This window comes from Halichoerus grypus, chromosome X, assembly GCF_964656455.1.
Source record: "Halichoerus grypus chromosome X, mHalGry1.hap1.1, whole genome shotgun sequence".
NCBI lineage: Eukaryota > Metazoa > Chordata > Mammalia > Carnivora > Phocidae > Halichoerus > Halichoerus grypus.
This window is the reverse complement of record NC_135727.1, coordinates 110,584,761-110,656,849: the sequence shown is the minus strand read 5'-3', so window position 1 is coordinate 110,656,849 and position 72,089 is coordinate 110,584,761. Positions and strand designations below refer to the sequence as shown.

At 41.8% G+C, this 72,089-nt stretch overlaps 2 protein-coding genes, 1 long non-coding RNA gene and 1 other non-coding gene across 4 annotated transcripts; 3 read left to right on the top strand and 1 right to left on the bottom strand.

The window, feature by feature from the left end:
• Positions 1 to 20,902: 20,902 nt before the first annotated feature.
• LOC118540420 (melanoma-associated antigen B18-like) lies at positions 20,903 to 22,657 on the top strand. Its single transcript, XM_036099562.2, has 2 exons — positions 20,903 to 21,950; positions 22,067 to 22,657. Exon 1 carries the CDS (start codon positions 20,913 to 20,915, stop codon positions 21,927 to 21,929), a length of 1,017 nt encoding a protein of 338 aa, XP_035955455.1. The 5' UTR covers positions 20,903 to 20,912; the 3' UTR covers positions 21,930 to 21,950; positions 22,067 to 22,657.
• Positions 22,658 to 27,451: 4,794 nt separating this feature from the next.
• On the bottom strand, positions 27,452 to 27,588 carry LOC118540426 (U8 small nucleolar RNA). Its single transcript, XR_004919630.1, has one exon. It is a non-coding gene; the product is annotated as a U8 small nucleolar RNA (small nucleolar RNA).
• On the top strand, positions 27,463 to 30,885 carry LOC144380458 (uncharacterized). Its single transcript, XR_013444615.1, has 3 exons — positions 27,463 to 27,566; positions 27,666 to 27,760; positions 30,764 to 30,885. It is a non-coding gene; the product is annotated as an uncharacterized LOC144380458 (long non-coding RNA).
• A 16,716-nt stretch (positions 30,886 to 47,601) lies between these two features.
• LOC144380406 (melanoma-associated antigen B1-like) lies at positions 47,602 to 48,555 on the top strand. The gene has a single exon (XM_078064047.1). It carries the CDS (start codon positions 47,602 to 47,604, stop codon positions 48,553 to 48,555), a length of 954 nt encoding a protein of 317 aa, XP_077920173.1.
• Positions 48,556 to 72,089: the final 23,534 nt, after the last annotated feature.

Genomic DNA, 72,089 nt, shown 5'->3' with positions numbered 1-72,089 from the left:
GATGTCAATGCTACCTAGAGCAATCTACACATTCAATGCAATCCCCATCAAACTACCATCAACTTTTTTCAAAGAAATGGAACAAATAATCCTAAAATTTGTATGGAACCAGAAAAGACCTCGAATAGCCAGAGGAATGTTGAAAAAGAAAAGCAAAACTGGTGGCATCACAATGCCGGGCTTCAAGCTCTATTACAAAGCTGTCATCATCAAGACAGTATGGTACTGGCACAAAAACAGACATATAGACCAATGGAACAGAATAGAGAGCCCAGAAATGGATCCTCAACTCTATGGTCAACTAATCTTCGACAAAGCAGGAAAGAATGTCCAGTGGAAAAAAGACAGTCTCTTCAACAAATGGTGTTGGGAAAATTGGACAGCCACATGCAGAAGAATGAAACTGGACCATTTCCTTACACCACACACAAAAATAGACTCCAAATGGTTGAAAGACCTAAATGTGAGACAGGAGTCCATCAAAATCCTAAAAGAGAACACAGGCAGCAACCTCTTCGACCTCAGCTGCAGCAATTCTTCCTAGAAACATCACCAAAGGCAAGGGAAGCAAGGGCAAAAATGAACTATTGGGACCTCATCAAGATAAAAAGCTTTTGCACAGCAAAAGAAACAGTCAACAAAACCAAAAGACAACCGACAGAATGGGAGAAGATATTTGCAAATGACATATCAGATAAAGGGCTAGTATCCAAAATCTATAAAGAACTTCTTAAACTCAACACCCAAAGAACAAATGATCCAATTAAGAAATGGGCAGAAGACATGAACAGACATTTTTCCAAAGAAGACATCCAAATGGCCAACAGACACATGAAAAAGTGTTCAACATCGCTCGGCATCAGGGAAATCCAAATCAAAACCTCAATGAGATATCACCTCACACCAGTCAGAATGGCTAAAATTAACAAGTCAGGAAACGACAGATGTTGGTGGGCATGCGGGGAAAGGGGAACCCTCCTACACTGTTGGTGGGAATGCAAGTTTGTGCAGCCACTCTGGAAAACAGTATGGAGGTTCTTCAAAAAGTTGAAAATAGAGCTACCATACGATCCAGCAATTGCACTACTGGGTATTTACCCCAAAGATACAAATGTAGGGATACGAAGGGGTACATGCACCCCGATGTTTATAGCAGCAATGTCCACAATAGCCAAACTATGGAAAGAGCCAAGATGTCCATCGACAGATGAATGGATAAAGAAGGTGTGGTATATATATACAATGGAATATTAGGCAGCCATCAAAAGGAATGAAATCTTGCCATTTGCAACGACGTGGATGGAACTGGAGGGTATTATGCTGAGCGAAATAAGTCAATCAGAGTAATGGATTTTATTTTTTAAACAGAACGGGAAACATACTGGTTGTTCTGTTTCTTGAATACCGCATGCCACTTCCAGCTTCAGGATGTTTCCGTACCTCCTTGTTCTTTGCCAGGAATGTTTTTACCCACCTCTTTCTTGTCCTCATTTCTTGACTTAAATGGTATTTAGAGAGGGAGGCTTCCTCTGATTCACTTTTGTCACACCCCCGCATTGTTCTCATAGTATTCATACTTGCCCTTATATTCTAATATTTGTATGTATTCTACTTATTTGTGTACTTGTTAAATTTTGTGGTTCCCTTTGGGATGTAAGGTCTTCTAAAGTTATTGCATCTCAAGTGTAGGCTGACTGACCATGAAGTCAGTGAAATGTAAGCTTCAGAGGTACTTATATTAGTAAATTTATATTATTTTCTTCAAGAGGGCTGCCAAATTTAATGAGTACTGGCCCCCCAAAATCTGCATTTGCCTTGACCACTGTAGCAGACACACTTGAAGAACTCAAAAATAATTTTAAAAGGATGATATTCAGGCTCCTCTGGGCCCATTATTGGATTTTAGGGTTCATTTAAAGAAGGGATCTACTGCATTGAAGCAACTTAACTTAAAACTTTTCCTTAATTACATTATCTTGTTTCATTTTGTCTCATTCAACTAAAAATGTCCTGAATTTGGCTTTTTATTCATCTAGAAGACTTCAGTCCATTCATATCTATCACAATACTCGTAGTTTTGGGTTTTTGGGTTTTTTTTTCTCTTTTTTCTGTTACCCGGCTGTCCCTTATCAATGTTACTTTTGATTTCTGAACTACATCCTGCTTACGTCTTTTGCGTGGTTTGGAAGCTAGAAGAGCAGAGTCCCACCAAGATGGCAAAAGGACTAGGATAGGCAGGTCATCAATACCTGATCTAGGGAAAAATCTGAAATCGTTGAGTTAAAATACAGTGAGACCCTGAGCTGCAGGAAATACCATTTTTGCTCAGGTTGTTCCCTCGTCCCAAAATGACCTCACCTAGCTTCTCTGCTTGGCTGATTTTTCTGTTTTCTCACAATAGCAAAGGGTGTCCCAAGGGTTACATCTGCCCCCCTCTTCCCACTGCATGAGTTAGGTATTTCTAATACGTACTGCCCTAGCTCTCTGTAAAACACTTCCTCAGAACACTCTCCCCAACCATTCTTCCTTTTGTTTACTTACTTGTCCCCATGGAGAGATGGTCAGCAACCTGAGAGATGGAAGAGTATGTCCCATTTCTCTAGCTTCAGCACTATGCCGAATGTCTGGCAGCTTGGATGGCTCAGTATGTACTTGATGACTGCATGGCGAAGTACATGAACTAGGACTAGACTCCAGTGGAGGATGCAGTGGGCAGGGAAGGCTGCAGGGAATGTAAGGCTTGATCTGAAACCACCCAGTAAGTTGACATTGACTTAGTGGAGGGGCAGCACGGCGTGCAGAGGAAACAGTGGGAGAACAGGCACAGAGGTGGGAGTTAAGCACGTGGCAGGGGTATTTGGACCGCTGAGATTATGTTGGCCAGTAGGAGACTGTATAGCAGGGTCGATATTTCAGGTCTTAAATAGCAAATAGAACTGTTTGTTTTGGGTGCACTAGGCAAAAGGGGAGCTATTGCTGTTGGAATCCAAAGGCCAGAGGAGGTTGTAATTGTTTTCACTGAATTTGCTGAGTCTTGCTATTCTTGTTGTTTATTTATTTATTTTTCCTGAGAATGTTAGGCTGTAATTTCTTTCTGGTCTTGTTCTGTATTACATAACTAATATGGCTCATTTGGACAGAATTGTTGGGAACATTAATTAAAATTATTATGTTATACAAGCATTTAAAGCCAGAGTAAAATTTTGGTAATTGGAAAACCTTGGAAGACATAAGCTTCAAACCATTCTTTATGCTTTAGCATCACATGAAGATACGAAGTGAGAAAACCAAGAATTGATGTGATTAATGTCCAATAATATCTATTTCAGTTTAGGGGCAACTATTATTTGCATGACAAAATGTGATGTTTTGCAGGAAAAAAAAGTCTCACTTTCAAAGAAATTTATTTTTTTCCCTTTAAGATACTAATGCAAACTTTAGTTGTCAACTAAAATATATGAGAGGAAAGGTTCTTTAAAACTCCTTTTAAATGCTTTCTAGCATTAGAGAGTGTATTTAGTGGGGGGAAGAAAAAGAAAGAGAAATCTTGTACTTAGCTGTCAGTCTTCTTAAAACCACGACTTAGAAACCTGAGGCTTCCAACTATATCTTCAGAATGAAGTTCTCAACTTGATACAACAGGAAAAGCTGATTGCATCTACTGAAAATAGTTGGATTTTATTTAATCAAGTGTGCCTGCCTTCATCACAGAATTTCCCATTAAGTGAAATTAATATTAAAAACATTTTTCAAGAGGCGCCTGGGTGGCTCAATCGTTAAGCATCTGCCTTTGGCTCAGGTCATGATCCCAGGGTCCTGGGACTGAGCTCCGCATCAGGCTGCCTGCTTGGCGGGAAGCCTGCTTCTCCCTGTCCCACTCCCCCTGCTTGTGTTCCCTCTCTTCCTGTGTCTCTCTCTGTCAAATAAATAGATAAAATCTTTAAAAAAATTTTTTTCAAGATGATTTTATTGTACCTTTTATGTCAAAGTTTGGGGCCATATTAAAATTATCAAGTACTCATCCCCAAGTGCTCTGTGGTAGAGGCCAGTATATGATCAGAGGACTATCAAGCAAGTAAACTTAGAAATTTGAAAAAGCCATGCATAGGCCTGAATTTCAGAAGTATCCTCCATGGAAAGTTTATTTTTTATACAAAGTATCTTAAATTGTTTTCTTCTCACAAGAGCAGAAACCATGACTCAGAGAGCAGAATACCAGACATATCATGACTCTGACATCTTGGGAAGGAAACAGCAATGTTGGATTTAGCCATAAGGCAGGCAAGATATTCTTCCTTAAGTATTTCATTCCTCTAACAATTAAGGGTATTCATGGCTTGTTCTGATGGGAAGGTAAAGTCACATCAAAACTTCTACAGATAGGTTTTATCCCAAAGGAGACCTAAGCAACTGTACTGGAACTCCCATGGAGTCTCAGAACACGTCTTTGCCCAAACATGCGTGTATTCGAGATAGTCAGCCAGGGCTTCGTACCTGCTGAAATCGCCAGCTTTGCTAAAACGTAATAGTCCCAGGTTTCCCTGTGTTTGAGTATCTGCTGCTACGAAACAAATCACTTAGTTGCTTAAAACAACAGCAATGTATTGTTTCTTAGAATTCTCTAGGTCATGAATCGGCGCAGGGCTTGGCTGGGCATTTCGTCTGCTCCAAGTTACACTGGCGGTAGTCACACTCAGCTGCATTTGGCTGGTGGCTGAGCTAGTCTGGGAGATACAAAGCTTAACTCCTATGTCTGGTGCCTCAGTGCTCTTCCACAAGGCCTCTCTCTCCTCACGTGATGGTTCATCCTCCAGTTGTATGGCCTAAGCTTCCTTTATATTATGGAGGCCAGCTTCCTGTCCAGAGAAAGCGAAAGATGCCTCTTCCGTGTTAAGCCTGGGACTCACACTGTGTCAAATCTGCTCTATCCTGTGGTCAGAGTAAATCACACAGCTGGCTCAGATTCAAGAGGAGAGGAAATTGACTCCATCTCTTCATGATGTGCATTCAAAAAGGGAAAGAATTGATGTGGTCACCTTTGGAGATGAAGCACTGTATCTCTATGTGGGTGACTTAGAGTCCCAGACTGGCCTTTGTCCTGTTCCCAGAGTAGCTCTGGGCTCATCTTCTGGCAATGTGTACAAGCAAATATAGGGTAATGTGGGAATTTATAGTTGAATCATGGTTCTACCTCTTCTCAATTAGATAATGCAATATAATAAAAGCCCACCTGAGCAATGTCTTCTATATCTGTGAAATTGGGATAATATTACCACCTGGGTAGTTATGAGAATTAGAGACTTATATAAAGAGATTGGCATATATCAGGTGGTTAAGAATGTCTGTTGTTTTCATCATTATTATTTTTATTATTAGATGAATGTTGGGGAATGGCTTCCTAGCATACTTCTTCCTAGAATCCTTTCTATTCAGAAGGCAAATTGAAAGACTAGAAGAAAATTGTGATGCTCTTCTGAGCCATTCCTGTGAGATGCTCTAGCCTTCTCATGTCAGGAGCCTCTTAAATGAAAGGAAATCTTAGAGAATTAAGGCTAAACCACCCATTCAGAATTTTAGGCTGATCGTGAAAGAGGTGAAGATTGCTGATTTTCACCCCAACATACAAATGGAATAAGATCCTCAGAGGAAAGGTATATGACAATATACCACAGTTGCTTTGGTTACATAATTCAAATGTATAATAGTAATATAATTATATGAAGTAGACTCTCCATATTGAAATATTATATGTGATATAAATATATAACACATAAATGTATATATTTTTGTCTAATTTCTTATATATATTTGCATATACATATGCTAAAAGAGATTCATTCTGTTAATCTTCCCAAAGACGGTAATTTATTATTTTTGTTGCATGAAGAAAGAGCATTCTACACATGTAGCACATACTTCGGTCAGGACTAGCTTCATGGGCACACGACCTCTGCAGATGAACAGGGGCCCATGCTTAGAAGTCCTCATGTTTGTCAACATCTTGAAATCCTTAGTAATTTTTGAAGAAGGGGCCCTGCATTTTCATTTTTCACTGGGCCTGCCAAATTACTTAGCTGACCCTGACTTCAATATACTGTTAATTATGAAATCATCTAATTTTGATTAAAAACTTAAAAAAAATTTTTTTAATGTTTATTTGTATGTGCATATCAGTAAGTAGATACATGTATAAAATATTCATAGATAAAATGTCCATCATTCAGCAAATAACTACTGAGGGCAGACTTTTATGTATGTGAAGAATATACTACTTTATCATTTATCACTATATTATTTGATATATTTTTATCAGAAAGACAGAAAGATCAAGAAGTTTTACAATTCCTGAGACAGATGTTCCAAAGAATGTTACCTGAAAGCTCTTTATTAACTATTCAGAGGACACCAGTTACAGGTACATCCCTTCTCCCTAAGTGTCAACCCAGAGGTGTCTCGTGTGGCCACTCAGTTTCCATGTGCTCACTCAGCCAAGAGCAGTGACTTTACTGCCACAAAAATCATTTTCATTGTGCAGAATAAAGTGACTCAACTGCCGAAAGCAATGTTCATGACAAAAAACAACAGTTATTTTTTTTCTTTTTACAAATAAAATTAAGTATGATAATGGCATGTTGAGCTTGAGGAACAATGGAGCACGCTCTCTCTTTTTTCTGTATGTGGTTTTAGAATTCCTTTGGCTATGAATTGGTCATTCCTTGATGTAGAAACAGTCTGATATAAAACATCAGACAATTTCCAGAAACTCTGATATTTTGAAACTTAAAGAGATAAAAAATAAGCAAATGTTCAAATTAAGTAAGTCAATAAAAGCTGTGAGAGGGAGAGAGGTCTCCTGGCTTCTAATGGCTTTGAAAATATGAAGTAGTAAATCACATTTCATTTTGTCCTCACAGAAGGCATCATGAGAGTTCAGTCTCCATCACAGAACTGGGATTACCAAATGTTTGCTTCTTAGTAATGATAGCCCTGGTAAGAAAATTGCCAATCTTCAGCTTATTCAAAAATCCCAAGTCTTTATTAAGCCCAATCAACAAATGTGCAGTTTGAAATTTGATTTTTGCATCTCCCTGACAAATCTCTAATTAAAAATACAATGATTTTAAGTATCACACTAAGGCAGTGGATTACAGTTTATGCCTTCTTACTTCTATATGTTAATATGAAATTCCGGTATGTAGAGAGTCTTCCCCACGTTTTATAAATGTTAATAAAGAATTTTGGAAAAACTAAGACTATAAGCAAAATCTCTGTATGTATGTGAGAGCTTTGGTGACAAAGGCCTGTGGTATACACATACACTCAAGTTTTTGCATTATTTATGAACAAAAGAAGTCTTAACTGCTGCCCTTAAAACACTTTTAGCTACCTTACTATTTTCTTAGCGTAACAAGTAGAAAATAGTTTGTGTCTTGGGGAATCCATAATAAAGCCTCAAAGGCACACTGCATTTTGGTTAAGGTATGGATGGTAGATTAGATTACTGTTGAGCAAATATTCACTCCCAACCTCCCCCGCCCCCACCTAGGTGGGAAGGGTGTACATCCATGATCCGCTGATGTTGGGTTTGGCCATGTAACTTACCTCTGCCAAATGGATGTTAGTGGGCATGACGTAACCTGAGACTCGAAATGTGCTTGTGTGATTCTGGGCTTGGGCTCATTCTGTTCCCACTGTATCACTGTCATGAGAAGACGGTACAGGTAGCCCCTGGTGCAAAGAGGATGAGAGATACATAGAGCGGACTTGGATCCTAGCTTCAGCTTGGAGCCACGCCCAAACAAAGTCAGCCAAGATCATAAAACCTCAGCCAACCTGCAGAAACATGAGCGAGAAGTAAATTCTTGCTGTATGCGCTGAATTTGAGTTTCTTCCTTTTTACACAACACAACTGTGACAACAGCAAACTGATTCAACCCAGTATTCAAAGAACTACACAGGCATTTTTTTTTTTTTTAAGATTTTATTTATTTATTTGACAGAGAGAGACAGCCAGAGAGAGAACACAAGCAGGATAAATGGGAGAGAGAGAAGCAGGCTTCCCGCTGAGCAGGGAGCCCGATGCGGGGCTCGATCCCAGGACCCTGGGATCATGACCTGAGCCGAAGGCAGACACCTAATGACTGAGCCACCCAGGCGCCCCTACATAGGCATTTTTAAGCTCTTCCAGGGCAAACTCTGGTTCGATACGTACCCAGGCAAGGTACATTAGATTCATTGCTAGAATTGTTAAACTGAGACACCAAACAATATGAGATTAATTGAAAATAATATTCTCTACAAAAACTGTTTATGCAAAATTGCTAAGCGTTTATATTAAAATACACGTACATTTCAGTTATCTTATACTTCAACAATATGTTCATCCTGACATTCACCAAATATCTTTTAATGTCTATTATGCATTATCAGGCACCCGTGAGGATCATTTAGATTCCTAACCAGGGGTGCACAAGGAGTGGCCCAGAGTTTAATAAGCACAGGAAATAAGATCCATCTAGCAACTTTCTGACATGTTCTCCTCATCACCTTCATCCCATGTTGTCTCAGTTGCTGTCTAACCTCTTTCCTGCTGACTTGGCTATTTTCGCAAGTTTTACTACTATTACTGTTTGGTGCATTTCTCTACCTCTTTTTTTCGACTTTCTGTTTTTACAGCATTTTAAATAAAATGTCACCAAGAAGAAAATGCTCCTAGAAAACCTACCTTCCTAGTTTAGAGCAATTTGGTTCTTGGGAATAGGAGAGAAGAATGGTAAACTACTCAAATTTTTACCACGATGCTCTGTGAAATGTATGTTCTATCGACTTAAAGCAAATCACTTAGCTGTCCTGTGCCTCAGTTTCCTTTCTCATCTATCAAATGTGGAAAAGAATAATATATACCCATGCTCCTCAGCATTGGCATGATCACATGGTGTATCTGAAAACACTAAACTAATGTAAGTCATTTGTTTCTCTTTATTTAGAGGCAGTTTTCAGCCATATCAAGTTTTCTTCTTATAAAAAAAAAACAACCTGCCTTTCACTATTGCAGTAATATATCTCTTGTACAGCATCTACCACTGAATGAAAATGCATTTCCTTTTTATAAAAGCAAAGAAACAATTTCATACGGAAAAACTTTTTTTCTAAATTTACTTCGAGCATCACTATTATGGATGTGCTTGTTTGTGAGTTTACTGCTACACAGTGGTCCAAATGGCCCAAAATAGATCTTGTCAATGAACAGTTTGCTATTATGATTGATATGTTCACACCACAGTTGTGTTTCATAAAATATGTATGTTGTTTTGTTTTATTTGGTTTCATTCTTTCTTATTTATCCATGATGTTTTTGTTTGAAGTTGATGTGTCTGATTCAGCTATAGCTTGGTCATTGCCATATGACCTTTCTTGGTGTTTGTCTTTGGGCTCCTTATCTAGTCATCAGTCCAAGAACCAGAAAAAGGAAACAAAACCTGGTTTCATTCAAATAGTAAATGGTTTGGCTCAGTATAAGTATAAAAGGGAACTGTTGGTTAAAACCACTATTGAGGGGTGCCTGGGTGGCTCAGTTGGTCAAGTGGCTGTCTTTAGCTCTGGTCATGATCCCAGAGTCCTGGGATCGAGTCCCTCATTGGGCTCCCTGCTCAGTGGGGAGTCTGCTTCTCCCTCTCCCTCTGCTCCTACCCCCCCCCAACTTGTGCTCTCTTGCTCACTCTCGCAAATAAATAAAATCTTTTAAAAAACCATTATTGAAATGTTCAAATATAATTTCTATATTATATACTTCTCTCTCTCTATTTTATTATCTATATATCCTATACCTCATTGCTATGGATATTTCAGAGCTTTCTTACTCTTTAAATTCCTCTACAGTTTTAAAAATGTCAAATCATGAAAACAGAGTTTAAAAAAAAAAACTATCCGGGTGCTAAGATAAAACTCATATTGAAAGACCTAGATTAAAACTAAAGTTTAATAAGAAATACTTGATTTAGAAGTCGTGTTCTTTTATGAATAATTTTCTTAAAATGACAAAAAATGTACACATGTCATAATAGTTACCACAACATTAAGTGTAGGTGCAGTAGAACCTGAAATTTAATAATTCTGGAGAGAGATTCTTCAATTTTGGAAAGGCATGACTCTAAGCAGTGAAGAAGTTAATTACTTCATAGCATGTTGATTCATTCTAAGAAAATAAATTTTTAAATGTCATACTCATCCTAAGGCTCAGCTCAGTGTCTTACATTATACATAATATGGTTGCGACAGAACCCATAAACCATGTACCACTGAAAATAGGAAAGGACCTCCCTTATGCAAATACCAAATATTACACATTAATCACAATATGCTTTTCCATCAATTTCACATTTACATATAACTGCAATGCACACAGCCATTTTCTTTTGAATGAATTTTAGGTGCATTTAAAAAACGCATTGTACTTATAGACACTGACATTTTTAAAAGCTGTTGAAGTTGAAATAAAATTAGAACAAACCAGTTAATATTCGTTTTAATAGGAACACAAATGACTCCGTGCAGGAAAAGCCAATAATGAGTTGTTCTACTTTGCCATCATAATGCACATTTAATGTGTTGTCCCCCACACAGCAACACGATGCCACCATTAACAGAACATCTGCTTTCTGCTGTTTTTCAAATGTGACAGTGAGTTTTTTCTGAAGCAACTACACTATAGAACTTAATTTCACCAAATTCTCTGGATGCCTTAACTAGAGGTACTGAGTATATAAGTTTAACTCTTTACAGAATGTATTTATTTATTCATTACTTTATTATGCTTGTAGTTTAACAATATTCTGAGTGGATTAATCTATTCATTGACACTGAATGAGAACTTACTATCTCTGCTAATTAAGAGTAAAAATATTTTGGGTATTCATAGGAATTGTAAGCTCTGGTACCAAAATGTTAACAATTTTTATGTATATTCAAGAGAATTATGGGTACTTAAATTATTTTCTGTATATTCTAAGTTTTCTGTAATGGGTAAGCTTCTCTACCCATTCTTGAAATGCTGGCTTGCCTTCATATTTATCTTACTCTGTACTCTTTTTCTTGCCAATCTCATTCATGTTCATTGCTTCCATTTTCAAATACCTGCTTATGACTTCAGATGTGCATCTTAACTAGTCAGACCTCTCTGAACGTTCAGCTTCATATATATTTCTGCTTGCCTGATACCTTCCCTTGAGTATTTATCAAAGGTGCTTCACATGCAACCTTTTTTTAAATTGAACTCACAACCATACCCCCAAGTTACATCCATTCTGATGCCCAATGTTGGTAAACTGTACACTTGCAGATTCCCCAATCTCAGCAGGTGATGCAAGTGTGCGTGCACGCACCCACGCCATGGATATAAGCAGGCATTTGGGACACTGTTTTCTCCTACACCGTCCATATGCAAACTAGCTTGTGAGTCGCGCAGATTCTGTTCATATGTGGCTTTCTCATCTATGCAGGTTTCTCCATCTCCAGCGTCATAATCCTGCAATACTGTGCAAGTATCCAGAATTCTTTTTCCTACATTTTTGTTTTGTTTTCTTTGTTTCTCTTAATCTGTTTTCTACATTGCAGCCACAGAGATCTTTAGAAAATACATACCTGATCAGGTCATGCCCCTGCTTCAATACCTTCAGTGGTTTTATTTTGCAAACTCCTTACTGCTCTTCCCATTGATTTTCGCACTCAAACCAAAGTGGTCTTCTTCCAGTCTGTTGAGTGCACCAAACTTATTCTTCTATTGGACCCTTGCACAGGCAGGTCCCTTAGTGAACAGTCTTCAAACCCTACCTCACCTTTGTTATTCTAACTCGCATCTATCCTTTTCCTAGGTTAAAATACTAATTCTTCAGGACAGCCTTCCCAAACTTACTGAATCAAATAGTATCTTACTATTTTATCTCCCTGTCCTTTACCTTCATAACCTTGAACAGATTGTAATAAATACGTGTGTGTGTCTACTGGATTTATACCTGTCTCTCCCACTAGATGATAAGCTCCATGAAGGCAGGGTCTGCTCATAGTTTGTTCACCATTTTATCCTCAGTTCCCAGCACAGCACATGGCCAAACTCTTTACCAGTAAATAACTACTGAATGGAGGATTGTGATATTTTGTATTCAGGAAAATATTAAAGTGGGGGATAAAATGTATGAAGTCTGGTTGGTATTCAAAGTGCACAGAATCAGATCATTTTCACTTGCTATGAGAATGCATGAATCTTACTTTGAGATTCCACTTCTGACTTGGGTAAAAAAGACAACTAACTGTCCATCAGATGAAAACAACATAGTTTCTCCTAAATAAGAGTGCTAAGCTAAGAGCGTATTTCCAAAGGGTCTTCTCAACTGAATGCTCAGGGTGATTCTATCATGAGCAATGTCCTTGCAATAAATATCACATTAATTTTTTTCCTTATAATGGCTTTAATGCTAGTTTATAGCTGAGACCACTCATTTTGATTATCAAAATTTTGAATAATATGAAAGAGAAAGTATTGACCATGGCTGATTACACTACACAATACCAAAGAAGGTTGCTTATCCACTGTCAAGGAGTCTTTGCCTCTTCCGAGCAGAAAAAGAACTCTTCCGACACCCCTCTCTGTCTCTTGTTCAGTCTAGGCCGTTGCTATTTTTATAACTTTGGTCAAGTTCCTGGCTATAGTAAATAGAAACTAAATACATAAATGAAAGCTTTTTAATCTCACGAGCCTCCCTCTCTTTGCCTATGTAATCCAGTGACTAAAAGCGACACCAGAGGCTGCATACGATGAGGCACAGAGCACAGGTGTAATGTTGGGGGTCCTCAGTAAATAGGTAGTTCTGATGATTCTCATTTTACAGTATTTGTTCTGCCTCCTTCCTTTTCCCCCTCCTATCCCCATGACTCCACAGCAGACAGGTATTTTAGAGAATGGGGTGGGAAAACCTGTGCGCCCCATCCCACAACTCAGTCACACCTTAGATGTAAAAAGCGGTCTGGGGAGCTAAGCTAATGACATTTTCAAGTCACAACCACTTCTTTCTTAGGACACATCTGACTTGTCTGTAGTGGTTGAGAATTGGCTTTTCCGTCCTGTCCCTTCTTACCTGCCCCATGAGTGCACATGCATGCACTGAGATGCTTAGTTTGACCATGCCACTAAGAGTGAGCGTATAAAGAAAACAAATGAACAACAAACCCAAACCCCTCTTAACCCATCAGAGTTTAAATGTTAGAAATACCCCAGTATCCCTTCATAACTTCCAATCAGTGTTTTCTTTGCAGGTAAAAATATACTCTCTTGATATATAACTTAAATGACTGCTAATGTCTAAAATATCCAAACTTTTCTCCTTGCTTGGCAGGCATCCTTTACTTCTTTCCCTTCATTTCGAAAAGAGATTCCCAACAATCCTTCTTTTAAAGATAAAATATACAGGCCCCTAGTCTTTAGGTTGACTAAACTTGTGTCTTTGTAGGCATCTTCCCCCCCCCCCCTTAAATCCTTGTACTTTTCCCGTTTTCAGCCAAGGAGAATCTTACCAACTACCTGGTCAGAACTTACATGATTATTATTATGTGTATGTTGTTATTATATTTGTTTGGCAGTTTACTCCCTTCCAAGTAAATTAATGGCATTTCATTTGAAACTTATATTACCTACACGTTTTCTGTAGAATCTAAAATTCTTTTCCGTTTGTAGTAAGCACCAGTAACAAACAGTAAATACTTGCGATAGGCTAGTCCACCAACCTCTCAGAATAGAATCTGAAGCCTAGACAGGCAAAGGTATGGTCAGGTTGAGAGGCATGCTGGCGGCGAGCCGTCACAGAAGCCCAGGTGTCCATGTTCCAGTTGAGTGGTCCATGCATCACTCCTCATTTTGTTATATGACCATTGCTACACCTTTGAAAATAGTAGGATGTAAGAGTAATTTATTGCTGCTTACACTTAAAGTTACTCTGATGGAAAGAAGAATGAATGAATTGTAAACCTTGTGGATTTCCATTTAGTACCATGAAGACACACAGGAGTGCTCATTCATTACTGCATACTCCACTCTTGGCATGGTGCTTAGCCGTATATGTATTTGTTAAATAAATGACAAGCGGAAAGAGAGTAGCTGCTGAGTTGATAAAACATGAAGACATTAACGATGAAACAGCAGACCCTTTAAAGTTCACCGTGTGAATGCACCCTTTCAGTTTGGGAATTAGAAGCCTCAATTTTGCGTCTTGTGGCACATATCCCATTTAAGCAGTTGCCTGATGGATGCTAACAACTGTTGAAGCACAGTTGTTTCAAAGAAGGTAAAAAAAAAACAAAAACAAAAAACACCAAAACAAACCACAGCATTAGAGACTTTAAAACCTTTTGTTCTAAATTTAGTACAGTATATGCAACTTGGGAGTTCCAGCTACAGTTATGGTCAGAAATTCTGTAATCATTTATTTTTTCTAGGTGTGATAGTCGGAATTTTAATATTACCCTCAGTAGTTCACAGCCACATATAATCACCTCCTGTTGAATGTGGGAGGGACCTGTGAATATGATGGGATATCACTCCCATGATTAATTTATGTTATATAGCACAGCTGACTTTAAGGAAGGGAGATTATCTTTAGTGGACTGGACCTAATTAGGTGAGCCCTCAAAAGGGGCAAGTTTCCTTCTTCCTGGAGAAAGGGATTCAGGTACTGGGGATTCTACATAAGGGAGATTCTCCACTGATGGCTCTGAAATTGGAGAGGGCTAAATGGCAAGGAATACAGTCAATTTCTAGGAGCCAAGAATGGCCCCTGCCTGACAGCTAGCAAAGAAATGGAGACCCCAGGCCTACAGTGACAGGTTAACTCGATTCTGCCAACAACCTGAATCTTGCAGGGAGATCCTTCCTAAGAGCCTCCTGATAAGAATGCAGCCCAGCCACAAGACACCTTGAGAGTGAGGACCCGAGCAGAGAACACAAATGAGTTGCATCTAAACTACTCACCAACAGAAATGTGAGATAATAGATGGGTGTTCTTTTAAGCCACTGAGTTTGACATAATTTGTTATGCAGCGATGAAAAACTAAGGTACTGGGTATCTCAAAGGATGGATCAAGACTGATTTTTAGGACTTTCTCAAAGTTTCAATCCAAGAAATATTTCTAAACAACTAGTAATTTGTAAAACTTACAGAGTGTTTTCTCATATATACTTTTATTTCATCATCCCACCAATTCAGTAAAAAGAATATCCTTATTCTCCACTGTAAATTTTTTTAACATAATCTCATATAGGGTAATTTTATTGCTCAAGATCACAAAGGCAGACAGTGGAATGATGCCTAGAATTTAAAACAAGGCCAGGTATACTTAAGTATTACTGCTCTTAGTGTGTGAGGACAGGATCAATATTAAACACTGAAGACTCACCAGGACTGGAGCTAGGGTGAGGCAAGTGAGGCACTGACTTTGAGCTCAAAATTTAAGGTCAGGGGTAGATCAAACAATCTCAGTAATCAAAATAAATTATGCTTTCATTCAATATTAAATAAAATAAAGTTAATGCCAAAAGTCCATGATGAGAAAATATCACACTTTTAAATAAAGACACCATCCCTGGGCTGAAAATAGGGTTAAACAAGTGAGGCACAGACTGTTGGGGTCATGCAAGTGCAGGGTCAGATCCCATCTCTTTAAAACTTTAAAATTTTTTTCCCACTCCCCTTACCTTAATCCTGATCCTGACTCAATAACATGTACCCTTGACACTTCCTTGTCTTCCAGTTACTAGGAGGTATTAACATACTCTCTTATTTCTGAAGTTTATTCAGAAACTTTCTTTTTATTTAATTTATTCATTTATTTCCTTGAGAGAGGGGGAGATCACGAGCAGGGAGGAAGGGTAGAGGAAGAAGCAAACTCCCTGCTGAACAGGGAGCCCAACGTGGGACTTGATCCCCAAAACCTGGGATCTGACCTGAGCTGAAGGCAGCTGCCCGACCAAGTGAACCACCCAGGCGCCTCTATTCAGAAACTTTCTATTCAGTTATTTTGGTTGCTTGGCAAGTGGCAAAGTTATGTGTTCAAAAATAGTTCTCCTTATCAAACTCAACACTCAAAAAACAAATAATCCAGTTAAGAAATGGACAGAAGACATGAAAAGACACTTTTCCAAAGAAGACATCCAGATGGCTAACAGACACATGAAAAGATGCTCAATATCACTCATCATCAGGGAAATACAAATCAAAACTATGATGAGATACCACCTCATACCTGTCAGAATGGCTAAAATCAACAACACAAGAAACAACAGGTGTTGGCGAGGATGCGGAGAAATGGGAACCCTCTTGTACTCTTGGTGGGAAGGCAAACTGGTACAGCCACTCTGGAAAACAGTATGGAGGTTCCTCAGAAAGTTAAAAAGAGAACTACCCTATGATCCAGCAATTGACTACTAGGTATTTGCCCAAAGGATACAAAAATACAGATTCAAAGGGGTACATGCACCCTGATGTTTATAGCAGCATAATCAACGATAGCCAAACTGTGGAAAGAGCCCAAATGTTCATCAACTGATGAATGGATAAAGTAGATGTGGAATATTACTCAGCCATCAAAAAGAATGAAATCTCGCCATTTGCAATGATGTGGATGGAGCTAGAGTGTATTATGCTAGAGTGAAATAAGTCAGTCAGAGGAAGACTAGTACCATATGATCTCACTCATATGTGGAATTTAAGAAAGAAAACAGGTGAACATATGGGAAAGGGGAAAAGAAAAAAAGGAGAGAGCAAAAGAAACCATAAGAGATGCTTAACGATAGAGAACAAACTAAGGGTTGATGGCGGGAGGCCAGTGGGGGATGGGCTAGATGGGTGATGGGTATTAAAGAGGGGCCTGTTGTGATGAGTGCTGGGTGTTGTATATAAGTGATGAATCACTGAATTCTACTCCAGAAACCAGTATAGCACTGTATGTTAACTAACTAAAACTTAAATTAAAAACCAAAAAAAAAAAAAACCCACCCAAAATAGAGTTTTCTTGATCTGCCAAATTGGCTCCTGGCTATGTTAATCTGAGCATGGTGTCACAGGTATTGTGCTCATTCAAAGAGACAGTGCATCCACTCCTCTGAATTAGCCTGGATCATTAACAGATATGTCCTGTGTCCCCTAAATATCGTTATCTTGGCTGGAATTGATGTCCAAGAGAATGAGGCATGGGGATGAGGAAGCCTTCAGAAATTCAGTCCTTCACTGGCAGTGTAGCCATTGAAATGGCTGAAATGGTATTGGAGGCAGCAGGTTTAAGAGTGGACAGTTTGTCTAAGTTGGACTGGAGCAGAAGGTAAAGGTGAAAAAGGTCTTCAGCCACTGAAAGGCTAAAATTGTTGTTAGGGGCCAAATCATTCTAGGTAACTTCTGCTTGAGAACGTGTTATTACATCACTCACAGAGGAGCAGGATGGGTGAAGGCACAGGGGAATACAGTTCTAACAGCTGAATGGTGACAACTGGTTTTATAACCTGACTCTGTATCCATAGTTTCAGTGTCTTTGCTCGACAACATTTTGTATTGCCAGGCTTATTAACCTAGAAACGTGTCTAAAAAGTGACCTACTCAAGAAGTAAATAGTCATTCAAAAATCTAAGTATTTAATTTACTAACAAGTAAAATGAGAAGTTGGAAAATCTTTTTTAATAAATTGAGAGTACATATTAGCATATTTATTCAAACAAGTCAGATATTTTTGCATTGGCTACATTAATGGATAGAGTCCTGAGTCTATTAGGACAGCCCTATATTGAATAAATTTGTGAACCCAGAGGAGGGAGTCCACAATTTTATCTTTTATGTACATGCATACAAGCTAAGATAGTAATAACATTAAAACTAGCTGCCATGTCCACATTAGAATTTATAAAGAAAAAAATAAAACTCAACTTGCATACTGACTGGTTAGCTATATAGAAAGAACATAGAAAATATATTCCTTCAAAGAAAACTAGCTTTGAATAAATTATAGTAAAATTTTCTATTTTCCAAAATTATAACTATCTGTAGGCACAAATAATGTCATGTGACAAAGACTAGGGCCTGAACATGGATTATTCCAGTCTGCTCATTAATAATTATTATTAATGGATGAATTATTCATCCAGTTACTAACTGATTTAGTTCTCAAGCAAGATTTGTTATTTAAAATTACAAAAAATACAATTTTGAGCTAAAGAGTTTACTGATACTGATTAGACAAAAAAATCTAGCTTTCTTTATCTATATATCTAGCTCTCTAGGCAGTAAAATGGGGCAACTGTAAGGCTTGCCTCAAGAAAACAGAATGGAAGATAACAGATGGCTCTACCCATAGTTATATTTCAGCTAATAATCTCAGAAGAAATGACAGAACTCCAGAATTACAATTCAGCAGCCCCTAATGGATTAATGGATGACACTGATGATCCTCAATGACCGCCAACATTACCACAAAGGAAACAACAGATGTTTTGTGCCTCCTAATGGAATTAATACAATGTCACTTCAGGAGTGATTTTGCCAACAAAGAGACAAATATATAAATAAACCTTAATCTGAACAAGCTTCCTATAACTATTGAAGATAAATGATACTGAGCATCAGGTATATTGAGTTACTTTATCCTTTGTAATGTTATATGTGATGGAGAATTTTCTATAATAAAATGAGTTTATTATAAATATGTCTTTAAGTTTGAAAACCCAAGTAAAACGGAAGTATTTGTAGCAAAATATAAATCACTGAATAGGTCCATGAAGAAATATAAAACTTTCATTGACCAATAGAACCTGAAACTCAATCCTGATATATTTTCAGGGCACATTTTGCCCTCAAACTGTACCAGGGTCAGCCAGGTTGAAAGGTCGTTAAACCAAATGATGAAGGAAAAGCTAATCAGCACTTTAAGTAAGCTCTTACAAGCTGTACAAGAAGATGGGAAATTACTCGACCACTTTAACAGGCTAACTGTCCTTGATACAAAAACCAGATGAGTATGCCCCAAGAAAAAAATATTTGAGTCAAGCTTACTCATATACATATTCTAAATAAATTCATAGCGTATCCAGTACAGCAGCGAATTAAATGAAGAAAGAGGCTGTGTCCAAGGAATGCAAAGATCATGTGACATTAGAAAAAACTGAATTGGTTAACAGAGAGAGAAAAGAAAGCATTTTATCATGTTCTGAGAGTAGAGAAAAAGATCTTTGATAAAAATTCAACACCAGTTCATGCCAGTAACTGTTAACAAACATATTAGAATAGAATTTCCATATTCTAAAATCAACAGCACACATACGTAAGTGTGAAATGTTAAAACATTCCCACTAAAGTCAAAACAGGACATGGAGGTGTGGTACCATTTCTACCTTTCAAACCTGGACTGGTTTGCATAGCCAGCATATAGCCATACATAGGAATACCAAAATAAAAGTTACGGATTATGAAAAGAGATAATAAGATCCCCTAATTAAAAACTCCGAAGAAACTGGCTGTCAAATATTCAAATGTATAAGGAACTTCAGGAAACTGATGTAGAACACTACAGCAAAATCAGAAGTCTAGCCACACAAAATAAATAAAAGAATATATCATGGAAAATATACCATTCAAAACAGTAGCAATATCCAAAATATACCTAAAAAAAGAACTAAGAAATATGTACATGATCTTTATGGAAGCAAATATTTAAAAAAGTTACTAATAGACTTAGGTAAAAGAAGTCTCAAATAGAGCAATACACCACGCTCATTTACAGTAAGCAGAATATTGTACAGATGTCAATTCTCCTAAAATTATTTACAGATTTCTGCCTTACCTGATGGATTTGGCTTCGGGTCAGCAGAAGAGACATAGCCCAGCACCAAGGCGTCAAGGTATGACCCTGAATAAGGACTGAGGTGAGAACCCACCCGAAAAGAAGGGGCAACAGAGAGGTCGTTCCCGCCCCCCCCGCCCCCGCTGCCCCCCCCCCCCCCCGCGCCGGTCAGTTTTGGAAGGTCTCAGTCATGGCTGCTCGGCTCTGCTCCCGCTTTACTCCCTACTGGGGGTTCTGAGGGAAATGAAAGCCATGGTCTGATGTGAGCTAACTTCACCAGAGGAAGAAGTCCCAGGCCCTGCCTGACAGAAGTCAGGAAGGACCCCATTTGACTTCCGCATAATTCCTCCGCCGCCATTACTGAGGGGAGTCCTCCAGAAACCCACGCGAGCTTTCATGCTGGGAAGCCCGGTGGGCGTGGCCGGAAGTGCTCACCTTGATTTCTGCTATATGCGCAGCGGAGCCTGAGTCCTCGCTGTGAGAGGTGTAGAGGTGTGGTCTCATGCCAGCAAAGGGAGGAGTGCCAGGACTGGAGAGGTGTCAAGGTGAGTAACTTGCTAGAACTGAAGAGATGCTCTCCTTTCAGAACTGAGGTGGCTCGAAGAGCCCCGTGCTATTCTGGCATGCCCCGCCCCCACTGCCCCGACCTCGTCGCCGAAGCGTGGCTGTTAGGCTTAATGCCCCCTCACTTCCGCGTTGGGCCTTTGTGGGATGGGAGGTCTTTTTCTGAAGGGGCAGCCTCAAGTCAGTGGGGGGAGGTTTCAAAAGACCGATCGGGAGTCAGGTTTAGTATTCTGAGTTAGAACTGAGGTGACAAGCCCCCACAGAAGAGAGGAGGTGCATGAAGTCCTGTTCACCCCTGTTTTATGGGTTCCTAAAACAGTACCCTTAAGGGAATAAGCAGAGGCACCTTTTCTTGGAGCCCAAGTAGAATATCCTTATCGAGGCTATGCCCACCATCTCTTCTTCCATATTCTAGGGTGACCTCTTCATCAGCCTAACTGCTTGCACCTAACTCCTGCCTGCTATCCCCGACCAGAGTCACCATGCCTAGAGGTCAGAAGAGTAAGCTCCGTGCCCGTGAGAAACGCCGCCAGGCCCGTGGTGAGACCCAGGCTCTGAAGGATGCTGAGGCTACTGGAGCAGCGGCAGGAGAGTCCCCCTCCGCCGCCTGTCCTCTCTCTGGGGGTAGACGTGCTGCTGCGACTCCTAGCCATCCTCCGGGAACCGCATCTTCCACCAGTGCTGATGCAGCTCTTTCATGCAGCGATGATTCAGATGAAGGTGCCGGAAGCCAAGATGAGGGAAGCTCCAGATCATCTAATGGTGCTGAGGTCTCATTCAGAGACCCATTAAACAAGAAGGTAGTTTTGTTGGTGCATTTCCTGCTGCAGAAGTATCAAAAGAAAGAGCCAGTTAGGAAGGCAGACATGCTGAAGCTTGTCATCAAAAAGTACAAGAATCATTTCAATGAGATCCTCAAGAGAGCCTCTGAGCACATGGAGCTGGCCTTCGGGATTGATGTGAAGGAAGTGGATCCCATCCGGCACTGCTACGCCCTCGTCAGCAAACTCGACCTCACCGTCGATGGCACGATGCATGAAGAAAACGTACCCAAGACCGGCATCCTGATGATTGTGCTGGGTGTGATCTTCATGAAAGGCAACTGCGCCCCTGAGGAGCAAGTCTGGGAAGTCCTGAATATGATGGGCGTCTATGCTGACAGGAAGCACTTCATCTATGGGGAGCCCAGGAAGGTCATCACCCAAGATTTGGTGCAGCTAAAGTACCTGGAGTACCGCCAGGTGGCCAACAGTGATCCTCCACGCTACGAGTTCCTGTGGGGCCCGAGGGCCTATGCCGAGACCAGCAAGATGAGAGTCCTGGAGTTCTTAGCCAAGGTTCATGATACCGTCCCCAGTGCCTTCCCGTCGTGGTACGAAGAGGCTTTGAAAGATGAGGAAGAGCGAGCCCGAGCCCGAGCCACAGCCAGGGCTCGGACCGCTGCCATGGCCAGTGCACGCTCCAGGGCCTTGACCAGCAGCTTCTCCCACCCTAAGTGACGTGGGCGGCTGGTTGAACAGGTGCGTCACCGTTCTAACAGCGGCGGGCCAGGGCGGGGCTGGAGAAGTGTGTATCATCCCTGCCTTCCTCCTGTATGTCAGTAACGTGGAGTTTCACTTTTTTTTTTTTTTTTTAGGTTTTATATCAAATGTTGAAGCTTGAAGCAGATTGTTTTCTTTGTGGAAGGAAAAAGCAGTCAACATTCTCTAAGGAGTAGATGCCCAGGGTGTGTCTGGGAGGAACACAGTGAATATCGTCTTTGTGGTCCTGCTATATCTCGTAAACTTAAAGGTTTTGTTCCTTTTCTTTTTTCTTTCTCTCTTTTTTTCTTTCTCTCTTCCTTTCACTTTCTTTTTCTTTTTGTTATATTTCAAATGTTATTTCTTTAACAGAAAGTTATATAATTTTTGAATCTAAATTTATTAATGATTTTGGTTTTTTCTTTCTGTTTAATAGATTTAAGATTAGGAGTTTTATTATTTAGTAAAACAAATTGGGAAACCTTTCATATTTACCAAAACAGAACAATAAAACATGGCGTTGTAACAGGCATTCCCTTGGAAATGTGAAAAAATTTAGCAGTAAAATTACTGGGATCAAAAAATGGAGGGGAGAGAAGTAAAAGAGGTTCTGTTCTTGGTTTCCCCTATACTTTTTAATCTGTTGTTCTGTAAGGATAGAAGATGCATACATGGATTTGTTTGGCTTATTAAAGAATGGAGGAGAAATAAAATGTTTAAATACTAGAATTCATGCTTGCTGGGTCATTTATTTTCCAGATACTAATTGAGCTTCTGCTCTGTAAAAGTTAGTGTTAGAAATGGAGAAGCTAGGATATAAAACACTCCTGGCCTTAGATTGTGCAGTCAGGAACAGTAATCATATAAAGAAGATGGAGAAGGACCCTCTAAGACCTAAAGGACCAGTAAGAAGGAGTAAAGAGGTAAGGAGGCAGGGAGAGGGTTGGGAGAAGTGGGACGGGGAGGGGGTCTGGCTGAGCAAGAAGGTATAAATTCCCTGAAGAAAGGCGGTTTGGGGTTTTTAGGCCACTATGAGCCCCTCGGTGGGATAGACTGTTAATTTAAGCTGCATGGCGGGCCACATGGGGCTGTGGGACTGGTGAGCCGAGGCCAGACAGACTGATGGTTTCTCAGTGTTGGAGGACGTGAAATGCACGCCTGCTTCTATGTTTCTTTGGTATCCTCGGTAAACCAGAGGAAAATCTCCTCCACAGGCAGAAATGGAAGGTATCCTGTGTCCTTGTTCACGGGCAGTTGGACAAAGAGCACAATCTCATTGTTTTAGGCATAGCATCTTCAGGGAATATCTAATAAGGGTGCTACTCCTTTGAGGTGGGATGTTGAGAAGTTACTGTGTTGGCTCTCCTTGCTCTGAATTGGGTGGAGAACCGGGTCCCAATGCATTTATAGGGCATTTTAATTAGATTATCGGGAGTGTAATTTTGCAAATTCTAAGGGAGGATTAGATTTTTGGTGGTGGTGAAATGAGTGAAAACAGGGGTGGTTTGGCTGGAAAGGCACCTGGGAGTGAAGGTCTTGGTCCTTGACACATTCTGGGACATCTGAGTTGCCTCTGGCTGGGGGAGACTCTTCTACACCCAAGTTAAGTAATTTATCCTGAACTGGGAAAACCTTCTTTTGTTTTACTTGCTAAGCAGCATTATGGGTTAATTTGGTATTATTTGTCCTAGAAAGCTGCATATTCTGTGATCTCTCCTGAAGTAAAAAATAAATTTCAAAAAATTAAAATAGTAAATCTCCCCAGAGGGGAGGATGGTATCGTCTGCAGGTTAAAAAAACAAAACAAAACAAAACAAAAAACCCTATGATAACTACCATTCATTGAAGACCTACTATTTTCCAATTACTCTGCCAAGGGCCTCATACCCATTACATTTATTCCCAATAGTCCCACAGGATGGGGCTTATCAGACATACTTCGCAGCTGAAGAACTTGTAATTTTTCAAGTTCACATGGCTGATAAGTAGCAGAGCTAGGACTCGATCCCTGGTTATATTTGACTGGGGCCCACACTTTTCCATTCCTCCAGCCTGAGGCTACCTTCTGTCTCTTCATTTTCTATTCTTCTCACTAGTCCAATGTGTGTCACAGGTCATTAAAAACCCAGACGCGCTAGCCACAGTGCTAGAAGTGGTCCTGGTGAAGGAAGGTGAAGGTGAGAAGAAAGCACGATTTGGGGACTGTCTGTGCACTTTGTTGAGCGAGGCTCCTCTTGTCCCAGCACTTGCCTGCATTACAGCCCTTGTGTCCTGAGTGTTCCCCAGTGTGCCCTCCTGTCTGAAAAGGAACCTCATTTGCTGACCAGCTCTCCGCTGTGTCTGCTCGAGGCTGCACCCAGCTTCCTGTGATGCAGACAGTCCTGAATCACCTGCCCTCCCCTTAGAGCCTTCCACCTCCCTGCAAGTGGACCTCGGAGGTTCCATCCCTTGGTGAAACCATAGACCGTGAAGTTTAGATACTGGATTACCACCCCTCCCATCCCTACAACAGTCTCGAAGTGTATTCCAAATGAGCTGGTGGTTAGAGTCTTACTTACAGAATATACTGGTTCTTGGGGTGTAACTGAGGTTAGATAGAGGGTTCTGTAAACAGCACGCATATGGTCAGTAGGATTTTGCAGGAGTGTGGTGTGAGACTGGCCACTGAACACACACACCAGTGACTGAGCTTACATGGACGGTCAGTAATCAAAGGCTCCCTTGTAATTTGTTAAATGTGGAAATCACTGTGCAGCAAACATCTACTGAGGCTGAATTCCTCAGAACCGAGAGTTTTTCTAAGGGGAAAAAAATGGTTTCTTGACAGACATTCTATCTTGGAACAGCAAAGACTAAAATAATTTGCCCTTCTTCTGCCTCTTATCTCAGTACTTGCCCCGGAGGAAAATGCTGGTTTGTCTTTGGGCCTAATGGCATCTGTCAAAGTGTCCTGCACATTCAGTCATGCTAAGGATTGCCCAGTCTCACAAGTTTTGACCATGCTTCCATAGAAGGAGACCATTCTCATCCTATAGAGATTCTAGAATTCATTTAAAAGGTGAGTACAGAAAGGTGACACTGAAATAAGAACAGACACAGTGTTTGTCACCTCCAGGCCAAGATATTTGAGAGCCAGTATGCCTCCTCCAGGCTTTCTGTTTCATTCAGCAGCAAACCCGGAGATCCTTGTTGAGAAGTGGAGCCATTTGATGGGAGCAACCTGGAGCCCTGCGTCATCTGACAGAGGAGGCCCCCGCCAGCCCACATCAGACTATGTGTATGACAAACAAACTTTTGTTGTTTTAAGCCTTGGCAGGTTTGCTGTTGGATCAGCCATCAGTCACTTTATCTGATTAATGCACAGCTACTCCCTTCGTGGTGAGATGCATTTAAATATTTTAATAACAAAGGTAATAGTACATATGTTCTTCTAAAAGCTTCGAACAATACACATAAATTACAATCTCCCCTTTCCTCAAAATTCAGCCCCCTCCTCAGAGATAATCACAATGAACAATCTGATGTGTGTCATTTTTAAGCTGACCTGAGGCTTTTTCTTATGTAGATGAAGCCTGCATTATGTAGATGAAGCCTATATTTTAGAAGGTGAGTAAAATATATTGAATATATTTAATAATATATTAAAAATAATATATTGAATTTTTAAGATTTGTCATTAACAGTGTACATATTGTTCTGCCTCTTAACCTTGACTTAATAAAATGAACCCAAGATATTTCCATGACAGGACATATGGATCCATCACCCTCTATTAACTGATCCCTAGATTTCTTTTTTCTTTTAAAATAGCCTTATTGAGATATACAAAAGCCAGCTCATACTTTATAGTTTGATGAGTTTGGACATATGTATACATCTGTGGAATCATCGTCACGATCAAGGTAACAGACACATCCATCACCTCCAAAAGTTTCCTTGTGTCCCTTTGGTTGTTTTTCTAAAAACACGTCACATGAAATCCCTCAAGAAAATTGTGTGTAATAGATTACTGTTAACTGTAGGCCCAATGTTGTACCGCAGATCTCTAGAATTAATTCATCCTGCATACCTGAAACTTTCTATCAATGGAACAACTCCCCGTGTTCCAGCCCCTGGTAACCACAGTTCTATTTTCTGATTCTACAAGTAGGATGACTTTCGGTGCCCCATGTAAGTAGAACCACGCAGCAGTTGTCCTCCTGTCACTGGCTCATTTCACTTAGCATAGTGTCCTTCAGGCTTACCCATGCTGTCACAAATGGCAGGATTTCCGCTTTTAAGGCAGAATAATAGTCTTACTGTGTTGACCCAAAATGAACAAATCTTTTTATCTTTTTAATTTTAAAGGGAAAGGAAAAGAGTTTTATTCAAGCCCAAGTTGGGACAGCTGCCCTGGATACACAATCTTCAAAAAGAAGAGAGCACTTCAGGGAAAGAACGTTTGGTGCAGGGTTAGATATGGTTTTTTTTACATAAAGAGTTAGAAATCATCACGACAAAGGACATTACAGAAAGTTATAGACTTTATCTTATGTTTTTAGTATGTGCAAGGCTTGTATGACTTTCATCTTATGGGAGCCAGGGAGGTTTTTTTTCTTTACCTTTATGTTTGGAATGTTCCTTTCCTCATTGTTTTAGTGAAGCAGATGTACAGTGTGCTCAAGGCAGAAATAGAGCTCATGTTTCAAGGTTTTGCTGAGTCATTTTGACCTTGGTGAATGTTAAAGTAAAGCTTCTGAGGGAGCCTAGGAGCAGGGCCCACAAACAAGACAAGTTGAAAATTTCCTTTATCAACTGTGTGTGTGTGTGAATGTGTATATATTTACTAAAACATATGGGGCACCTGGGTGACTCAGTCGGTAAAGTGTCCGGCTCTTGGTTTTGACTCAGGTCATGATCCTTGGGGTTGTGGGATTGAGCCCTGCATGGGGCTCTGTGCTCAGCGCGGGTCTGCCTGAGATTCTCTCTTCCTTTGCCCCTTCCCCGACTTCCGAACATGCTCTCTCTAAAATAAATAAATCTTAAAGATATATAGAAATATATATATATATATATATATATATATATATATATATCACATTTTCTTTATCCATTTCTCTTCAGTGGACATTTAGGTTCTTTCCGTAACTTGGCAATTATTGTAAATAGTACTACAAGGAGGGTAAAAATGCAGGTATCTCTTTGAGATCCTGAATTCCATTCTTTTGAGTATTTATACCCAGGAATGAGATTGCTGGATCATATGGTAGTTCTATTTTTAATATTTTGAGGAACTTCCATGCTGTTTTCTGTAGTGGCTGCACCATTTTACATTCCTACTAACAGTGTGCAAGGGTTCAATTTCTCCACATTCTTGCCAATACTTTTTTTTATATAATAACCATCCTAACTGATATGGGGTGATATTTCATTATGGTTTTGATTTGCATTTCCCTCATAATTAATGATTTTGAGCATCTTTTCATAGACCTTTTGGCCTATTGAAGGAGACCTCGTCAGGAAGAAGATAGGAGCAATCAGGGCATTGCAAGTCTTGATTACACAGAGACGTTAAGCATGTATTGTTGGAAACTCCAATCATCTAGTTCCAAGCCCTCCCCCCAAAAGAAAGACCAGGTAAGGATCATCCTACTTATGTTTGTGCAATAATTAATTTAACCATTCTCCTCCTAATGGACATATAAATTGTTTCCCATTTGTTGCTATGATTAACAGGACTGAAATCAACATCTTTGAACATGAAATCTTGGGCAAATGTGCCTGCGCTCTCATAGGAAAGATGTAGCAAAGTGCAAGCCTGATTAAAGCGGGTGAGTGTGAAGATAGAATTTTTACAAGTATTGACCTTCTGTTCCAAAAATGCTATACCACTTCATAGTCTGTCCAGTTAATGTGTGTGAATGCCTTACATCCTCCTAGGCGTTTTATTCATCATACTTCAAAATCATGGTCAAACTTTGGGGTGAAAGATGGTCTCCATATTGTTTTACTTTTTATTTCCTTTTTTCCAAACAGGTTGAATATAAATTCAATGAATCCCTTACCCCTGTAGAGTGGGATTTCTGCATTAATGTCTTGAGTGCCTGGATTTTTCTCGGCATACTTTAATTATTTTGAAAGACATTCCTCCTTTACTTGTAAAAGCAAGGACTTGACAGAAGGATCAGTTGCTGAGCAGTGGAGCCAGGCAGGACACCCTGAGCTAGTGAAGTTTGGAGGTCAGAGCAATTGCCAGAGCCCATGAGCGAGAGACCACATGTAAAACCTCATCTAGAAGAGCCCAGGGCAGGTTGGTGGTCACCTTCTGGATCGAGGGTTGAGCATAAAGCGGACAAAGAACCGTAAGGAGAAGAGCTGGGAATGTGGGTAGAGGGTCCAGGAACTGTTAATAGGCTTGGCAAATCTCCAAATTGCCACCACCAGCTGAAGTTGTGAGGTGGTCTCAGTGGGCAGGTCTACTGGATGAAAGGACTAGAGGTGTGCCAGACACCCCACCCTGTCTCTGAAAGCTCCTTGCCCAAAGTCAGGCAGACCACAGATGGCTTTCCCGCATCAGGTGGTGATGCTGCATGCTGGATCCTGGCAGGGCTATAGCTCTTGGCTGCTGTGGGGCTCACTGCATCCCCACCAGTGTCGCAGGCAGGGCAGGTTTGCTAAGTGATGACAGCTGAGATGGGCCAAGAGTACCAGTGAGCAGTGGGAGGGGCCTACCACTGCAGGGAGGTGGAAATTGAGGGGGGGATATGCTTAGGCCAGTTGCCTCAGTGATTCTACAGATAAAGGGCGGAGTGTGGACATGTCTGGAAAAAATGATCTGGATGGTGTCTGCAACTCGGGCTGTCCTCCATGGTTCCCGAGCTCCTGGCACACCAGAGGCCAGGTGTCCTATGGCTGCATTTGGTGGCCTCTATTGCCACCAGCTATTTCCTAGGGTAAGAGGTTGACTCAGAATGCAGACATTTGTAGGGTGGCTGGAGAATCTGTGACGATGGGACTGTTTATTAAAATAACCACGGATGACAGGGATACATGGAGTCCAGAGCTGTATCTTTATGGTTATAATAAACTAGACTGGATGTACTTGAAAAAAAAATCTGTACTAGCCATCTCCAGGTTATCACATGAACTGTAGCACAATGTAAATCACTACTCACTGTGTAGTGTGGGGAGGATTTGTGTTTCTAAAAAAGTTGCGTTTATTGCCTAAGTGGCAACTGAGTGAGAGTAATGTACAGTGAAGGGGACAGGAAATAAGGTTTATTTCCCTGTATTAGAAATTTAATAGAAGTTGTATAGTCTCCCTTTAGCAGGTTTTCCCCTTTTATTTGTGACTGCTGCTTTATCTTTTCCACCAATCATAACACAGATTACTCCTTGCCTCTCCTTCCACATTTGCATAAGTAGGTCTCATATCCCACTATCTTTGTATAGCTCTGCATTTTATTTGCAATCACTGCATCTATCAGAAGCGTATTATCATTTGGCTCCGTAAACTGCAGTTAGACCCCAGAAATTGTGTCCTAGGACAGAAAACTGGATAATTGTGCACAAACACTAATAATTGTGCAAGTTACAGCCTCCCTATTTAAAATCTTTCATTTTGAAATAATTGTATACTTACTTACATAGAAATTGTAAAAATAGTGCAGAGAGTTCCCGTGGCTCTTACAACCAGTTCAGCCAAACAAATCTGTTTACATTGTGATAGTTCATTTACCAGAACTCATAGATTGACATTGGTAGAATTGTATTTAACTGCAATCAAATCTGGATTTCACCAGACTCAAGTAGACAGGCAATCAGTGCTTTTTGTTATGTTTTGTTTTCTTTGGTATATAGGTAAAGACATTTTTATCCCATGTATAAATCTGTATGAATTCTACCAGAATACAGACACAGAAATTTCCCCAAACCCCAAAGAAACTCCCTATGTTCCTTCTCGTTTGGGGTTTTTTTTTCATCATAAGTGTACTCTTTAATCCCCATCCCCTATTTCACCCATTCCCCACTCAGCTCCCCTCTGGTAACCATCAGTTTCTTCTCTATAGTTCAGAGTCTGTTTCTTGGTTTGTCTTTTTTCCCCCCTTGCTCATTTGTTTCTAAATTCCCCATGAGTGAGATCATAAGGTATTTGTCTTTCCTTGATTTATTTCATTTAGCATTATACTCTAGCTCCATTCACGTCATTACAAATGGCAAGATTTCATTCCTTTTTGATGACTGAATATTATTCCATTGTATGTATGCATGTATATATATATACATACACCACATCTTCTTTATCCACTCAACAATCAGTGGACACTTGGGCTGCTTCCATAGTGTGGCTGTTGTAAATAATGCTGGCGTGAACATCGGAGTGCATATATCATATTTGAATTACTGTATTATTTGTATATTTTGGTAAATACCCAGTAGCGTGATTACTGGATCATAGGGTAGTTCTATTTTTAGTGTTCCTTCTTTATTACAATCACAGCAAATGTAATCCTTGGCAGCCACGGATCTATTCCCTATTAGTATAATTTTTCTTTTCTGAAAATGTTATACAAATGGCATTAAAAATAATTACATAATTTTATGAAATGGGCTTTTTCAGTAGGCCTAATACACTTGGGATCCATCCAAGTTGTGAGGATAAATAGTATATCCCTTTTGATTGCTGAATAGTATTCCCAGTACAACAGTTTATCCATTTATCCACTGAAGGAGATTGGTGCTACCTCTGGTTTGGTTTGGGGCTATTACAAATACAGTTGTTATGTACATTTGTGTATGGTGTTTTGTGTGAACATCTATTTTCATTTCTCTAGGGTAAATTTTCAGAAGGGGCTTGTTCCGTCATATGTTTAATTTTGTAAGAAACGAGCAAGTTGATTTCCAGAGATCCTGGACCATGTTACACTCTCACCATCAATGAATGTCAGATCTACTTGTTCAATACCCACATCAGCACTTGCTATTTTCAGTAATTTCTACTTTACCTATCCTAGTAGGTAAGTGGCAGTATGTTGTTGTGGCTTAAAATTACATTATACTAATGGATAATGACGTGAATATTTTGTCATCTCCTTATTTACTATCCATATGTCCTCTCTGGTGAACTGTGTGCTCAAGCCTTATGCTCATTTTCTAATTAGATGGTTTCTTGCTGTTAAATATAGAGAAGAGAACTCTTTTGGGGTGGTGGTGGGGTGGGGAATGATATGCATGTGATAAAAGTGTCTTTAGCTATATGCCAAAGAAAACAAAGCACAAATCTTAGCTCAGATAGGTGATTGGTAAGTATTTTCCCCCCAGCATGTGGTGGAGGTGAGCTGTGTGCCTTAAAGTTGGGGTGGTTGTGTAGCCTGCAATAAATGCATAGGACATCATCAGTGGAGGAAGAATTTTAAAATTCTGCCCCTGTATCTTCCCAGTGTGTCTTGGGACAGTTTCTACTGCTTCATTGTGTGACTCTCAGAGGGCGCCAGAGACCACGGCTATCCGTATCCATGGGTTCGCATAAGGACAGCACATCTGAAACCTCCTCAGAGGTAAGTACGGCCTTTATTATTATTTTAATATAGTGTATGGGTTAGAATTATTAGCAAACATCACAGTAAATCACACTTAGTAAGGCTAGTTTTTTTTTTTTCAGCAAACTTTTGTATATAGATATGCACGCATACTCACAGACACACGTAACTGGTAGATATTCATGCTGAGACTTTGTCATCAAGAAGGTGACTTTGTTGGTACAGTTCTTTTTGCTCAAATATAAAATGAACACTCATTACGAAGGCAGACATGCTGAAAAGAATACAAGGAGCTCTTCCTTGTGACCTTCTGGAATGCCTCTGAACACTTGGGAGCTAGTCTTTTGCCTTAACTTCAAAGAAGTGTACTCTACCGAGCATTTCTATGGCCTTATCAGCAAACTGGACATCACTAGCGATGGCAGCTTGAATGGTGGCAGCAATTGCCCGAGACTGGGCTCCAGATGACTCTCCTGGGTGTGACCTTCATGAAGGGCAACTGCTCCGCTGAGGAGATCTCAGAATTCCTGAATATTAATGGCGATGCAGGCCGGGAGGAAGCATTTCATCTGTGGGAGCCCAGGAAGCTCATGACCAGAGATTTGGTGCAGGAAAAGTACCCCGAGTACCACCAGGTGCCAGACAGAGAGAGAGCCTCCATGCTCTGAGATCCCGTGGGGCCTGAGAGCCCACGGGGAGACCAGAAAGAGTAAAGTCCTGGAGGTTTGAGAAAGGTCACTTACTTAGAATGTCCACAGTTCCTTCCCATACCAATCTGACAAGGCTTTCAGAAGTGAGGAAGAGAGAGCAAAAGGGACTTTTAGCAAGGGTTGGCTGGTTTCTTTAGTTTTTTGAGTTTGTGGTTGAAGACCACAGTCTCAGGATTCCCTTCGCCCACACAGACACCACTACACACTCCTTTCCCTTCTCCCGCCTTCCATTCCCATCCCTTCGGCGTGCATGCACACGCACGCACACACACACACACACACCACTACAGTATTCCTACCCTTACTTTACCCACGGTACACGCGCCCCTTTCTGCCCTTACTGCACACACAGCATGCACGCACTGCCCTTTCCCTTCTCGCCACAGACTTCCTCCCCTCCTTCCTTCCTCTACTTACACACATTACACTTTCCTTTTTATTCTCTTCCCATCTCGACACATACACAGTAGAATCTAGTAGAATCCCTTCCTATCTTCTCTTCCTTTCCCTCTTCACCCACACTACCCTGTTCCATCCTCTCTCACACATACACACACACACACACACACCACAATCAATCCTTTCCCATTTGTCCCTTCCCTCTTCCACACTGTCCCTTGCCTCTCTTCCCATGTCCACACGGTACATTATCCCCTCCTTTACCTTCCTTTTTTCCTACACACACACACACACACATCGCACCATTGCTTCCTTTCCCTTCCATTCTCCAAACACACATGATGCCACACTTTCCCTAGTTTTCCTGTCCCCATATACACATGACACTATGCCAGTCCTTCTCCACACACACACTACACTATTCCTTCCCTCTCGTGTTCTACCTCCTCTTTTTCTCCATGCACACATGCTATACTCTTGCTTGCCTTCCCTTCCCTCTTCCACACGACACCACTACTCTACTTTCCTATTTTTCCCTTCCGTTCTTTACTCACCTGAACTACAGCATCCCTTCCTCCCTGCCCCCTCCAAACTGTTTATTCCTTTCTCTCCCCTTTCCTTCTGCACACACACACCACCCTATCCATTCTCTTCTCTACACACAAATTCTACACTATTTCCTCCCTTCTCCACACATACTACACTGTCCCTTCCCTTCTTTTTCTGCTCACCCACAGTCCACTGTCCGTTCTCCCCCAACAAACTTTCCTTACCTCCCTCCCAATCACACAAACAGTATCTTCTCCCTTCCCTTCTCCACATCCAGATACTACATAATACCGTAGTTTCATGGTGTCCCTCCCCTCCCCACTACAGTGCCCCTTCCCTTCACCACACACACACACACACACACACACACACACAGAGAATAGACTACCGTCTTTTCATCTCTCTTGCCATTCTTTTCATGGTCTGTCTTTTGTTGTGCAGAAGTCTGTCTTTTGTTGTGCAGAAGCTGTTCAGAAGCCCTTCATTCTGCTTTAGAAGGAATTGTTCTATAAATAGGTGTAGCTTTGGTATCTCCATGGAGGAGGTGAGTTCAGGGTCTTCATACAGCGCCTTCTTGGACCAGAACTATTTTATTGCTGTGTGTCAGGTTTAAGAGTAAGAGATACATAATTTCAAAAGAAATTTGGCAACTCTTCCCTCTTATTTTATGATCTGGAACAGGCTATCACTGCACTGGGTAGGTGTTTCTTTGGAAAGTTGTTGGGCTTCAGAGATAGTTGACTTGTGGCTTTCCTAATACTTTCAGTCCGTCACTCTGTAAAATTAAAAGATGCATATGTGAATTTGCTTAACGTATCCAAGAATGCAGGGGAAATAATTAAAACTTAAATTAGGTAGCCCTGAGGTTGCTCGGGACTTTGTGTCTCAGGCCGGCTGGAAGCTATGAGGTGTCAGCGTCCTAGAAGACGATGGGAAGTTGCAAGTCCAGGTGAGAGCAGGTAAGTGTCCGTTTGGACACTTGGGAAAGCAGCTTTTCAGTGGAAAGGAAGTTGAGGCTTAGCTATGTGGTGGGTGAGGCAAGGCTGTGGGAGACCCTCAGATGCTGTGTCTGTCTCAGTGTTGAGAGACTAAAGTATAGGATGTAGGAGGGCTCTTCACAGTTACTCTTGAATCCTGGATAAACTAGAAATCAAGTTTCCACTGGGAGAGGCAAGGTAGGTGTTACAAGTACCTGCCTCTGTGCATTTGATCATGGTTAACTCCAAATACAAATGCTATCTTCCATAAAGGAAAAAAAAAAGGAAAGGTGAGGGGCACCTGGCTGGTTCAGTCGGTAGAGTATATGACTCTTGATCCTCGGGGTCATGAGTTAGAGCCCCATGTTGGGGGTAGAGATTACTTAAAAAAATAAAAAAGGATGACTCAGAGGATGGATACAAGAACCCTGAGATGGAGGTGAGAGCCTGGGGAATTATGCTGAGGCTTTGAAATCTAATCAAGGAACTGACAATAGTTGCTCAGTGGTATTTCAGAAGTGCTACTATCCACTCTCTTGTACTTCCCATTTGCCTGTTTCTGAACAACAGTGTCTACAGATGTGATCCTATTCCTATCCTGCCATTGTACATGGGATGTGTGAGGACAGATGACCTAGCTCCTTGCTTCATAGGTCCACAAATAGAGATTTACTCTGCCCAACTGGTATGCTTAATAAACTTCCTCCCAAGAGCCTCGTCATCTGCAGCTAGACTTAGGGATTTAGATGATGAGGCTTGGATTTTGAGCTGATGCTGTAGTGGGATAAGATGTTTTGGGATCTGGGGAGAGGGTGAATGAATTTTACATAAAGTAGGAACATGAGACATTGGGGCCCAGAGGGTGGACTATGGCAGTCAGAGTCTCATGGCATTCCTATGATCCCCATCTCCTGGTAATGGTGCTTTTGTGTACTCCTTTCCTTAAGGTTAGGTAGGACCTGTGACTTGCTTCTAACCAAGACATTCTAGCAAAGGTGAGGAGATGTCACCCCCATTACATGACATTATATGTGTTGGGGAAATAATGAGAAGCAAACTATCGTGCTGACTCAAAAATTCGTCTCCACAAAAAAAAAAAAAAGGAAAATAAAAAACCAATCGAACTTAGTAAGGAGAGACATTCCTTCATAAGGGATAACTGCGAAGGTAGAAAGGGAACTATTATAGTAGGGAGAACCCATGCCCATAAGATCTGCATGGATGTCAAGCATGAGGTGGGCCAAAAGAGTTTTCCGTTTGGAGAGATGATACACAAAGCTGTGTATGTGTGGAAGCAGGATAAAGGATGGTGTGATTGGGCAGAAGATCAGAGAACGTTTTACCCTGAGGCCAGTCAATTCGCAAAAGGGGTTGCATGCTGGCTCAGCTGAGGGTGGGCCTACAGGAGGAAGGGAAGCTTAACCAAAGTTGGGCTAACCATTTATGAGGCCAAGAATGGGATTTCTGAGGATCTAAGAGCAGCTATGTGTCTTACCTAACTCATACGGAGGATGGATCTTTGAGGCAAGCTGTTTCCTGGAACACAGAAGCGGTGGACTGCCTAACCTTCACTGTTGTCCTGGATCACAGGGCTCAGGTAGTATTCGACATTATCATATAGGAAAGAACAAAGTTTTATTACTGAATAAGCATTAAACTGGACTACGATGTACATCCCAGGCAAGCAACTGAAGAAAAAGCAAAGTCAGAAAGAAACCTTACTCTTCTATGTCACCAAGCAGATACAACCCATTCTATACATTTCCTCAAGAGGAAAGATAACTAGTCCACAAGGAAGAGGACTTGATGGGTCCATTTGTCACACCTATTTCTTCCTAAATGCATGTGGTCACTGGGGTGGTCCTCTGTGATAGCCTTTATCCAAAGGAAAACATTCCTGGGATATAAAATTGGTAAGAAGCTTCTTCAGCTTTTCCAAGAGAAAGGTTTTCTATTTACACTTTTTCTAAAGTAAATGCTATTTAAAAAGGCGGGGGGGGGGGGGGGATGATACTCCCTCCCCGCCTTTTTGTGGCACCAGAAGAATAAAACTTTTTTATTTTTAACTTATTTATCCTTATAATACCATACCTTTGTTACTACAAAGTAGTAACAGTACAGTTTTACAAATTCTCTCCACTGCCACTTCTACCTTTCTCTGGGCAAATTGCAGCCATCTAAATAGCCAATAAGTCCATAGTAAATTATAAGGCAAGGGAATTACAAAAATAAAGTAGGATAAATTCAGTACATTATTTGCCTTGGGGGAAAAAACCTTTAAATATATCATACTAATAGCGGATGGTTAAAGCAGATTCTTGATTAACAACATGCAAAACTTCTCCATCATATATTAATTTTATAAATTGTCATGATGCTTTATTGCCTAAGTTAACTATCTGAGTACTATTTTGTAATTCCTTATAAAATATTACCCAACTCTAGAGCCTGGTAATCTAAATTTTTAACTAAGAGTTGTATTTCTCCTGAGTTTCCCTTAGTCATGTAAGTAAGATCTACATCATGGCTTAGGCCCTTCAGTAACTGCTCCATCTCCCCGAATAATTTTTCCCACGTGTGAACACAGACACCCATGGCCATTATCTAGTATCAAAATCTGATTAGGAGATGCCTGTCAAAGGGTAGAGTTTGAGTTTTTGGTGTTTACTTACTGTACATGACTATTTTTAAGCCTTGAGGATAAGCCTCTAGGAATAAATAGACAGCCTTCATTTATCTCTATATATTGGGGCTGGAGAGAACTTGCATCCCAAAGTGAATGGAGTGACACTTGGTCTGTCCTCTTAAGTAACAGATTTGTTCCAGGCCAGGGCCTGCTGGCTGGGCCATGAGGCCCCACCTCTCAGACCAGGTCCACCTGCTTGGGGGCCGGGTGGTCCACAGGGCACCCAAGGGGCAGGGAAAGATATTACCTCAGCTTGTATCCCAGCTCCCACACTGCTCACAGCCACTAAATGTCTGGTCAATAAACAGGCTGCCCCACCTGAAAAAAAAAAAAACAAATGCTGGTGGTCCCAATAGGAAGGGCTGGTTTTTCTCATATTGAAGTAAGAAAAAATATAAGTTATGTGGTCTTTTGGTTAACCTTCCCATACTGACATTTATCAGCTTAACACCTTTTTTTGTTTGCTTGTCCCAAGTGACTAGTTCAACTACTCTTGATCCTGTTGCCTTCATATGAGGGCATCATCTTTTATTCAAGCTCTCAATTATTCTGTAATCATTTTTCTTTATCATACTGCTTTCCTATCTACTGGGTGTGTGGATGACATGGGAATCTTGTAGGTCGAATCTTGGCTAAGACATAAAGTGGACCCAGGCTAGAGCATGACCTACACAAACCTGTGTCCTCAAACAGGGCAGGTAATTCATTAGCAGTTAACAAAGTTATGCCTCAGTCCCTCTGTGCAGGGAAGTCCACTAACGAAGGCAACAATGCAGCTGAAAGATCACTGCCTCCTTCATTCCAGGACTTGATTTAATGTGGGGAAAAATAGAAGCAGGGGAGCAGAGAGCGGGAATAGCTGAGAAAAGGGCCTTTAATTCCTCTTTTTTTTTTTTTTCAGTTTTTCCTTCTGGCTATTTAAGTCATATTTAACTTTCCTATATGAATGATATGAATCCCATGCATACCAATAACTCATTTGGTTGAGATGAGGCCCTTTTGAGAACCTGTGCGTATACATTAATTTATACAAATTAAAAGAAGTGTCCTCAGGCTACTGCAAGACTAGATTCTTATAGGAATACCATTCCTAATGTGACAGAGAGAGGACATGTTAAAGACAAAGAACTGTAGGTAACATTCCCAGCTTCCCATATTTTTCCATAATCAAAGCTGATGGTGATCCTAATGTGATTTTAGAGCCCATATTCTCATGCTTATTTTATAGAAAAATCTTGAATTCAGAGAGGTTGGTTTTTCCGACAAGTGTTCCAAAAGAGCAGAGAGCTAGAAGGGAGACTTTATGAGTTAAGGTCTCTTACCTGACTATTGGGTGTCCGCAGAACTTCTTATTCACACGATTCAGGAACTTCCAGAAGTCTTATCCTCATTGCCAAATTTGTTGGGGTAGTTAATTGAAAACAAAATCTCCTGCCCACTCAGAAATGCCTCTCCACAAAACATAGGAAGGAGAGAAAAAGGTTTTATTATTTAATAAGCATTGAACCAGAATGTGACACCCATCACATTGCTAAAGAGATTGCTAAGACAGAAAGATAGCTCACCCATTTATATAGCCAAATAGATACAACCCATTACATCCATGATCTTAAGCTAATAGTAACTATTCCTCAAGTAAGAGGACTTGACAGCATCATTTACTACACATAGTTCATCATAAAATCGCCTGATAATTTGGGGCAGGGGAGAGCATCTTTGTTAGCTAATTGCCTTTATCCAAATGGAAAAAAAGAAAAACAACTTCTCATTTCTTTATGACAGGAGACAGTTTTTTACAACTTGGAGACAGGCGCTGAAGTTAAACTTTCATGGAGACTGGAAGATAGGGGTGCTATTTTACTTAATGTTCACATTTCAAGGGCCTGACTCCCAGTTACTTGAGAAAAAACTGCTAGGCTGTAAACTGGCAAGAAGCGTAATCAGCTCTTAAGAGTTACAAAGATCTCAGTGAAGCAGAGCAAGTATTTAAAAGTTTTCTAAAATAACTGCTCTAAAAGGAGTCGCATTTCTTGATTTGCATGAGGAAGACTTGAATTTTTTCTTATTTTTTTACTGAGGTATAATTGACATAGTATTTTATTAGTTTCAGGTGTACATGATTCAATATTTGTACTTTTTCCTTATTTTAAATTTTTATTTGCCCTTATGTATGTCAAAGGGGATATGGGACTCCCCTGACTCTCGGTATTATATTAACACTCCATTTTGTTAACAGAAATGCTCTTGCTATGCAGGTGGCCCTGAAGAAAAAGCCTGTCACGCTGTCAAGTGCCTGTGGAGGGGGCAGGTGCGGGATGGGTCACGTGTCAAGGAACTGCAGCCTGGCCTCTAACCAACAGCCAGCGGCAACAACCAGAACAACAAAACCACGAAAACTTCTGAGCACCATTGCCAACAATGTGAGTGAGCTCAGATTCATCTCTAGGTTAGCCTTCAGATGACCACACAGCTCACATGACACCTTGAATGCAGCTAGGTGAGACTCTAAAGCAGAGACCACAGTTGACTTTTACCTGGACATCTTACACCTAGAAACTGTGAGATAATAAATTTGTGTTTATCCTGCTAAATCGGTGCTGATTTGTTATGCAGCAGCAGTAGAAAATGAAGACAAGGGACGCCTGGGTGGCTCAGTCGGTTAAGTGTCTGCCTTCGGCTCGGGTCATGATCTCAGGGTCCTGGGATTGAGTCCCAGGCTCCCTGCTCAGTGGGGAGTCTGCTTCTCCCTCTGCCTGCCACTCCCCCTGCTTGTGCACGTGCACTCTCTTGCTCTCTCTCTGGCAAATAAAAAAGAAAAATCTTAAAAAAAAAAAAAAATGAAGACAATAGTCAACCATATTTACCTGGATATTAACTCTTTCTTTCAGTCTTTCTTCATCCCTTGTATACCAAGGTTCTAAGCCTAAAGTAGTTACCTGGACAGGTAAAAATAGGTTCATGAAACATTTGAGTAAGTATGTAGGAACTGTTCACTCTGTCAAAGTTGAGGGTACCTGGAAGGAAGAACGTAAAGCCAAGGTAAAGGCAGGCCGTGTTCTGGGCTGACAGCTGTCCATGATCATGAGTATATCAATGAGATAACCAAGACAGCACCATCTTCCTCCATTTCCCCTCAACTTCAGACCCTATGGACTTATTTTTGGGTGACTCTTTCCACATTTAAGGACAGACTGTCAGAATTTAGTCTTTCTCACTAGAATTCCAGATACCATTTAGACTGTGGAGAGTCCCCATTTACACACCTCCAGGGCATAACCTGCCCTGACTGGTAGGTCACTTGCTAGAGGAGGAGGTGCTCACAATGCACTCAGTCAAAGCTGTCTGCCCACTGTGGAATCTTGGTCACTCCCTGCTTCCTGATCTCCCGCTGCTCAGAGTAGCCCTGATGACAACAAGGAGAAAGAGATCCTCCTTGCTCCCTAAGTACTCTAAACCCCAGTATGGGTCTCTACATGAGACCTGATAAGTGGTAGAATTTGCAGAACAATTCCACATGTGCAAAAAAAGGCTGGAGGCCCAAGAAGACCTGAATAGACATTTTGCCAAAGCAGACATCCAGATGGCCAACAGACACATGAAAAGATGCTCAACATCACTGATCATCAGGGAAACTCAAATCAAAGACACAACGAGGTAAAAAAAAGTATGGAATTCCTCAAAGCATTAAAAATAGAAATACCATAGGGTCCAATAATTCATTGGCTATTTACCCAAAGAAGACAAAAACACTAATTCAGAAAGATCTATGCACCTCTATGTTAATAGCATTATTTACAATAGCCAAGATATGGAAGCAACCTAAGTGTCCATCAATAGACAAATGGATAAGGAAAATATTTTACACACACACACACAGGAATATTACTCAGCCATAAAAAAGGATGAGATTGTGTCATTTGAGACAACACGGATGGACCTAGAGAGCATTATGCTAGTGAAATAAGTGAGACTGAGAAAGACAAATACCATAGGATTCCATTCATAAGGAGAGTCTAAAAAAACAAGACAACCAACCAAAAGCAACTTCCCAAATGAACAAACAAAAAGCAGAATCAGACCTATAAATACAGAGAACAAACTGATGGTTGCCAGAGGAGAGGGAGGTGGGGGATAGGCAAAATGAATGAAGGGGAGATACTGGATTCCAGTTGTGGAATCACTAAATCATGGGGAAAAAAAGGCACAGCATAAGAAATACAGTCAGTGACGCTGTAATGGTGATATAATAGGACAGATGGTAGCTACACTTGTGGCAAACATAGAATACGTAAACTTGTCAAATCAGTAAGTTGTACACCTGAATCTAATGTAACATTATGGGACAACTCTACTCAAATTAAAAAAAAAAGGTTAAAAGAAAAAAGGAACTGGAGGGGTGGGGGTAGAGAGTCCCAGGCTCCCAGTTTTCTCACCCCATAGCAGGAGTACTCATTCTGGTGGAGAGGGAGGTGGGACATTGCTCCCATCACATCTGCACAAGCTGGGACCGTCTCTAAGTTGCTCACATCTATCTTCTCGGTTCTCTTCAGTGTGTCTGTAATCAGTGCTATACCCCTGGTCACTACTGTCTATAACACTAGTGTCCCAGTTATGCTTTCTTACAGTCCAGAGATTGACAGGTCAGTCAGGGACTCATGCAGAGGTGGATGGGACGAACGGATCGCTGGCCCAGGGAGTTTTCTCCCAAGCTAGCACTAAGTACACAAGCGCTCCTTTCTGCAAGTGAAGGCCCATAATGGTATCGAGGCCAAATACGCAGGGGACAAGGGGGCTGAAAGAGCTGCCATTTCTTCTCTTCCTCTCCTGCTCACATCATCCCCAGTCCTGTTATGGAGGTGACTGATGTCCCCAAGTTCTTTCATCTCTTTCCCCCCAAATCTCCTACTTGACCCATGCTGGTGTCTTTCTAGTTGATAGACTAAACGTCTTTTTGCTCTTCTCGCCTGTGATGTAAGGTTGAAAATTGTTATAATATATGTAATGGAAGGTGTTTAATCCCTTCTAGAATTGAATTTTGTGTCTAGCATGAGGGAAGTGTTACAGTTGTGTTATTTTTCAGTTTGGATTTCCAGGTGCTCCACTGTCCTATCTTAGTAAAAAAAAAAAAAAAAAAAAACCTGTTCTTTCTCTACTTCTCTACAATGACAGTTTTAATAATCAGAAGTTCATGTGTAAGTGGGTGTTGTGGGACACTCTCTTCAGTTCTATTGGTCTCTTTGTTCATATTGGCAAATAGAGCACACATTTTTAATTATGGTTTTTAAAAAATAATTCTTAACATCTAGTAGAATAAGTCCTATTTTTCTTTATCAAGAGCTCTTTGACTGTTCTTGGTAATTTGTAAATAAATTTAAAGTTTAGAATCAGCTTGTCAAATTTCACATACAAAAGCTATGTAGTTTCTTCTGGGGAGACTGGGTATTTATCTACACTGTAGATTACATTTGGGCAGAATTAACATGTTTACAATATTGAGTACTCCTTTCCATGAATAGGATAATCCTCTAGTTACTCAGTAGCTGTATATGTTTCATTTTTATTACGTCTTTTATATCTAAATACATATATTAAATGCCCGGTATTCATTATGGTACTTAGAAGTTATAGTTTCTTAATATCATGGTCAAACTGCTTGTTGCTGCAGAAATAAAGTGTATGTTTTTATACTGATCTCTTAAGAACTTACAAATACTCCTATTGATTTAATAGTTTATCTTTATTATTTGTGATTTTTGTAGGTATCCTTTACTTGTAACATACGTGCTTTTATCATGAATGAGTGATAAATTTCCTAAAACACTATGATTGATTTTTTCCTGTGAAATCCTCCTTTCATTCCTAGGAAAAACTTAGATCTATCACATATGTGTGTGTATACACACACACACTACAAAATTCCAGGAGTATAATGGAGAGACTTATTCGACTTTAAAAAATTTTCAAGCACTACACAGAAAGGTCTACAGTATTACCTGTGGGAAACAGCCCAAGTGCTACTCGGATATGATAGCACTAAACAGATTTATCAGAAAAATATTTAAATCATCCCAATGATTCAAGAGTTACCGAAACAGCAGCGTATTACACCCAGATAATTAGAAGGCAGAAATAATGAAGACAAATGCAGAAATGATGAATTAGATGACAGCAGAGCCAACTAATGAAAGTCAGTTCTTTACAAATATTTCTGTAACACCTTCTGTAGGTCTTACCAGTTACAAGATAAAGAAGCAGAAACAAGTGATACTAAATAAAATTCTACAAAGTGTACATGTAGAAGAGATTTACAGGCTGTAATTAACACTATAAATACTTTCACCATTCTGTCGGTAACAAATGGTAGATAAAGAAAAGGGTCTACCTAGAGAATTATTTTAGCTAATAGAAACAAAGGAATGAAAGAATTACCATTCGGCAGCCTCTAATGGATTAATGGATGAGGGTGATGATCCTTAGTGATTGCTAACATCACCACAAAGGGGATCCCAAACATTATGTATCTGCTAATGTAAGTGCACAGTGGCCCCTCTGGAGTAGTGTTACCAATAAACAAACAAAGTGTGATCCGATTAAGCTTCTTCCTGTTACTGCTGAGTATTGTTGATGCTGAGTGCCAGGGACACGGGGTTCAATATTCTGTTCTCTGTACAGTGTTGTACATATTCGAGAATTTCAATGATAATGTGATTTTATTTTAAATAGCATACCTTTAAATTTAAAAATCCAAGAGAAATGGACTATTTTTCAGCAAAATAGAAATGATTAAATAGGTTCATACAGAAATAGAAAACTTATTTTAACCATAAAAACTAAAATTGTAGGTAAAACACAAGGTGCCCTCAAAATGTTCCCAGACCAGGCAAATTTGGTCTCCTTACACCAAATGGTGAAGGAGAAACGAATAAAACTTCTACATAAACTCTTTCGAACCATACAAAAAGAAGGGAAATGACTCACCCATTCTAATGCCTTAGCTCTCCTTGATACAAAGACCAAATAAAGATACCCTGAAAAAAGAGCACTTCACCTGGGCTCACTCCTACTCAGACAAATAACATAAACAACTTCATAGCATATGCAATACAGGGGCCAATAAAGACATAAGTTGCATCAGAGGAATGCAAAGATGGTATCATGTTAGAAAATATGAATCAGAATTCACTACACTAAGGGGAGGAAAAGCATCTGACAACATGTAGGGGTAAAGAAAAAGCTTTTGATAGACATTCCACACCATTTCATGGTAATAACTTTTAGTAAACTTCTAAGAATGGAATTTCCATATCGTAAACTCATCAGCAAATACACATAAATGTGAAATATTAGAAGCATTCCCAATAAAGTTTGGAAAAACACAGAATTACGGTCCCACAAACTTGGATGTGAATGTACAGCAGGGCACAGCCATGCACAAGAATAAGAAGAGAAGAGGTATGGATAATACAGAGAAACATAATAACAGGACTAATCTCATAACTAAAATATCTCAAGTAATAAGCAAACACAACATTCAAATATATAAGGAACGTCAAATTGCTAGTATATAGAAAGTCCCCGTAGTAAAATCAGATGCCTGGTCACACAAAATCAATACCAAATTAGAACACGTATGGATGATGTACCATTTACAACAGCAACAGTATCTAAAATGTACCTAAAATGAAACCTCACACAACTGCAGATCTTTATTGAGGCAACTAAAAAAATTTACTGACAGAGAAAGAAAATGTCCCAGATGGAGCTGTAAAATATATTTATTCAGGGGAAGAGAATATTGTAAAGATATAAACTGTTAAATTATTTAAAGTTTCAGAGCCTTACTTGTAGCTTCCAAGATGAACACTGATCACAGGCTGCTGTTTCCTGTGCCCAGAATCAACGCTTGGAAGAACTAAAGATAAAACAGTATCAACAACAACGATACTGCGAAACACCTGAGGGGCACTAAGTGTGCACTGAACTAGGACTTGTGTGCGGGCAGGCCCTGAAGTTGAGACAGGTCTGTAGAAGACAGCATTGGTGGTTGGAAAGGTTTTAGGTTTAGCCTTGATTTTTCCAGCATGCCATGGTATTCTATTTCTGCTACTTCACTGAAGGCAGCTCCTCAGGGCTCATGTGCCAGGACTACAGGGTAATATCAGGGTGGGACCAAAGTCTGGGTTGCTTGAGGTGGGTCTGAGTCAATGAGTCCAGATATGGTCCTAATAACTAGATGAAATTTTTTTCGTTGGTGAGGACTGGGCTGTTATTTTTTATAGTCATCTTAATAGATTGTAAGGCATGAATGAAAACAGAAAGAACACATAAGATCTAGTCTCTTAGCAAATTTCAGGTAAATATATTATTATTAACTATAGTCAATGTGCTGTACAGGTTTCCAGAACTTACTCATACCTGAAAGACTGTACCCTTTCATCAGTATCTCCCCCTCTTCTGTCACCCCCCAGCCTCTGGTAACCACCATTTATATGTCAAAAACATAAATATTGAAATAGAATAGCACGTATCATAGTAGTTATGCATAGGACAGAAAACTTACCCAGAAACTTTCAGAAATGACAGTGATGTCAGCCAGGAGAGGCTATAGGGTAAGCAATCAGAATAAGAAGTACCCCGTTTCTCCATAGGGTTCTTGAGGACCATGGTGGGGCGGGGGGGGGGGGAGGGGGTTGGAGAGGCTGCATTTACAAAAGGGAGGAACTCTAGGACTGTAAAGAACTCAGTGCAAGATCCCTACCCCAGAACACGGGACCCCAGAGGATTCTCATTTTCCTGCAGCCATCTCTGGAAGACCTTAGGCAGCAGTAGCCCAAAAAAGAATACCTTCAGGTCACATCGGGAGTCACAGGGAGCTGATGGCATTTATCTGAGGTGTTGACCTCAAATCAGCAGAGTGACTTTGCCCAGCACCCACACGGGATCAAAGAAAGACACTGAGAGACAATTGAGGGAGTTGAGTCCCCACCAAAGTGCACAGGTCCCCCCAAAAGCTACCACCTGGTGACTGTCAGATTGGGGAAGCCCCAGCGATGACAGCTAAGCTCACACCCCCAAATACTTCCTCCTGGAGGCTGGGAACGAAATGAGACCCTTGGTCTGAGGCCAGCACACTCAGCACGGCAGAGGGAGAATTCACACCACCTGCTAAGAGTCAGTGACAACACCCTTGCTAATCCCGCGGGACTCTCCCCTACAATCCAGCACACCACACACTACCCCCCACTCCCCACCCCGCCCACGGAGCCCGCCCCCACCCTCCAGGGTCCTCCTGGGGGCCCAGACCCACATGACCGGAAGTGGACCTCGTGGCCCTCGAGAACTTCCTCCTAACCACGCCGTGGGCAGTGAGGCCTTGTCGGACAGCTGCTGCCTAGGGTGAGCCCAGACAGGGGTCCCACGGGCTGTTAGGGGTCGACGTCCCAGGAGTCCCGGGTTACAACCGTGGGGGCACGTCCCCGACAGCCCCCCAGCCCCCTCTCCCCTGGAAAGAGGGGTCCAACAGACCCTGTCCCGCTCCCCCCCCGCACTCGGGGCTCGGAGGCCCCAATATGGCTGTTAAGCCCCAAGTCCCTTCGCTTACCCCGCAGGGTCTCGGGGATTGCAGGCCTTGGCCCGGGGCTGCTGGACTCTGGCTCGGCTCAGCACAGGCAGAGATCCCAGGCCGACTGGCGGGAAGGAGAGGTCCTTCGTGAGGACTGGGGGGACTCCCTAGCCCAGGACAGGGGCCACGCAGAGTCCCCGCTCCTGGCCTTGGCCTGGGAGGGTCCGGGCCGGTCTAAGGACTGAGGTGCTCCCTCACTTTGTGCTGCGGAGACTCGGAGAGGTAGGGGCCTTGGTCTAAGGGGCTGGCAGCAGGTCAGCTGAGGGAGGATTTCCAGGTCCTGCCGGGACTCAGGGTGAGGACTGTCAGCCTCCTAATGAGTCTCCAGCCCCTGCTGCCATTAGCCTGAGTGGCCAGCCGCAGGGCAAGAGAGAGCAGCTCTGGGCTCGACCAGCAGTCAAGGGACGACCCTGAGTGAGGACTGGGGGAACCACCCCCCTGAAGGGAGGGGACCAGAGAGAATATGGCCTGTCCCCTCCTGTCGACCCTTAAGATCCCAAGAAAGGAATGTCAGGCTGAGACATCGCACCATTTCTCCTATCAGGTCTCAGGCAGGTTAGAGCTTTGATCTGCAGGTGCAGCCCCAGTCAGAGGAAGGGAGGGTCCCAGGTCCTACCCGGAGTCCAAGTGGGGATTCTGCGTCATTCCGAGGAGGACCCCACGAACTGCGGGCAGAGAAGCCCTCCCATAAGTGCTCGGCACTAGGTGCCCCCTGACTCGAGTGGTGGGCTGAAGTGCTCCCTGCTTTCCTCCTCCAGGGTACCCTGGAAGATCACAGGGTCTCCTTCAGAGCGGGGGGTGGGGGGGGGGGTGGGGGCCCGGGTCTTGCCAACAATTATTAACAGGACGATCTTGAATGTGAACTGCGAGGAGCCCCCGTCCTCCCCCCCAACCCGGACACCGCGGTCTTCCCTGTCAAGAACACTGCCGTCACCCCAGTAACCCCCGGGCAGGGCTGTGTGCCTGGGGACCCAAGGCTCACACCCCCTTCCTCCACAGGGTGCTCAGGGCCCAGGCTGACCAGGGTCAAGGGAGGCCTGTGGGGTCCTACAGCAGTGCCCTGGGGGACCCTGCAGGGGTGGCCGTGGTCAAAGCCAAGGTGGGATCTCTCCACTGAAGGGGCTCACCCCACCTCACCGTCCCCCCTCTCCAGGTGCCCTCACCACCTACCAGCCTTGCCCAGTGTCGCCATGCCTCGGGGCCAGAAGAGCAAGGTCCGTGCCCGGGAGAAACGCCACCAGGGCCGCGGTGAGGCTCAGAGTCTCGGGGGTGCTCCTGCTGCTGAAGCAGCAGCCCCCGCAGCAGAGGAGCCCCCCCGCTCCCCCCCGCCCGGCGTGGGGGCGATGCCCCCGGGCTCCCCCGAGGCGGGTCCGCCCCCGCAGCCCCAGGGCGCCCCGGCCCCTGGGTCTCCTGGCGTGGACCCTGCAGGCCCGCCACGTGACCAGGGCGCCCAGAACGCGGCGGCCGCCGCCGCCCCGGCCCCCCGGGCCACCCGCAAAGACCCCCTCACCCGCAAGGCCAGCGTGCTGGTGCAGTACCTGCTGGTGAAGCATGGCACCGGAGAGCCCATCATGCGGGCCGCGCTGCTGAAGATGGTCGGCAGGAAGTACGGCGAGCACTTCCCCGAGATCTTCAGGCTCACCTCCGAGCGCATGGAGCTGGTCTTCGGGCTCGAGCTCAGGGAGGTCGACGCCCGCGGCCAGACCTACACCCTGGTCAGCAAGCTGTCCCTCCCGGGCGACGGCAACAAGGGGCTGCCCAAGACCGGCCTCCTGATGGCGCTCCTGGGCATGATCTTCATGAAGGGCAACCGCGCCACCGAGGAGGAGGTCTGGGAGTTCCTCAACGTGCTGGGCCTCCAGGAGGGCAGGAGGCACCTGATCTTCGGCGAGCCCCGGCAGCTCATCACCCAAGACCTGGTGCACCAGGGCTACCTGGAGTACCGCGCGGTGCCCGCCAGCGACCCTCCGCGCCACGAGTTCCTGTGGGGCCCGCGAGCCCGCGCGGAGACCAGCAAGATGCAGGTGCTGCAGGTCCTGGCCAAGATCAACGACACCGTGCCCAGCTGCTTCCCCGAGCTGTACGAGGAGGCGCTGCAAGAGCAGAAGGAGCGCGCGGCGGCCGATGGCTGGCGCCACGTCTAGTCCGTCAGCGGGGGCGGCTGCTTTTCCTTGCGGTGGAAGAGGGCAGTCGACCTTCCAGGTAGTGCAGAGTCCTAGGGGTTGGAGGGGACAAAGCACAGATCTTCTTCCTATTTGTTCGAAACGGTTAGCTTCTATAAACACATACACAGTTATATTTATTTAGGTGTTTTCAAATGTTTTTTCTTCTAATAGCTCATTTAGTTCTAGAATATAAACTTAAGAATGACGTGGCTCTCATTTATCGCTGTTTCACAAATGAGAGTTACAGTTTGGGTACATGAAAAAGAAAGTCACAGACCATCTATATTGTATTCGTGATCCAAAAGCAGATAGCATGGCACTGCAATAGGGATTTTCATGGAAATGTGGAGAACCACACAGTAAAATAGGAACACGAAATGGAGAAAAAAAGTTAAAAAAATAAATAAAAGGTGTTTAATTCATGGTTTGCCTTTTCCTTTTAGTCTTAGTAAAAAGATAAGATACTTTAATTTTTCTTAGCTTAAGAACGTTTGTTTTTGTCCCTGTGCACGGTATATTCTCTGCTATCTACTGGATTAAAAATAAACTTAAATGGGAGGGTGGTATTTTTGGGGGTTCATAATAATAACTGGCATTCATTCAGGCCCAATATATCTTAATGAGTATGCCAAGTGCTTTACACAGTACATAAATGCCAACATTCCTATAGGATAGAGCTTAGCGAACTTCACTTACAGATAAACGACTTGTGAATATCTCAAGTTCACAGGAGTGGTAAGTCACCTCACTGGGACTGGATCCCTGGTCTGGATTGGTCCGGATCAGTCTAGAGACCCATGCTCTTCCTTTCCTCCCAGCCTGAGCCGGACCTTGTATCTTTTATTTCGTTTTTCTTCTCATTACTCCAAAATACATCTCATGGGATAAACAAAACCCTGACCCAAAGCAGTGTTTTGGAATACATAGCCACAGTAATAGTAATGCTGAGTAAATGTGTGAAGAAAGAAAAGAAAAAAATGATATTCAGTGACAATATGATCATCTATATAGGCAGTATCAGATAACCTGAAAAGATCGGGGGCTCTCCAAATTATCTTGCTCTGCCCTTTCCGTGTAGGAAGGAAATCTGTCAGGAGTGAAACTGCATAAGATGCTGTCTAGCTGGCGCAGAGAAGGAAGAGATCAGGGTGATTCTTCTCTGACAGCTTAACACCTGGGCAGCCCCCTGCCTTGTGCCACAGCTTCCCCATCTCACATCTTCCTAGGGACAGTGTCCCAGTGTCTGCAAGGTTGGCAGTCAGGAACCTGCTCAAGTGTTTGCAGGGATGAGGATTTGCCAGCAGCCTTTAATCAAAGAGATAGAAGACAAAATGAGAACCCTGTATGAATGGGGGGCTAGACACCAACAGCTCAGAATATAGGGAGTGCTGAGAGACCATGCCTTAGCTACTCTCAGACCTAGAGGGCCTCAGGTAGAGCTGCAGCCTGAGCATCCCCTAACTCAGTCTTCAAGGTTCTCAGGGATGTAAGAGCCATGGTTTAAGGGTTGTGTCCTCAGGTCAGTGGGGGGGAGGGGGGGTCCCAGCCTAACAGGTATCATGGTGAGGACCCTGAATGAGGAATGAGGAACTGCCCATCCCAGAACAGTCGGGGCTCCACAACACATACCCTACTTTCTGCCTTGTGTGGCTATGGTCACCCCCTCATTTCCTCTGGTGGGGAGCAGAGGAAGTGAATTCACAGGGAGGTGAGGTCCTTGGGCCTGTGCAGCAGCTCTGATTCTGCCCAAGTAGGAGATCCTCATAGGCCTTAATTGTATTTAGGGTGAGGACAATGAGTGCTGGTGAGTGGACCCCCATGACAGAGCGGGGCAAACAGAGGCCTCAGGCAGGGGTAAGCCAGGGAATAGCAGCCTGACTTCTCCCTCTAGTGTCTCCGGAAGGTGACAACCTTGGTGTAAGGCTGGCTGACTTAGTAGAGGAAGCAGCCCCATATGCTACCCAGAGTCAAGGTCAAAAACCTGAGCAAGGACTGAGGGGCTACTAACTGCAGAAGAGTGGGATGTCATAAAATTCTGCCCCTACTATCATCATCTTTCAGAAGATCGCAACAGCCCTGGACAGATGGGATGCATCCGGACTTCCAATTTGGAGCTTCCAGGCAAGTAATGGCCTTAGTCTGAGGAGTATGGGTTTTTTAGGTGACTGGAGGGTAGAGTCCCAGGTCTGGTCATGAGTCAAGATGAGGACCGTGAATGAGGAGCAAGGGGACCACTCACCCCAGAATCGAGGAGAATGCCCAGAGTCCCACCCTTGCTGTCAGCCCTAGGAGGCCCAGGGCAAAGCTCTCCAGCTGAGGTGTCCCTCTTTCCACAGGAAGTGGTCTCCCGGAGGACAGGGCCTTTGTCTAATGGGAGCAGCCTCCCTCAGTAGAGGGAGGAAACCTACTTCCTAACTGGTGTCAAGCTGATCACTCTAAAGGAGGATAAGGGGACCCCAACCAGAACAGAAGGGGCCACACAGAGCCCTGCCACTGATGTCTTCCCTCAGTAAACCCAGGAATGGGGGCATGATGAGTCCCACTCATTTCCTTCTAGGGCCACCTCAGGGAGGTGAGGCACTTGGTCTAAAGAGTAAGCGTCAGGTTAGCAGAGGGGGAAATTCCAGGTCATGCCAAGAATCAAGCACAGGGCCCTAAGTATAGAGGGAACCACCCAGATCATAAAAGTGGAGACACCACAGAATACCTCTCCTACTGTCAGCCATGTGACCACAGGAAGTTTTACCACGTAAGGCAATCCTTGCTGGTCAGAGGGAATTAAAGGAGTTCGTGTGAGAGAACAGGCCTCCAGGTCATAGCAAGGACCAGAGTGAAAACTCTGAGTGAGGACTAAGGGAAACACCCAACCAAAAAGTGAGAGGAAGTCTCACCATCCTCTCAGACCTGAGGAGCTCTAGGAAGGAGTATTCAAATGTGTCACCCACTGGCTTCCAGCCCTGGGGGACTTAGGTCAGTAGAAGGAGGCATCATAGATCCTTAACAGAGAGGACTATAGATGTCACCAACCTCAGAAGAGTAGGGTCCCATAGAGTTTTGTCCCCTGCTATTAGCTCTCAAAATCTCCAAACAGCTGTGACTAGATGCAACTTACCTGGCTTCCACTTCTGGGGACTCAGGGCGGTGAGGCCCTTGGTCTGAAGCTAGCATAGGGACAATTTCTAGGTTGTGCCAGAGTGAAGGGTAAGGACCCTGAAAATGGAGCAGCACATGAAAACCGTAACAATGGGGGCAGTGCATAATATCTCCCCTGCTGTCAGTCCCGGGAGACATCTGGATAGCTGTCAGGCAGAGCAAAGGCAACCCTCAATTCCTGTCGGGGTGACAGAGAAATGAGGACAGTAATAGGTCAAGAGACGAAGGAATGAGGCCATCTCAGAGTCAAACTGAGGAACCTGAGTGAGGACCAGTGAGGTGAACCATCACAAGGTCCAGATTTGCCTACCACAGGCAGGTGTGGCCAAATATGGCTATCCTCACTCTTTCTAGTGGGTCTCAGAGGGTTGTGGCCTCATTATGAGGAGATGTCTTCAGGTAAAGGTAGAGAGGAGCCACCAGCCCTCCCAAGATTCAATTTGAGAACCCTGACTGAAGACTGAGGGGGCGACATCCCACCCCCTGAATAAAGGAGACAACAAAGAGTCCAGCTTTGGCCCTGCTTTTAGCACTTCAAGGCTCAGGGCAGGGGTGACAGGCAGAGGATCCCCTATTCCTCCTTTATATCATGTCTAAGGGAGGTAAAATCCTTAGTCTGAAGGTGAAGCCACTAGAGGACAGAAGGGTGGGCCCCAGACCCTAGGTGGCACACTGAGTAGACTCCCCAACACTAGAACACAGGAGGCCCCACTGCCGGCCCCTGCCGTCACCCCAGTAACCCCCGGGCAGGGCTGTCTGGCTGGGGCCCAAGGCTCACACCCCCTTCCTCCACAGGGTGCTCAGGGCCCAGGCTAACCAGCGTAAGAGAAGCCTGGGGGGGGGTCCTACAGCAGAGCCCTGGGGGACCCTGCAGGGGCGGCCGTGGTCAAAGCCAAGGTGGGATCTCTCCACTGAAGGGGCTCACCCCACCTCACCGTCCCCCCTCTCCAGGTGCCCTCGCCACCTGCCAGCCCTGCCCAGTGTCGCCATGCCTCGGGGCCAGAAGAGCAAGCTTTGCCTCCATGAGAAATGCCCCTAGTGTCTTGAGGGTGCTCGGTCTACTGCAGCAGCAGCAAAAGAGTCCCCCATCCTCCTCCTCTCTTGTTTTGGGGGTACTCCCCAGAGGTCCCCTGTTGCTGGCACTCCCCAGGAGCCATAGAGAGCCCCATCCACCAGTATGGCTACTGTGGCGGTTTCATGCCCAAGACCAGGTGAGAGTGCCAAGAACCAAGTTGAGGATAGGAAGAGCATGTCACTGAGAACACCGCCCCCTCCCCCGGGAGCTAACACACAACTCCTCTAACCAGGTAGGTGAACATATTGGTACAATTTCTGCTGCACATCTATAAAATGAAGACCCATTACAAAAACAGTCATGCTCAAAGCACAAGAATCACTTCCCTGAGATCCTGAGGAGAACCTCTGAGTGGCTGGAACTGGTTTTCAGCCTTGAATTAAAGGACGTGAATCCCCACCATCACTTTGATGCTTGTTTGTGTACTAGACCTCCTAACAATGGAAGTTTGAGTGATAAGGGCCTGTCCAAGACCCATCTCCTGGTGACACTCCTGAGCATGACCTTCATGAAGGGCGACTGTGCCACAGAAGAGAAGACCTGAGAAGTTCTGAGTAAGATTTGGGTATATGTTGGGAGAACAACTTCATTTATGAAGAGTCCAGGAAGCTCACCACCAAAGATTTGGTGAGGGTCAAGGACCTGGAGTACTGGCAGGAGCCGAACAGTGATCCTCCACACTATGAATTCATGTGGGATCCTCCAATGCTATGAATTCCTGTGGGGTCCAAGAGGCCACGCTGAAACCAGCAAGAGAAAACTCTGGTATTTTTTGGCCAAAGTCAATGTCACCATCCTCAGTGCCTTCCCATCCAATTATGAAAAGGCTTTGAGAGATGAGGAAGAGAGACTATGGAATAGATGCAGCCAGATTGAACACCAAGACCAGCACGCAGTCCTGGGCCATTACCAATAACTACTCCTGCATCAGGTAAAGTCTGAGGGAGATTCTTTATCTTTTCCCTGAAGAATGTAGTTAGTGTTTTAAGCAGTGGAGGACCCAGGTGGGACCGGAAGAAACACAGTGCATGTTTTCTTTGTGTTCCTATTCTACCAAATTTTTGGTTTGTTTTACTCTGTTAGTACTTTCTGTAAAACTAAAAGATATGTATCTAGAATTTCTTGGATTGTTCAAGATTGTGGGAGGAATAAAAACAATAATAAAGTAGACATTCTGCTCACTTTCTCTCTTTCTCCCCAATCATTAACTGAGCACCTCTTCTTCGGGAGGCCTCATGCTAGTACTGGGATGGTAAGAAAAAGAAGACCAGGCCACTGTCCAGAGAATTCTAGTCTAGGGGCTGCTGCCACGTAAGGAAGACCATGAACTCCACTCTATGACCCCCATAAAAGACAAATTAAAAGAAGGGTTACCCCTTACGGGAGACAGGAGGTTCCTGATGAGAGCAGCCACGAGCAAATGCTCTGAAGCAAGGCACTTGGGAGCTTTGCGACACTGCACTTGCCTTAGCGGAGGTCATTTTACGTTAAGCAGGATAGCGGACTAGATGAAGTTGTGAGAATTGTGAGCAAGGAACTGACCCTCAGATGGTGGGTCTCAGAGTTGAGAGACTAAAGACTAGAATGAAAAACTGCCCTTAGTAGTTACTTTGGGACAGTGGGTAAACCAGAGAGCATCTCCACCTGGGGCAGGAATAGAAGGGGTCCTGTGCTCTGCTCCCAGTACATTTTATGGACCTGATCGCTAGGAAAATTCTAAGAAACAAAGGTGACACTCCTCTGAAGTGAGATGCCACTTCGCTGTCTTTACACTGGGCTGGGAGGGCCAGAGGCTACTCCATTAAAGAGGCATTCTATTAATTAAATTATTTTGAGTGTAATCTGGCAACCTCTAAATGAAGGCGTGATTTCTAGTGGTGGTGAAATGAATAAAATTAGGGGTAGTTTGGATGTAAAGGCATGTGGGAGGGAAACTGTTGGTCCCTGACACAAATGCTAGGACCTCTGAATTACATCTAGTGGGGGGAGACTCTTTCACACTCAAATTAAATAACATATTTTCAAATGGGGAAAATTTACATAGTTTTACTGGCTAAGCAGTATTTCATTCCCTCCAAAGGGGGTGCATATTTTCTGACATCTCATAAAATTAAAAAAAAAAAAAAATCCCAAAGGAGTTGGTATTATTGTCTGGGGTCATAATCATCATAGCAATAAATGCCATTCTTTCAAGATCATTGTATCGGGTGCTTTGCAACATCACATCTATTCCAACAGTCCTACCAGATAAGACATATCAGACTCACTTTGCAGATGATGAACTCGCAATTTTCTCAAGTTCACCTGGCTTGTAAGTGACAGAGCTGGGACTAGAGCCTTGGTCTGAACGTGTCCAGAGGCCACACTGTGCCACTCCTCCCAGCTGAAGACACATGTAGTGTCCCTTAATTCACTTTTCTTCCCACTACTCCAAAACAGAGCTCAGGCAGTAAGAAAGGAACTTGTAGCCAAAATGTTAAAAGCAGGCGTAAAGGAGCATGGTTAATACGAGAAGAAACCACAATTTTGGGATCCTCTATGGGCTGCATTTACCAAAGAGCCAGCTACCGCTAGCCCTGTGGATCCTGGAGAGCAGACTCTGCCCTGGCTCCCAACACATGTGTCCAGTTCCAACGATCTCCTGCATTACAGCATCTTTGCCCTGGGCCTTCCCTACTGTGCCCTCATGTCCAACTCTGGAATCTGTTAATGGTGTGGTATTTGAGACTGGCCTCTGAACAAATACACTGATGAGTGAGCTTAACTAAGTGGTCAGTAACCAAAGCCTTCCTTGCAATTTGGGGATGAGCAACGACCAGGGATTTCACTATGTAGCAAACACCTAGTGAGGCTGAATTCCTCAGAACCCCAGCATACTTCTATGAGAGGAAAATGGTTCCTTGGTAGACATGCTATCTTTGAACGGCAAAGATTAAAATAGTTCACCATCCTTGCCCCAGGGGAATACCTTGGTTTTTTTTTTTTTTTTTTTTTTTTTTTTTTTTTTTTCCCGTTGGGCCTAATGGCACTTGTAAAGTGTCCTGCACATTCAGTCATGCTGAGGGTTGCCCGGACTCATGAGCAAAGCTTTTGACCCTGCTTCAGGAGGAGAACTTTCTCATCATCCTATTGAGACTCTAGACTCTATTTAAGAGGTGAGTGCAGGAAGGATGAGAATGTTCTTTTATAGATTCCATGTCTATGTTTAACATGTTTCATCTTTCCTCTTGTGTTTTGAACAAATGGAATAGAGTAATCATAAATCTTGTGATGCCTCATCACTCTAGCATGTTTCACTTCTAGATCAGTTTTGATCAATTAATTTTTGTCCACACTGCTGGACATATTTTCTGCTTCTTTGCATGCCTACTGACTTTCAATTGGATGCTGAAGCCTGTGACTTTTGCCTTGTTCACACTTATCCAGCATAAAAGACCTCAACAGTTTTTTTCAATACATCCATCTTCTTGAGCTTTGTTCTGGTACTCAACTAAGTTACCCGGAAACACTATGATCTTTTTGGTTCTTAATTTTAAGCTCTGTTAGGTGAGACCAGGAAGCAAAAATCTAGGGCTAGTTTTTTATCACTAGAGACACAAAACCCTTCTATGGGCTCTCTGTGAAGCTCTGAGCATGATACGGGTTGACACTTTGACTAAAGGGAATGAGAAGTATTCTGAGCCGTGTATGGACTCCAAAATTTTCTATAGAATTCTCTCCTCTCTGCTACTTTGTCCTGTGGACGCTTGCCCCATGGTCCTCCTCGGACCCTTAGCCTGTTGTCCTCAACTCCAGAAGACCACCAGGTTTCACCTGAACTACTCAAGGTGACAAGCCGGGCCAATTCTAGACTCGCTTCATTTCTTTTCAATCTCTTAGGAGTCACTGTCTTTCCTTGCCTGGTCAATATACTGAAAATGGCTTTCATATGTATTTTATCATCTGGTCTTTTTTTTTTTTTTTTTTGGTAGATGTTTCAGGCAAGTGGTTAGATCTGCTCCCTGTTATTCAATCTTTGCCAGAAGTAGTAAGACTACAAATATGAAACCCAAGTTACTACGGCATGCAAATATCCCAAGGTGAAAGCTAACATTTCAAACACATTCAAATTAAAACGAGGATCAAAAGACTGTGGGACACCCACACACTAATATATATATGTCCACATGGGCATATTCACACATAAGTAGGAGAGTATAAACCTGTAAAACAAAATATAAGCAGGGTTCCTATCTTGATGGTAAAGATTATAGGATTTAAAAAATCTCATTTATATTCAATATTTCCCAACACTGCTGAAACACCTAGGAATTACACTTAAATTATAAAATAATATAAATATCAAAATGTGATTCAGAGACCAAAAATAAACATATGTCCTCTAGATTTTTTTTGGTCAATATTGATTAACCTCTTGCCTGATTCTATTCAGCATCTAATTTACTTACCCCTTTCTTAACTAGGGAAAAAAATGAATCACCAGTAGTAGGATATGTATACTCAACCAACTGAAGAGCCTCCCTCCAGAGAAAGTATTTTCAAAGCAGAAATTATCTTTATATCTAAAACACAGTCTCCCTGAGATGACTGTATCCTTCAGTACAGGCGATGTGGGCAGCAGTAAATAACACTAATTACCTTCCGTGTTGTAAATTTTAAGTTTATATATTTGTTGGAAAAGCTCAGTATTCATAAACGGTGTTATCTAAAAATATGCTGTTTCCTCATAGCTGCCGTTGATTCTACATAGGGAGACTGCAAATGCACCTTTATTTTAACATTCCTTAATTTTCCTAACAACAATGCAAAGGAAATCAGCATTTTCTTTCATAGGCTATTATTCCACAAAGTGTTTCTTAAGGTAACATGTGACAATATTTCACAATGTATCGTGTAAACAGAACTGGAATTCATGACTTTCTTAATTTGTTCTTCTCTCCCATAAACGTTGTTACCTTCCAAGTTAGCCACGTCCCACATACGTGTTTTCTGCACTCAAAGTTCCTCTTTATAAAAGTTTTCTATCACAAACCGCTAACAAAGTCATCAATGATTTCCCTCTTACTAATACAAATCTCTAGTTCTTTGTGCCTCAGACATTTTATCCTCACAGTATTATCTACTGCATGTTCTTTTCTTTTCCTTTTAAAAAGCAGTATATTCTCTCTGCTCCAGTGAGCATTTTTCTCTCTTTATTTTTTGTAAACCATGCCCTCCTTCCAAGATTCATTAATCCCTGAGCTTTCCTCAGATGTTTTTGATCCAGAGGTGATGCTGCACACTTTCCATTATAGAAGGTATGTACAGTTATTTGTTTACAGTGCAATTGTCTTCTAACAGCTTTATCTTTCCTTTTCAAAATAGAGGTTGACGTACTCCAAAAAGGGTAAGAAGAAAGGAATAAACACCAGTATTTATCCCAATACTGTTTTATACCTCAACCCGTACTTCAGCCTTACAAATAAAACACGTTTCTTATTTTGACACTTTATCATCTTGCTTCGTGAATATGCCCTTGCTGAAGGTCTAAATGATTGGCTGGAGCTTATATATGTTTAAGCAGTTATACAGTACTACTGGATCACCAGGCAGTTATCGTTATTTTGCTCTATCATGTATTCTGTCATTTTTGCCCTCTCTGCAAATCCTGTATTATATATCCCTTGCTGAACAGTTTCCTATACATAGAGCTTGCGTGCAAAGCGACTGCTGCTCAACATTCCTTTTTTTTTAATTTCTCAGACTGACATCATATATTCAGCTTCTGTGTCCCTGAACATCCGTCTCTCAACAGGAAAATTCCTTAACTCTTCTGCATTTTATTGTGATTTGAACTTCAAGGTTTGGCAACACTCGCACCACCTAGAATTACATCTTCCTCCAAGTCCTCTGTATCCTATATTTTTGAAAAATGTTTCTGTACTTTTTCACATCCCCCTTTACCTATTTCTTCCCTTTGTAATACTACTGGAGTTATTCATTGATGTGGCTGGGCCCCATTAGTCCCAGAAACACTTTAAGGGGATTTACATAACAACATACTGTATAGTGATATACCTTTTTCAAAATACGATTCATTAAAAACAGGATAAAAAAATGAGAGGAGAAATAGCAAGTAACTCAAGGAGGTAGCATGAAAAATGTTTTAAGTGTAGTCCCCTTCGTTTGGGCCTATCCTTTCTAACATCCAACCCAAAAAGGAAATACAAATATAATAAGTAATTTATAATGTCCATAGGATAGAAACTGAGGGCACTGTCTTTTACCTACTACGAGGACAGAGAGCACCAGAGAAAGAGACAGCTATATATAGAAATAAATAATATATAGAAATAATTATATACATAAATTACTAAATATATATCTATTTCCCTTCTGTCCGTCAACGTGTGAGGAGGAAACAGGGTAGGCGGCACGCACTGCCCTTACCTCCTCCTCCCCGTGAAGGCGGCGCGTGTCACAGCCCTCCCGGATGCTCAGCTTGCGGCCGCACTGGCGGCTTTGGTGGCTCAGAGGGACGCATGCACTGTGCACCTTTCCAGCCAGTCTCTCTCCCAAGTTACAGTTCTCCCGCGCTGCCGAGCTTCTGAGGAGACTCTCCTCATCTCCGAGGCTCCCCTTGGCTTCACTTTTCTTCTTCCTGTCCCCTCCTGCGTCGGCCCCATTCTTCCTCCTCGTGGGAGAGCTCCTCCTGACGTGTCGCCTGACGGGACAGAAGCCTTCCCGCCCTGCATTTTCAGCAATGTTCTCAGAATCTAATGGGACCTAGGCTAGCTTCCTCTTCCTTCTTATTGTCCAGATGGGCGAAATGCATCCCCAAGAAACGTTACGTGGCTGTGGAAAAAGTAGACATAAAACCCCATCTTCATTACTGAAACGATGCTGACTTTATGCATTTGGTAATTAGGAAAACCTATTATGAAGCAGGCATCCCCACAGCGTTCAGAGGATCTACTGTAAGACGTAAATCATCTTTCCCTGTTTGACATGTTACTGCTGAATGAAGAGTTCTCTTGAGGGACTAACAACGTGGCATCCGTGGCTGGCGCGTGCCAACAGAGTAAGACCGCTGAACCACAAAAGGCACAAGTGATAGGTTTCTCTCTGTTGTTGTTTTAAGTTGGTATATTCTCCCTTTAGCAGATACTCTATCCTTTTTTTTTAACCTTTCCCACCACTTGTAACTCAGAGGTTATTCCTTGCCTCTCTTTCTACGTTTACACACACACAATTTTCTCATATCCCACTGTCTGTGTGGCTCTGCATTTCGTTGTAGATCACTGCCTCTGCCAGAAGCATATTCTTATCAGGTGGCCAGGTAACTGCAATGGGCCCCAGAAATGCTGTCCTATGAGGGCAGAACTGAACCCTGGTGGACACTGGTAATTAGACCATGAGTGGTAGCCTCCTTACTCATTTTATTTTATTTTATTTTTTTAAGATTTTATTTATTTATTTGACAGAGAGAAACACAGCGAGAGAGGGAACAGAAGCAGGGGGAGTGGGAGAGGGAGAAGCAGGCTTCCCGCCGAGCAGGGAGCCCGATGTCGGGCTCGACCCCAGGACCCTGGGATCATGACCTGAGCCTAAGGCAGACGCTCAACGACTGAGCCACCCAGGCGCCCCATCCTTATTCATTTTAAACTCTTGTGTATAAAATAGGTGTCCTGCCAGTCCCATCCCTGCCGGGAGGATCTGTGCTGCCTGCTGGGGCTCGTGCACAGACCCATTTTCATCGCCTTCGAGGGACCCATGTGCAATCCCGCACACTCCGCACTCCACCTGCTATACCAGCACCGCCACCCGGCGACCCTGCTGCTCTGGGAGGCCCGGCCCCATGGAGCCTTTTTTGGATTTTCGAAAAGAGCTCCAGCTGGCATTGCCATGGAAGGGGTGGTACAGAGTGATGGAGGGCGACCCCCAGGCCTGGCTGCAGGATGACAAGGACCCCATGCTGATTATGCCGAGGCCACATCCCAGAGGGTCAGACCCTACAAGGCGAGCTGGACCCCGACCCTGACGGAGACCTGGGTGTTCATGGTCCTATCTTACCTAGATAACGGCCACATTGGTGCACCTAACCCAGAAAACAACCTGAAGACTGGCAGAACAGACTTTCCACAGTTAATCACAGAGAGGGGGTCGCATCGGAAAGGGTACGAGGGGCAGAGGCACAGTTGGGGACCAAACTCCCTGCAAGATTAACCACAAATGGGAAGGACGCCACAGGTATGGAGAAGGGAGAGGAACAGACCCCATACCAGGCATCCCAAACATGGGGCCCCTGCAGTGGGAAGATGAGTCCCCATAACATTGGGCTTTGAAAACACTGGGGCTTAATTTGGGGTTTTACAACCAGTGGGGCTTCACTCCGGGCACTTTAAAAATCAATGGGCTTAGCTCTGGGAAACCCAAAGGGCCAGAGAAAACTGAGTCCCTGCCCTTGAAGCGAGAGCTTAACAAACAGCACCACTGAGATAAAAGCACAGAGGCAGCAGTTTGAAAAACACCTAGGATATCCGTGAAGAAGAGTTATTTACAAATCCCAGAGCTGCACGGGAGGGGCAGGGGTCTGTAGAAGACTTCTCCAAGAAAGAAAGAGTTGGTGGGTGTCACTTCTCTCCTTGCCCCCTGCCTGGCCGGCTGGACATTTGTAAGAACCAGCATGAACACTCTTCACCTACCTTGCTAACAATGCCAGCCCCCACGTTCTTCTGTGGATTAGCTCCACCAAAAAAGCTCTCGCCACAACACATCCTGCAAGCAGCCCCAGCAGGGACAAGCGCTCCAAAGTTCTCAGGTCCAAAGGAGAGAAGGTAACGACACACAACAGCGTGACGGCAGCCCCAGCAGATGGACAGGGGGCAGGCATCTGGTTTGACTGCAGGCTCACCCACCAACAAAAGCCTCTCAGGGGACAATGCAGGGAGAGTACCCTGCAGTTTGGTGCAACCAGAACCCCAGTGGACAGGCTGGTCTGACTCTGACCACCCAACTACAAGGCTACGGCAGCCACAGACTGGCTCCTGAACAACAAAGGGACCAAATCCTGCCCAGTGCATGCACAATAGGCAAAGTGGGCCACCGCAGCAGACTGTGCTGAAGGCAAATGTGGCTCACCCCCAACAGCAGGGTGCTTGCAACCTACACAGGAGACAACCCTGAGGCACCTAATTCTGGTTAACAGGGGACACTGTGTTATAGGCAATCACAGGACCACTTATCCATAATGCCACTACTTTCAAAATCAGGACATGTAGCTGACTTTCCTAATATTTAGAAACACAGAGAGTTAGACAAAATGAGGAGTCAGAGGAATACATCTCAAATCAAAGAACAGGATAAAATCACAACAAAACAGCTAATGAAACAGAAATATGCAATATACCTGATAAAGAATTCAAAGTAATGCTCAAAAAGATACTCACTGGACTTGAGAAAAGAGTGGAGGATCTCAGTGAGACCTTCAGCAGAAAGAAAGAAAATGTAAAAAAGAACCAATCAGAGATGAAGAATTTGTTAACTGAAATTTAAAATACACTAGAGGTAGTAAACAGCAGATTAAACCAAAGAACAAATCAGCAACATGGAAAAAAGAGTAATGGAAAAGAACCAAGCTGAACAGCTAAAATCAATCAATCAATCAATCAATCAATAAATAAAATAAAATAAAAGAATTAAAAGTGAGAATAGGTTAAGGGAATTCAGTGACATCATTAAGCATAACAACATTTGCATTACAGGTATCCCAGAAGAAGAAGACAGAGGACAGGGGGCAGAAAATTTATTTCAAGAAATAATAGCTGAAACTTCCCTAATCTATGGAAGGAAATAGACATCCACAACCAATAAGCACAGAGAGCCCCCAACAAAGTCAACCCAAGGAGGTATAAATCAAGACACATAATAATTAAAATAGCAAAATCAGCAAGAGGTAACAGTTATATGCAAGGGAAACCCAATATGGCTATCAGCTGCTTTTTCAGCAGAGACCTTACAAGCCATAAGAGAGTGGCATGGTATATTCAAAGCACTGAAAGGAGAAAACCTGCAACCAAGAACACTCTTCCTAGTAAGATTATCATTCAGAATAGAAGGAAAGATGGAGTTTCCAGGGCAAACAAAAGTTAAAGGAGTTCATCACCACTAAGCCAGCTTTACAAGAAACATTAAAGGAAATTCTTTGAGTGGAAAGAAAAGGCCATAATCAAGAGCAAGAAAATTAAAGAAGGCCAAGAAACAGACTCTTAACTATTAAGAACTGATGGTCACCAGAGGGGCGTGGGGTGGGGGGTGGATGGGTGAAACAGGTGATGGGGATTAAGAAGTGCCCTTGTGATGAGCACCAGGTGTTGTGTGGAAGTGTTGAATCACTATACAGTACACCTGAAACTAATATAACTCTGTGTTAACTAACTGGAATTCAAATGAAAACTTAAAAAAGAAAATTACTGAAGGAAAAAATTTCACAGGTAAATGTAAAATAAAAGTAGTAGATTAATCACTTATAAAACCAGTATGGAGAATAAAGCACAAAAGCAGAAAAATAAAAAAAAATGTATAAAAATCAGTCAAGGGATTCACAAATAAAAGGATATAAAGTATTGCATCATATGCACAAAATACGAAAGGGAGTAAAAATTCAGTGGTTTAGGATGGGTTCAAACTTAACCTAATATAGACAGCTCTGTGCATAAGATCTCCAAATGGACCTACTGGCAACCACAAATCAAAAGGAATCCAAGTATATCACTAACGGAAGCCATCAAACCACAAGGGAAGAGGGCAAGAGAAGAAAACAGGACAGAAAAGAACTAAAAAAAAACAACTGTAAAACAACAAAATGGCAATAAGTACATATCTATCAGTAATTGCTTTCAATGTAAATGGACTAAATGCTCCAATTACAAGACCTAGGGTGACAGAATGGGTAAAAAAGCAAGATGCCTCTATATGCTGCCTACAAGAGGCTCACTGCAGACCTAAAGGCATATGCAGACTGAAAGTGAAGGGATGAAAAAACATTTATCATGCAAATGGAAGTGAAAAGAATGCTGGGGTAGCAATTCTTACATCATACAAAATAGATTTTAAAACAGACTATAACAAACAAAGAAGGACACTACATAATGATAAAGGGAACAATTCAATAAGAGTATCTAACAACTGTATATATTTATGCAACCAACACCGGGGCACCTAAATACATAAAGCAACTATTAACAAACATAAAGGAAGAAACTGACAGTAATACAATAAAAGTAGGGAACTTTAGCACCCCCTTACATCAATGGATAGATAATCCAGACAGAAAATCAATAAGGAAACAGTGGCTTTGAATGACATACTGAACCAGATGGATCTAACAGCTATATTTAGAACATTTCATCTGGAAACTGCAGAACATTCTTTTCAAGAGCACATGGAACATTCTCCAGAATAGGTCACATGTTAGGCCATAAAACAAGTCTCCACAAATTCAAAAAGATTATCATATCACGTATATTTTCTGACCACAACTTTATCAAACTAGAAATCAATCACAAGAAAAACCTGGAAAGAACACAATACATGGAAAGCTAAACAACATACTACTAAACAATGAATGGGTCAACCAAGAAATCAAAGAGGAAATTTAAAAAAATACACAAAGACAAATGAAAAATGAAACCACAAATCTTTGGGATGCAGCAAAAAACTGTTCTAAGAGGGAAGATTATAGCAATGCAGGCCTACCTGAAGAAACAAACAAAAATCTCCAATGAACAAACTAACCTCACACCTAAAGGAGCTAGAAAAAGAAGAACAAAGCCCCGAACTAACAGAAAGAAGGAAATAATGAAGGTTAGAGCAGAAATAAATGAAAAAATGACTTAAAAAACAATAGAACAGATCCATGAAACCCGGAACTGGTTCTTTGAAAAGATCAGTAAAAATGACATGCCTTTAGCCACACTCATCATCAAAAAGAGAGAGAGGGGACTCAAATAAAATTAGAAATGGAGGAGGAGAAATAACAACCATCACCCAAGAAATACAAAGGATTATAAAACAATATTATGAAAAATTACATGCTAACAGATTGGACAAACTAGAAAAAAATACATTCCCAGACACACACAACCTTCTAAAAATGAATCAGGAAGAAATAGAGAATTTGAACAGACTGATCAGTAGCATTGCAACTCAATCAGTAATCAAACAATTAACAAACAAAAATCCCAGAACAGATTGCATCACAGGTGAATTCTACCAAACATTTAAAGAAGAGTTAATACCTATTCTTCTGAAACTATTCCAAAAAAATAGAAGAGGAAGGAAAGCTTTCAAAATCATTCTATGAGGCCAGCATTATCCTGATACTAAAACCAGATAAAGACACTGCAACAAAAAACTTACAAGCTGGTATCTCTGATGAATATACATGCAAAAATTCTCAACAAAATGCTAGTAAACCAAGTTCAACAATACATTAAAAATATCATTCATCATGATCAAGTGGGATTCATTCCTGGGATGCCAGCATGGTTCAATATTGGCAAATGAATTAAAGTGATACATCATATCAACAAGAGTAAAGGATAAAAACCATATGATCATTTCAAGAGATGAAGAAAAAGCATTTGACAAAGTACAACATGCATTTGTGATAAAAGGTCTCAACAAAGTAGTTTTAACGGGAACATACCTCAACTTAAAAAACCTATCTATGAAAAACCCACAGCTATCATCGTACTCAATGGTGAAAAACTTGAGAGCTATTCATTTAAGATCGGGAACAAGACAAGGATGTCCACTCTCACCACTCTTATTCAACATAATACTGGAAGTCCTAGCCACAGCGACTGGACAACAAAAAGAAATCAAAGGCATTCAAATTGGTAAGGAAAAAGTAAAACTTACATTATTTGCAGATGACATGATATTATATACAGAAAACCCAAAAGACTCCACCAAAAACCTGCTAACTGATGAATTCAGTAAAGTCGCAGGATACAAAATAAATTTATAGAAATCTGTTGATTTCTATAAACTAATAATGAATTAGTAGAAAGAGAAATTAAGAAAACAATCCTATTTAAAATTGCACCAAAAGGAATGAAATACCTAGGAATAAACTTAACCAAGGAGATGAAAGACCCGTACTCTGAAAACTAAAAAAAAATGATGAAAGAAATGGAAGACAACACAAACAAATGGAAAGATACTCCATGTGCATGGATTGGAGGAACCAATGTTGTTAAAATATCCATACTACATAAAGCAATATGTAGATTCAATGCAATCCCTATCAAGGTATCGATGGCATTTTTCACAGAACTACAAAAAAGAATAGCAAAATTTTTATGGAATCACAGAAAACCCCAAACAGGCAGAGCAATCTTGAGAAAGAATAACAAAACTAGAGGTATCACAATCCCAGATTTCAAGATATACTACAAAGCTGTAGTAGTCCAAACAGTATGGTATGGGCACAAAAGCAGACACATAGATCAATAGAACAGAAAAGAGAGCCCAGAAATAAACCCACACTTATATGGCCAATCAATCTATGACAAAGAAGGCAAGAATATACCACGGGGAAAAGACAACCTCTTCAACAAATGGTGCTGGGAAAACTGGACAGCTACATGCAAAAGAATGAAACTGGACCACTTTCTTACATCATACACAAAAATAAACTCAAAATGTGAGACTTGAAACCATAAAATTCCCAGAAGAAAATATCAGCAGTAATTTCTTTGATGTTCGCCATGAAAACATCTTTCTAGACTTGCCTCCTCGGGCAAGGGAAACAAAAGCAAAATTAAACTGTTGGGACTACATCAAAATAAGCTTTTGCATAGTACAGGAAACCATCAACAAAACAAAAAGGCAACCAACTGAAAGGGAGAAGATATCTGCAAATGATATATCCGATAAGGGGTTAATACTGAAAATATGCAAAGAATTTAACAACACACACAAAAAAAACAAATAATCTGGTTAAAAAATGGGCAGAGGATCTGAATACACATTTTCTCAGAAAAGACATACAGATGGCCAACACATGAAAAGATGCTCAACATCACTCGTCAGCACAGAAATGCAAATTAAAATCACAATGAGCTATCACTTTACACCTGTCAGAATGGCTAAAATAAAAAGCACAAGAAATAAGCGTTGACGAGGACGTAGAGAAAAAGGAACCCTCCTGCACTATTGGTGGGAATGCAAATTCCCGCATCCAATGTGGAAAAAGGTTCCTCCAAAAATTAAAAATATAGGGGGCACCTGGATGGCTCAATCGGCTGAGCGTCAGACTCTTGATTTTGGCTCAGGTCATGATTTCAGGGTCATGGGATTGAGCCCCATGTCAGGCTCCAGGCTCAGTGGGGAGTCTGCTTGAGGATTCTCTCTCTCCTCTGTCCCCCTCTCCCCCGCCTCTCTCTCTCTCAAATAAATAAATAAATAAGCTTAAAAAGAAAAAACAAAAAACAGAAATACCATAGGATCCAGTAATTCCACTACTGCATATTTACCCAAAGAAAATGAAAACACTAATTTGAAAAGATATATTCACCCCTATGTTTACTGTAGCATTATTTACAATAGCCAAGCTATGGAAGCAACTCAAGTGTCTACTGATAGATGAATGGATAAAGATGTGGCACGCATATATATATGCATACACACACACACACACACACACACACACACACACACACACACACACACACAAAATAAATTACTCAGCCACAAAAAAGAATGATATCTTGCCTCTGTGACAACATGGATGGACCTAGAGGGTGTAATGCTAAGTGAAATAACTCAAAGAAAAACACCATATGATTTCACTCATATGTAGAATTTAAGAAACAAAACAAAGAAAGAGACAAAAAATAGACTCATCTACAGAGAACTGGTGGTTGCCAGAGGGTAGATGGGTGGGGGGATGGGTGAAATAGATAAAAGGGATTAAGAGGACACTTTTCTTAATGAACACTGAGAAATGTACAGAATTGTTGAATCATTATATTGTCTATCTGAAAATAGAACAGTGTGTTAATTATATATCAATAAAAATTTTTTAAATGTTAAAAAAAGAATAGAAGCTATGCTGTTTTGTAAATCAACCTAAGAATTCTTACATCTTATTTTATGATTAGTAACGTGATAATGTGGGGTGCCTGGGTGGCTCAGTCGTTAAGCGTCTGCCTTCAGCTCAGGTCATGATCCCAGGGTCCTGGGATTGAGCCCCAAGTGGAATCGGGCTCCCTGCTTCTCCCTCTCCAGCTCGCCCTGCTTGTGTTCCCTCTCTCGCTGTCTCTCTCTCTGTCAAATAAATAAATAAAATCTTAAAAAAAAAAAAAAAAGGAATGTGATAATGTGGCCTTCTAATAGGCCTTTCTTTGGAAAGACTAAACTCAGCAGTAAAACTGTTGCGCTCATAAAATAGAGAAAAATAAAATCAAAGATTGTCAACTCACGGATTCCCTAATACTTTGTCATTCGGTAAAATTTAAAAATGCATACGTGGATTTGTTTAACTTATCCAAGAACGTAGGCTACAGTAAATCTTAATAAATGGCATACCATATTCACTGGTGCATTTATTCCCTTAACGTTAATTGAGTATCTATTTGGAAAACACCACGCTATTGCTGGAGATGTTAGGATTTAGGATAGGAGCAATTTTCAGTTGGTGGGATATCATGGTAGCCCAGAGGGACAACGAACAAAAAGGAGTGAGGAAGTGGATTTCTAGTGTAAACACCCTGAGACAAGTCTATTTGGGCATTTGGAAAACTATATTTCTTTAGTGGTACCAAAGTTTAAGAGTAGCTACACAGTGGTTGGTAAGGTTGTGGGAGAGGTAAACAGGTGAAAGAACCTTAGATGATGGCGCTTGCGTATTTGAGAGACTAGAGCGTGGAATATAAAAGTGAATTTTAGCAGTTACTAAGGAATTCCAGATAAACCAGAAAGAAAGTTTCCATTGGAGAAGGCAAGGGAGGTGTTTTGAGTACTAATCCCAGTGCATTTGATCACTATCTGCAGAGTAATTGCTTTACAATGAACACATGTTACTTTTCATTACAAAAGAAGGATAACACAGAAGTTGAAACTAGGAACCCACAGAATGAAGCTGACAGCCAGAATTATTCTCGAGCTTCAAATCTTATCAAGAAATTGACAACTTTTGCCTAGTCGAATCTCAAAACAGCTATTTGACTCTTCCGTACCTCCCAAGACACCTGTTTTACACAGGAATTTCTGTAGCTGTTATCCCATTCCTGTCCTAGCATTATACACTGAGTATGCTAGAACACGTGACTTTTTGTTTAACAGGTTCACAAATAGAGAGATATGGTGTTGAGCTGGTGAGTAGATATACTTAAACTACACAGCAAAAGCTTCATCATCTGCAGCTGGACTTTATTTAGATGATGAGGTTTGAATATTGAATTCATGTTGTAATGGGATCAGGCTTTTTGGGGTCTTGGGATGGTGTGGAATAATTCTGTATAAGGCAGACACAGGAAATAATGGGGCCTAGGAGACAGAACGCGGCAGACACAACTGTACTGGGCCCTCATCAAGCACATCTCCTATAGTCATAGCTTTGTGTACTTCCATGCTGAAGCGGGGGTAGGGCCTGGTGGCTTGTTTCTAATCAACAGATGATGTCGAGGTGATGGGTGTCACTCCACTAGCACATTACAGTATATGCCAAAGGTATGACATCACTCCTTTAATTACAGACATTACATAAGATACTGTTTTGCTAGCAAATAAATTCTTGCTTCCCTACCGGCCTTGAATAAAGAAACCTGCCAAGTCTTAAGCTGCTTATGGACAGGCTTATGTGGCATGGAGTTGGAGAGTTTGGGAACCAAGTACTGCAAAAACTGCTGGCATGAATGACTCTGTCTAAACCCCTGCACTAAGAAACTTGACTGAACTAAAGCATGGCTTTTAGCAGCCTCTTGACTGAACTAAAGCATGGCTTTTAGCAGCCTAAGGCTACATCTTAGGACAACACAGCTGCCCTTGAGTTCCTATTTGGAAAATATCAAGTCTACCAAAAGAATTATACCATTGGTTCCAGCCAGCATCTGATGATAGGCCTCCGATCTTCCCTTAGAGAATCTATTTAAAAAACAAAGCAACAACAACAATAAAACTTTTCATTATAAATCTGTCCTTCATCCCCTTGAGGTGTATATGTATCTCAAACAACCCAGGAGTGTCTTTCTCAAAGATCTGAAAGCCTTTCCATTGAAATGTAAAAAACAAAACAAACAAAAACTAATGATGTAATGTATGGTGATTAACATAACATAATAAAATAAAATTTAAAAAGAAAAAAAGAAGAAATGTAGTCATCAGGACCGATAGGGCCTGTCTCTCAGTCACTGTGGGAGGAAAAAAGCCAAAAAACAAAAAGACCAATAACTCAGCTAAGAAAAAAAAAAAAAGCAAAGAAATTGAAACCACATTTCTCCAAAGAAGATCTACAAATGGCTAACATGAAAAGATGCTCAATACCATTAGTCATTGGGAAAATGTGAAACAAAGACACAATGGGATAGCATTTTACTAGGGTGGTTACAAAAATGGAAAGAAAAAAAAAACAAGTGCTCGCAAAAATGTGGAGAAATTGGGACCCACATACAATGCTGGTAGAAATATAAAATGGTTCAGGCTCTTTGCAAGACAGTTTGGCAGTCCCTCAAATTTAAACAAAGAATTACTATATGACTCAGTAATTCTTCTTTAAGAGTATTCAAAGAAATATTTGTGTACAAATATTCATAGAAGCATTGTTATTCATAAAGCCCCAAAATGCAGACAACCCAAAATTTCCATCAAAAGATGAATAAACAAAACAGAGTATATCCTTGCAATATAATATTATTTGGGCATAAAAAGGAATGAAATACCAATACATGATAGACCATGGATGAACCTTGAAAATATTAGGATGGGTGAAAGACGCCAGACACAAAAGGTCACATACTGTATGACAACACATACAGGAATTACCCAGTCTAAGCAAATTTACAGAGAGGGAAAACAGAATGATGACTGCCAGGGGCTAGGGAGAGCAGTGAACAGGAAGTAACTTTTTGAAGGGTAAGAAGTTACTTTTTGGAATGATGATTGTGTTTGGAACTAGATAGAGGTGGTGGTTGCACAATGTTATGAATGTACTAATGTCACTGTATTGTTCACTTTAAATGTTTTATATATATATATACACATTTTATATATATATACACACATAAAATATATATATATATGTTTTATATATATATATACACATAAAATATATATATGTTTATATATATATATATATATATATATATATACACACACACACATAAAATACACAGACACACACACACAAAATCAGTGGAATGATAGAGGATACCATTCTGCATCCCCTAATGGATTTATAGAAAAGGGTGAAGATCTCAACAACTGTCAACATCACCACAAAGCAGAAAACAGACATTAGGTATCTTTGAATGGTATAGCTTTGTCTCAGAAATGGACGTGGCAATAAACTGATAAATAAATAAATCTTAATTTGAACAATATTTGTCCTGTAACTATTGAGGGTTATTGATGCTAAGTTTCAGGTACATTGGGTTCATTATTCTCTGTAATGTTGTGCATGATTGCTTTAATTATAAGTATCATGCCTTTAAATTTGATAATCCGCATAAAACGGAACAAATTCTACAATACATAAATCACTATACTGAAGATAGAGTCAAAACCTATAGCACATCGAAATTTTCCAGGACAAGTCAGGTTTGGAGGCCGATTATACCAAATGGTTAGGGAAAAACTAATCATCATCTTATTTAAATTCTTCCAAATCGTACAAAATGATGGGAAATGGATGAACCATTTTAACAGAGTAGCTCTCCTTGATACAAATGCCAGGTAAGAATGCCCAATAAAAGAATACTTGAGCAAAGATCACTCACATGGAGACAAATAATCTTTAAAGTAAATTTACAGATATTCAATATAAGCATGAATTAAATGAATAAACAGGGTGACTAAGAAACACAATGATTATATCATAGTAGAAAATACTGACAAATGGAAATCACTACATTCACAGAAAAAGAAAATGCATTTGTAAAAGTAAAGAATATTTTTCTCTACACTTCTACTTTCAGAATTGCTGACACCAAACTTATGGGTTTTTGGGGTTTTATCCCCCACACCAGCTAGGTAACCTATGATTCAATTCCATTCTGACAATATTTACCTGAAATTAGCA

Excerpts from the sequence above, each read along its gene's own strand:
- LOC118540420 (XM_036099562.2), top strand. The coding sequence starts at position 20,913 with ATGCCTAGAGGTCAGAAGAGTAAGCTCCGTGCCCGTGAGAAACGCCGC.
- LOC144380406 (XM_078064047.1), top strand. The coding sequence starts at position 47,602 with ATGCCTCGGGGCCAGAAGAGCAAGGTCCGTGCCCGGGAGAAACGCCAC.